Below are 72,089 nucleotides of genomic sequence, written 5' to 3' on the forward strand. Positions count from 1 at the left end.
GGGGGCTGTCAGCACGCGCATGTGCTGTTGAACTCCATGTGTTTCCCCCAGCTGATCTATCCCCAGGTGCTTTTTATACACCCGTACTTGCAATTAATTGTCTCTTTGTCTGCTCCATTTCAGCAGCACTCCATCCCGGTATTGCAAAAAAAAAGAGCATACTTTAAATCTAGGAATAAAACTGGCATCCATTAGCTGTGATTGCGTGTGCTTCTGTGGGGCTTTGCTGCTAACAAGGATAGAAATGATTTAATGGAAAACAGAACAGAGAGCATAAACCTGCCAGCACACGGAGCATCCTGAAGCCACGTAGTCTGTAACCCAGGGCAAATGCCTTCCAGCTAGGAAAGAGATGCCTGGTGCTCTGGGCACTTTCCTGCCAGGCCATACCATTATAAACATGGTCTTACTTTGCTCCAGGTTTTCTTGTTCCACTCCTAATTCAAACAGGGCCAAATCCTCCTCCCCTCCACATAGACCCATCTGACCCACAATCCCAGACGACTCTTTTAAGGGATGAAGGGAGTGTGGAAGCTGGAAACTGGGTTCATGTGCTGCCTGCTCAGCTTTGACCTGGTGCTGAAAGGAGGGCAAACATCACCATAATGGGATCTAACCTGGCCTCACACCCCTACTCAGAGGATTGCAGCTCTGGGGTTGTCAGTCCAGCATCTTTCATGTAGTAGGCTTAGGGCTATGATTCACAGGCCCTGGAGGTGGCAGACTCTGGTGCCCTGTTGGTCTTGGGGCCATTCTGGCCTCACAGAGGAGGGCAGAGCTGGTGGGAAGGGCTGTGCTGCCATGGAGCTCCTGTGCTATCAGTAACTGCAAATTCGGATATTACACCAGGCAGCACCAGTGGGTAGAGTGCAGCCTATCCACACCTTTCCTTTCTAAATCTGCACCTGAGATGACTGATGATTGCTTGGTGGTTTTACATGCTGTCTGCAGGCTCAAACTGTAGTTTTTTTTCACCAGATCTAGTCGCCACAATATCCCAAACAAGGTAGCTTCAGGACAGCAATGCTGACAATTTGACTCTTACGTTTTCAAGCAAAGATTCAAACAAACTCACTCCACCAATCCTTTGCAGTACTTGCTTTGCATTCCTTGTTAGTGTTTAGCAACAAACCTGTGGACATGCTTCCAGCTGCCCACCCATCCTGGTGGAAACCCAAGGTGAATTCGGTACAACATCAGATAGCATCCTACAGAAAAGGAGAGGAGAGAAGGAGTTAGGAGGGAAGTGTGGAGCAGCACAACATGGTAAAGGAACCATAAGGCCGATGATCACTTGAAGTTGGCTGCAGAATGCCTCGCTTACAACTAACAGTGCTTCAGCACTGGGGAAGCCTCGAGGAATCACTTACAGCCCCCAGGCACCTGGCCCAGCACCCCCGTACTGGTCTGAGAGCACCCATGGGAGTCACGGCATGAGTCTGCCTGACCTGGGGCAGCCAGGAGGCTGTGGCAGACTGCTTTGGCACTGGCAATGGGTACAGAGAGCAACAGTGAGGGCTTGAAGCCAGGCTGATCAGTGGCATTGTGCTGGGAAATAACCCACCTCCCTGCTTTCTTGCAGCAAAAATGTCTGCAGATGAAAAATGACAGAAGGAAGGAAAACCTGGATGAAAACACTAGAGGGATGTAATTCTCTCTCCCTGTCCCACACCTCCCACCCTACTCTACCTTTCTCATCCCACTTCCAATAGGTATTTTTTCTTCCCCCCCCCCCCCCTTCCCTGCTCTCCTGCCCAATCCCTCTCCCTGTCTCTGATGGATGGAACCATTAGTGGAATCACTGTAAATAATGTGTAAAGTTAGAAGTTACAACAAGGTATCTCATTAAAGCCGCTTCACTCATCTTACTTCCCAATTAATGTTTAAGGCTTCGCTGGAATGCGGTGACAATATGTCACAGCATATCATCGTGGCAGGCGACAGGAAGTTAATAACCCACTGGCCCTTAAAGGAGCCTTTAATGTCAGCTGCAGAGGAGTAAACAACGCTGGTTTCTCCCCTCCAAAAGTCTGCCCCCACCCCCCTTTTTCTTTTTCCTCTTTTAATTCTCTGCAGGAATGAAAGAGTTTGTGCTGAAATAACATCATTATCTCGTAAAGCCATCTTCCCGCAGAGGCAGAGCACAAAAGGTGTTGCCCAAGGGACTCTGGGATTTTCGGCGCCGTGGCAAAGTTGCTCCAACTCCCCACCCCGAAAATTCGAGAACCCATGGAGTGCTTGCCTTCACTGCTCTTTCCGCCTCTGCTTGGGGCCTCTTTCCTTTTTTAATAAAAGAAACTCCCTCATCCTTCTTTTCTTAGCAGCAATTTCTACCCCCTTCCCACACCTTCAAGCCCCTAAACACAACTTCACAGCATCAGCGTAGTCAAAAGTTTCCTTTCATGTGTAACGGTTTTATCTACTATTATTGTAACTTTCTTTGACTATGCTGCTTTCTGGGGGACGAGTCATCTTTACCTTTCATTCCTCTAAGCATCTGTTCACTTTGAGTACAGTCGCAGCTCTTTACCCTCCTGTTGCCACGTGATGGGGCTTGAGCTCTCCTGGACACCAGTTGTCTCAGGGTCCAGATGGGATCCATCCCTAGCAGCTCCTCTGGAGTCAGGGCAACTCCTCTGGTTTGTCCCAGACCTGCCAAAACTGGACCAGAGCTCCTGAGTTCAGAGGACGTGGTGTGACATTGGTGTCAGTAGCCCAATTCCCTCTGGGGATGTAAAGATTCACTAATCACACTGTGATACAACATAAATGGCCCATTATTGGAAAACCGTTTTGTAGATGTATTTCTCCCATGAGGAAGAACAAAAAAGTTAAAAATTTAGAGAAAAAGTATCTGGGACCTGGTGACCTGCATCCGAAGCCCTGTTCAGATCTAGGACCTTGTCCCTACACCTCACTGGGACACCTGTATAGGTGACTAATTCAACCACCCCTTCCTGCCTCCCCACACTGCTGGAAGTGTAACAGATTGGAAGTTCACATAGTGCTTTGGGATCGTCAAATAAAGGCACTGCAGACTGTAAATGTGCTCAGTTCCTTCCTCTCTTCTCCAGCTCAAATACATTATTGATTTGCTCATTTACCAGGGGCCACTTGTCAAAAGTATAACAGCATTAGCAGCACTTGATGTAATAGGGGAATGGAGAGGTCTGTGATTAAGTTTAGACAGCCTTGTTTGACTTAGTTAATTGGTTAAATATATTCAGTTACATGTGATGCTTCAGATTTTCGGCTCCAATAAGGTATAATATTAATTTTAATTAAAGCTCAACAGAGTTGGCCAAATATTTCTATTTTCTGAGTATTTTTCTTAATCATATAATTCATATTCTGCTATAACAGGGATTGTGGTAGCAACTGAGGCCTGGAACCTTTTTGTTTGACCATTTTCATGTAAAAGATGAAGTAGGTAGTCTGCCATTGAGATGTGAAATTATTAAAATCTTTCTATTCTGAAGAAGAAATGGAGAGGAATTAGTTAAAATTCCCCTCCACTTCAAGACAAGATTAATCTATGTCTTTCCAGACAGATGATTTTCTGCCTTTTCTTAAAAATCTAAAATTCACATGAAAGCCATAGCTGCAAGAACTTGTACTTCCTCCTAAATTTGCCAAGGAGCCTTCATATCGCCTGTCAACCCTAGGCACTCCCTGGTTTGGTGTTTCCTTTCTGAAGATTGGCATCCATCACAACAGGAGGGTCAAAGAGCATCCTACAGGCTGCCTTAGCCAAGCGTCCCAAAAAGTGGGACTCTTACCATAAATCCCTGAGTGTCTCCAGAGCTCTTGTAGTTCCCACCTTATAAAGGACATAGGATGCTGAGCCCCACCTCCTTCAGTTCAGCGTTCCTCAGGGAAGGGGATATTTGTGCCAGGGACATGCCGGCATGAAGTCAGATTTGCCAAGAGATTTCCAAGATGCCAAGAAATTTCAAGAAATTTAAATTTCAAGAAATTGAAATAGAAAAAATTCCAAGAATTCTTTTCTCAGCTCTTTCCTGGAGAGACTTCAGGCTGGCTTGCCTAATATCTATTGTCCCTGGGCCATAAAGGTCTCCATCCAAAGCACAGCTGGAATTTTACAAGGAAATGTGCAAGTCCCAGTAACACTACCAGACTGGTATAACTGGAGCGGATTCACCTGACCTCCTCAGCATAGCAAGGCATCCAGCAGGTGTTCAGAAGGGGGGGGGAGGAGGCTACCTCCGATGAACCTTGTTGACGTAATAATTACAAGAGTGGATATTGCCTTCCTAATGACAGCAATTGAAAGTGCAAATACAGCCGCAGCGCATTAAAAATAGCCCACTGCTCCCATGAAGCAGCAGCTGCATTTGAGGACTTTTCCCAGTGCAGAGCTCACAGGACCGCCCCCCCCGGCTTTCCTGCCAGCTCCCCACCCCTCTGCTTTGCATTTCAATTATTTTTCCTTCTCTCTGTCAAAATGCAGACTGAAAGATCTGAAAGAAGAAAGATGGAAGGCAATTCTTGTACTGCCTACCAGCCATGCCTGGATTTCTTTATATTACAGGCGGTCAATTAAAAAGATGTGATATTTTTCTTTTACAGTATTGGGATCCAGCTCTGCAAGCCTTTAATTATCTTCATAGGTGGAGCCAGGACTGGGAGAGGGTGGAAACAGCATCTTTTCTTTCAGCTGATCCATCCCTGAGAGGATTCAGCTCAGGTATTTTGAGCCTCGTGATAAAAAATAACCCATTTTTGCATGTTTTTCCTCCTCATCCCTACCGTAAGACTATTAAGCTTCTGATCTCCTGACATCCACAGGACCTAAATGTCGCATACATATATCAGCATTTTGTTAAATGAGGGCCCCAGCTTGGCCCAATGGTCACACCTTATCTAAAATGTGACCTCATAAATGTTCCTTAGAGCATCTGTACATGGCATCTGTACCTGACATCCCTGACATGGCTGATAACCGTCAGCACCAATGTGTGCTGGTGCACTTCTGACTATATTTAATGACACAGCCCAGTGTGACTTTCTATCACCTATTGATTGCACATCTGCCCCTTAGAGACAACACGGAGGGTGCCTGTAGGGGAAGATGCTGTGGTCTTTTTCTCCCCAGAGCTCTGGCAGGAATACCCCAGGTCTAGATGGCATAGCTCCATACTTTCCCTGCTTAGATCTTCGTCTAATCCACATTGGACAACCCTATCTCCCCAGGAAGGATGGTTGAATGGGCAGTCTCCAACAAGAAACAGAGGAGAAGACAACAAAATCCATTACACTGTGTAAAGGATTCACTGAAAGCTGCTGCCTGGGCTGTGCAAGGGCTAGCAGAATAGTACTGGTACTGCTGTTGAGCACGTATGGGAATGGGATAATGCATAAAAGCAGGCTGCAACTCCCAGTGTATCAGCCCAAAGGAAGAATCCTGACATCTCATTCTTGTTCGGGGTGTCAGAGAACCTAGGGTTATGTTCTCAGGGGAGTCAGTTGTGGGGCCAGAGTGGAGCGAGATATAATTATGGAATAATGCCTGTTCTTCTCCCACCACTCCCCCCTTTCTAAATGAGCTGTCATGTCACTAAAACTGTTTCTGTGTTCCACAATCAGTCCACTTAACGGTAACAAAGCAGTGCAGATCTATCAAACTCACAATGAGCTCCACTAATGACCGCTGAAATTACCAAAGCCATCCTGCTTCCCAGCACCCTGGCCCTATCTCCGCCTCTCTTCAATCATTGTTCTGCCTGGCCCACAGGGAAAGGATTGTGTCAGAGGGCATGTGAGGCCACATCCAGCCACCTGGCATGTCACCCTCATGCCTTGCAAAACTATTCTTCCTGGAGCAAAGTGCTGAGGCTGTCGGGTTTATGCCTTCTTTGCTGCAAGGGGGATGCTGGGGAGGGCTCTGGGCATTTACTGGAGGTACCAAGGGGAAACCATCAGAGCTAGAGCCAGCAGTGAAATACCAGCAGAGTGCATTGTTCCTGGTCCCTGATTATGCATTAAGCTGCATTGCTAAGCACATCTTTTTTTTTTTTTTTTTCCTTTTTTTTTTTTTTTGTAACTGCTCCTCGGAAGTGCAATCTCACTGCTATTCAGATACAATGTGGCTTCTATTCTCTCTCCCAGTTTTAATTATGTGTCCGCCACTGCTTCTTCTCCAAGCTGGCGGGCTCTGAGATTCATAATTTCAGCCTGACACCATAGTAACCACTTAGTTTGATTCAAGACTCTAATGTCATCACTGGCTGGTCTTGAATAGAGCAGGGAGAGAGGGTGTAATTTGAAGGCAGCATCACATAGAAACTGCAATTATTTCTCCCTTTCGGAGGGAAATGTAAACAAAAGGTCATCGCTGGTCAGTGCTCTTCATTTCCATCCACACACACACTGACAAGCTGACTTTTTTGTTTATTATTTATTTCCTCACCCACCCACATGCCTCCACACCAACACCAGGAGCAGCAGCCAGTGTTGGTTATCACCCCTCTATAGGGATGTGACTACATCCCTCAGAGAATCCCTCTGGTATTTAAAAATGGCCCCAGACAGCTTGTAAAATCACCTCGGGGTCCCAAGAAGACCCTGAAGAGGACTGTCTCCATGGGCATGCAGACTGTATGGCATTCTGCAGCCAGATGCTGCAGCAAGCAGCACATGCTGATAGACAGCCCTTGCTCTGGATTTTCTATCGAGGCAAGGATCAAGGATAAGCAACCCTGTCCTTGCAAGACAGGGGTTTCGAAATCTCTTCTCTCTTTTTTCCCTTTCTTCCAAGCAGATCCCATGTAAAATTTCCTATATCTTTCCCCCCAAAGATAAATATGTGAATCTTTTCTGGAGACCAGACTCTGTGGCTCCAGAGTGACCCCAAGTGCTGTTTTGTCCTCCACCAGCTCAGAGGGCTGCCTTGGACTCACTCACACAGGCTTAAAACAAAAGACCCACAGGGCAACGATGCCACCATCAATCCAGTTATTATCCCATGGACTGTGGTTTGCCATGTCTCTGGACACAGCCTGTCTCTGATCCCAGTGGGAACGGCAGAGACACATAAGACGGATATCAGCAAGACAGATGGATGTGTGCACACAGCGAAATGCAATTCACTCGGTAGCATTCGCTGCAAATCCCGCTGCAATAAATGAAGCTCTCCTGCCCTCCCCCAATGGCTCAGTGATAGAAAGGAGTTAAGTGAAAATAAATGCTCATATCAAATCACAGGTATTGATTTTCTGAGCTGGTAAATGAAGGCGCTTTATCTCCGATGGGAGATTGAATGTCTGTGTGCCATGCTTTGCTCCATTTTCATAAAAAGGAAGGCATGGTGGAATTATTTTACCTGGCTTCTCATAAAGTGTAAAGGGAGCAGATTCTCGTGTCAATGACAAGAGGTATCAATCAGGAAAAATGCCATGAAGACAATGGAGCCGTTGAGGATTGTCAATGGAATAACAAGCTTGGGAGGCTGTGCTTGGACATTGACTCGTCCTTCAGCAAGTGTCTTTCCACATCTCTGTGGTCGCTGTCCCCTGCCAGTAACCTCTTCTCCATGGTTTACTTTTTGTTTGCTAGAAGTTAAGCTTACATCTACATCATTTAATTCTGCTGGCTGGTTTAAGATGAAAACAAGGGTTTCACTGCTACTTGTGCCAGTTTTGAGCTCTAATGAGTTCTGAGCAGGATGTGATATTGAAATTATAGGTACATTACATTTAATAATCCGCAGAAAAACCTTAAAGGGAGTTGTCTATGGCCTTGAGGAGTGGTTTGGAAGATCAAAGCTGACTGATGCAAAGTAATTCACGTAGGCAGGAGAAGTCGCACTCTCTAAGGTCCTTTCTAAACGCAACCTCTTTTTGACCGGGTTCATCTACACAGGCATGCCTTGAAATGAAAAAGCTAAACTTCTGCGCCAGAGATCTGCAGATCTGTGTCCAAACCTTCCATCTTATCTGGCAGTTACCCATCTTATCAGGCAATTTTCTGGCACTAGCAATCCATCTCTGCAGCCGTCCACCCATTTCACTATGCAGCCAGACCTGATGTACTTTTCTGTTGATATTTTTTCAAAGTAGGAAAGATCAAACATATAAAAATAGATGCAAAGAAGCAAGTCATTAAAAAGCAGACCCCATGCCTCTGCAGCAGGCATGGGATTCTTCTGGTATAAAACTGCGCTGCTGAGCACACTTTCACTGCCTGCCCTTCATGGCCCTGCACACCAGGCAGATGTGAGAGGATCCAGCTGAACCCCATGACAGGGAGAAAAGAAATGGCAGGTGGATTTCAGCCAGAAGAGACTTTTGCATGGGGGACATTAAGAGACACTTTGTGTTCCTGACTTGGAGCCTGGCTACCTTTTATATCCCCCTTGTATTAAGCAGCCAGACAACTCCTGAGTGCAGAATCTTAATCCACAGGGATATAACCACAGATCTTAAACTTTGAGGCTTGTCTGTGTTAACGTGAAGGGACTTAGTATGAAGTTCAGGATTCCAGAGAGGCGATCCACGATGACATGGCCTGAAGCTATTGCTCTCTCTACCCCTAGCCTGGCAATTTCTACTGACCTCTGAGGGAGCAAAACCAAGCCCAAGTCCATCAGTTCAGTGAAGAAAAGATTGTATGTCCTGTCATGGATTTCCCAGCACCAATATGGAATAAAAAAATAGACTGGTTGTTGATGCCAATTTTCACTGCATGGGAACATATATGGAGGACAATAAGAGAAAAAATTGGCTCTTGATTATAAATGGTTCAATCTGAGATGTGGGAAGTGCCAGTATGGGTCTAAAGAAGCAAATTCACACTGCTGGGAAGAAAACCCACAGTACACGGGAAGCATGAACATGACCCTGTAAGGGAATGTTAGCCTGATGCTAGGTGGTCTTTGCTGTGCAGTTGTAATGCAGCGCTATGATGATAAAAGAAATTATTTTGTGACAGCATCCTCCGAAATTTACTTTATTATTTCCTAGTACAGCCCTTCTCAAGGCAGACTGTGAGCATAGTCCAGTAGTCCAGATCTGCTCAGGGAGGTGGTCACTTGAAATAAGTGGGTAGAACAAGACACTCTTTCATAGATCTCGGTTGAAGCAGTCAAGTCACTTTTGCCAGAGCCATGGGGTAAATAGGTGAGATTTTCTTTTTATTCCCAGTGGGAGGGTTGAACATAAGGCATTAGCATTCTATTTTGGTAGGATTTCTATTTTCATTATGACAATTGTTTCAAGTTGCCAAGATTTGTTATCCTCTCCTTGCATCCGTTTTTTTGGGTGGGTGGTGGGTTAGTTTGGCTGGTTGGTTTATTTTTTTCTTTGAGGGGGAGATTTGTTGTTTTTGTTGTTTGTTTTGGGGGGAGGGTGGAATGAAGGAAGAGGACAGGTTGCTTTTTTTTTATTACTTCCCCACCCACATGTCTAAGGTCTCTTTTCCAATAATGTTCTTACTGCAAGAAGTGGAAACGTTGCCCTGCACAACCTCTCTATAGAGTGCGAACATCAATCCTCTCTTATTAAGCTGAAGCTAAAATGCTCATAGACAAACTGTTAAAAAGAAGAAAGCATCTATGCTGTGGTGGAAAAGGTAAAATGCAGTAATTGTCCAAACCTTTCAAGGAAGAATATCTCAGTAGGGAAGGGAGGACCTTTTTCTTTTTTGTGGCAAATTGCCAGAAGACTCCCAAGAAAGCTTACTTCACCAAGAGATATTTATTTTTAGGCACAAAATCACCTTTATCACCCTTCATTTCTGCAAATTTTTTCCAAATGCAGAGAGAAGCAAATACCTTTTCCCACCCAGTTTTGTGCACATGTTATCCCTCTCTAATGTTGTTGCTCTTTTTGAGTACTTTCTGAATCTGATTTATTTGCAGTCTCTGAAAGAAAAAAGAAAAAAAAAAAAAAAAAAGAAAAAAAAAGGTATTCCCTGTCATGTCTATGTGGGCAACAAGAACTAGAGCATGTGTAGACATATAGGGTGGATTAATCTGATTAAATTCAGGCCTCTAAGTCTAAACTAGTCACCCAAAGCTCCTTTCTTACAGTAGACAGACATCTCATCGATATACAGTCAATGGAACCAGAGGTGCAATTTATCTCATTGCAAAGTAGATGCCCAAAGTAGGTCACATGAATCACACCCCTAAGAGCCTATTTCCCCCTGTTGACTAAAGAGGGATCCTAGCATGACCAAACCATTTGTAGATACCTTTTTTTTTTTTTTTTTCCTGCTGTGCTGTACCTTGTGACTTCAGGTCATTCTGTCTCTGTGGCTCCATTTCCTACATATAGCACTGAAATAATGGTTTCTTCCTTCCCCCTGTTCAGGATCATTTGTTGAACCAAGTGCTAGGCAATGAAGGGTGAAGATATAAAAATATGGCCCAGTGAGTTGTTGATCTCTAGACCTTATGCACAACCTTAGTCCGGATAAAAATAAACATGAAGGTCTGAAGGCTGGAGAGGTATCTGAACTTGGTCAGGAGTAAGAAATGGGTTGACTGGGTATTTTGGTGGGGAAAATGCCTTTTTCCTCTCTCTGCCATGAGATGTTTTAAATGACCTTTAGAAAAAATGCATCTGGGAACTCAAGCAAGACAGCATGAAAACAGAGCTGTGAAATGCACACCAGCCAGCTCAGGTCTAACCAGAAATCTTCCAAAGCAGAATCCAAAAGTCAGACATGAGATTTTGATGCCTAGTGAAGATAACTTTTTAAAGCATAAGAAAGAAGTCTGTTGCAGGCAGAACAAGTCAGCGCTTCTCATGAATCCAGAAAGAGGGTCTATATATTATTTAAAGCATCCAATTTATTGAACAGCTCAAACAGGTTCTCTGTACAGCAGTCAGAGCTGATGAGGGCTCACAGAAAACTTTGCAAAGCATTCTGCTTTCAGCCAGTTCTTCAGCCGGAGGAAGTTTTGCTCCCTTGCCTGGATCATTTGCATGAAGAAAGGTCTTTGCTTCTGTCACCTCTTCCCTGCCTCAGAACAGAACTTCTGGTGATAGCAACACAGTCACCTGTGCAGCTTCTGAAAGAGGTGTTGTAGAGCTTCATGGCCCTAGGCCAGCACCTTCAGATGCATTGATGACTCTACTGGCAACATCATAGCACAGGTGTATCAGAGAGAGCAGAAAAAGATGAACCTTTAATAACTTCTGTTCTGAGATCTGTTGGAACTGGAATAACAGCCTAGCTAGAAGGCAAGTGCTCCCTCCCACGTGTTTGAAGAGAGAATTGTGTTTTAAATTCTTTGCAGTACCCAGCCAGCAAACTGCCCATCTGGGCATCAAAATGACACATCTGCCACAAAACGAGGTTGAAGTCCACGTGTTTCCAAATAAAACCCACACAGGCAGGGCTCTAAGAAGCTGTGAAACTCAGAAGTAAAGCAAACTTTCTCACCCTTCAAATAATCTTGGGTCTTAGGATTTCAGCCTGTGCTTGGATAAAAATTTGCATCTGTGGTTGAGGTACCTAAACAAGCTTTTCCTTCGTTAGTAGCAATCCTTTGCCTCTCCTGGATTTTCTCACATCTGAGTCACAAAGTGATGTGTTTATATTGGAAATGTGTGTGAGCAGATCTTCCCTAACTAGCAGGGGACTGGAGCGAAACAGCTGAACAAGTACATGCTCGTACATGCAGAGACACACACACAATGGACCTAACACAGCTAGTTATAAATCTAATAAACTGGCAAGCACTACGATCCTTATGCTGCCCATAAATAATTCACTGCCAAGATGCTTGTAGGAACAGCACCTTCTGGATAGTCCATGGGAAATTCTAACGGGTACCGAGCCCTGCTGACTCTAGTTATTAATCCTGTTTATTGCTGCAGTGCCAAAGGGCCAACACAGAATGAGCCCCCTTTGGGCTAAGAACTGTATAAACACAGACTCTTGAGTTTAAAAGGACTTTGGGAGGAGAAATCACTGGTATAATGATGTTAGCCCAAGCCCCAGGACTGTCAAGATTCAAAATTTCTTTCCTCTCCAAGAAACAGCAATAGCTTTTAGGCAAAACTCTCTGCTTTATGTTAGAAATAGACGCAAGTTGCTGAGTCTGGAGTCTGACAAGCATGTGAATGTCTCCAGCTTTAAAGGATCTGGATGGGTTGTGCTACTTAGGGTGGTGTCTTTACAGCATAACTTACCCCACTGGGAGAAAGGGACAGAGAAGGGAGGAGATTTTGCCTCTTCCTGCTGGGAATGCTTTGTTTCAGAAATATAATTTCCCTGCCAAAAGGTATGTGTTCTCCAAGAGAAGGACTGCTCTACACTACAGATTTGCAGAAGTCCTAGACCTGGTGGCTTTCCCATGTTTCTTCACCAAAGCATTTCTAGGGAAGTACAGGGACCAGTTTCTGTGCCCTCCCACACTCCGAGTATATTTTCCAGAAAAAGCCAGGGAGGAAAAACAGGGGAGCAGGTAGTTTCTGTAACAGTGGTGGTAGGTGAAACAAACCAGCCTTGTTTCAAGGGGTGGCTGAACAGCCGTTAGACCATCACCAACTTTGAGCTGTGGTCTAAAGGTAAGAATCTAAAAAAAATCCCATTATCTTGTGAGCCAGCCTGTCCCTTTCCATTGTGACTTCTAAATATGCCTTGGTAGAAACCGAGTTTTCAATGGGTTGTTGTTGAAAACATTAACTTCAAGGGGTCCCTTTTGCTCCCCAGCAAAGAGCAGCGAGATAGGATTCAGCAGAGGCAGCTGTAATCTCCCCTCCACCACTCACTCTATTGCAGCTTAGAAATGGCATTTCAATTGCCTTAGCTGTAAAGAAGGGGAGAGCTACTGCTCTACAGAGCTCTCTGAGATCTACCAGTAAATGCTCCCAGTCAGTGCTGATCGATATTATTGATTTTTGTTTTTTAAATCCTGAATCACAGTCTTGATTTTTCTACAGGCATGACTGAGGTGAGGTGGCTCTGTAGTTCCCTGAGCAAGGCCCCTTGCTGTAACTTCTACTGGCCATGCAGCACAGAGTGGGTGTTTGGCCTCCTACCTGAATCGCTCACATCATCATAGGCTACCAGAAGGGTCCTGCTCATTCTCCATCTGCAAACCAACCTGTTTATGCTTTCCCCCTGCCCATTTGTAATGGAACAGACTGCTTGTGCTAGTTTTACACCAGCTTTCAGAAAGTCAGTAATACTTCCAAGCTTAAGCATGGGGATTGAATGCACTTGGGGAGACCCCCAGAATTCAGGGTTGGGAGCCTTTTTAAAACAAGTTTAATAGGGATGCTTCTTCCCCACACAGCAGAAGTGGCAAATAAAAGTGGAGGTAGTGATACCAATGGGCAGGGGGCAGTCACAGGAGCTCTGGTGATCAAAATGTGATGAATAACTCTAGGCTGTGCCTTGAATCTAATTCTAGGGACTGTGGCTGTGGACTGCAGCCACTGAGGTGAAATTCCTTGAAATTAGACATTTATACATATGTGTATAATACAATCTTGTAAGCCATAAAGCTAAAGTTGGTCCTACTTCTTCCAAGGTGCGTTTCCCAATAATGCCTTAAATGAAGTGTCTCAAATAAGGATTTAATTTAGACTCAATAAGGAGAGTTATTGCTCCATAATGAAATAGAAAGTAGTTATTGCAAACACATTTAGTGAGGTTTAAAAGCCTCGTAATAGATACGTAGAAGCTGTGGCCTGGCTAGGAAAGTTCAGTGAATATCTGCTTAATCTTACATGGGTATTTTCTTTTTTGCTCAGTACACAATTACTATTTCATTAAATTTGTTATTAAACAGCAGCTATGGATGGGAAAATGCACCTCGTTCTCCAGCGTTGGCTGTTATTGCCACCCCTCCAAATGGCTACCAGTAGTGTCATTTGGAGTTAAATTCAGTGCTGCTGCCCCTTCCACGGCCTATTAAACGTACAAAATTGGGGTTGATGTGAGGAACTGGAGACCTGGTATGATCAGGTTTGGGATGCAGGGTGCTGATTTTTCATGAGCTGCTTAGGAAAGACTTCTGACCTGAAATATGGTCTGAAGCAGCCTCAGAGGAGCTGATTTGCTTTGGACAAGAATAGGATTACCTGTGGGGTGGTGCCCACCTTGAGGATCCTGTGCACCCAAGAAAAATAGAAGGGGACTTGATTTGGGTCAGGGAGTCTTCCACAAGACCAAGGGAGCAACAGGGTTTGCGAGAGATGTGATTCCTCTCCTTGTGCTCAGCCACCCACCCCTGGGGCTCACCACCAGTACTGTCCCCTCTCTAAACATAAATGCCGCTGCCAGAGTAGTTCTTGGGGAATCCTGCCTCCTGTTATTTGTAGAAGCTTCTAACACAGAGCTGCTTTCCCCAAGACCTCCCTCCTGCCTGCTAAGCATTAACCACATCTAGACCATCCCAACCCAGGGCAAAATGAAGAGCTTGGGCCTGAAGGCAGCGGGTGCAATAGAAGATGCAGGTAGAAAGCAGAATCAATGACTTTAAGGAGAGAACTACAATCACACCCCATGCTGCCACAAGAAAGCCATGCCCCAGCTAACAGAGAAAAGAATCACACTCTCTTTCCACCAGCCAATGACTTAAATTGATCTAATGCACGAAGTCATCCTAGCTAATCCTAATTTTATAGGGTCTAATGGCCATCGCTTAGCTGTGATCACACTTTACCCAGTGTGTGAAAGAGACACAGACTGAGTTAGGGTGGATGCAAAGGCAAGTGAGAGATTATCTGCTTTACAGCTGTAGAAAATGAGGCACAAAAGGGGGGGAATAAACCCTCCCTGATTGAGTAAGGCAGTCCAGCAGCACATCACAAACTGCACGAACGGATCCTGAGCAATTACAGAGATCTCTGCTCTGTATTGGTTTTAAAGATTGCTCTCCCTGTAATCTGTCTTTTAGGATCTAAATGGCCTGTGACAAAAGGCTTCTGATTAAGCACTTCTTTTGCTTTGTTACACTTCAGGGTGAAACTGGTGCTCCTGAAAATAAAATAACTGAATAAAGATGAGAGGGAGATCTGGTTGATTGCAAACTCCCGGTGCGGGAGGCTCTTCAACATCAGGTCCACGTTGGTCCTGCCACTTCAACATCCCACAGACCACTCTGAACATGTGTCTTCTCTCACCATTCTCTGACGAATATCCAAGTATCGGGACTAATAAAACCCTGCAGTATTGTACACGTTGCACCCAAGGTACCCTCACAAGCTCATCCTGGCACAGCCAAGTTCCTTTCCAAAGCTCGCTGAAGTGAGAAGCATCAGAGAAAAATGGGGCATAAAGATTTCTTCACTTTTGTCTGCTTACACCATGATTTCTGCTTAAACAGCAGCCTAAATGATAGCAGTTTTAATCCAGACAGAGCGTGGATTTAACTCCTTTTTAAATGCACAGGCTGTAGTACATACAACATCACCACGCACCACGCAAAACCCTTCACTTGACACTTCACACACGTAAATTTTTTGCCTCTCAAGAGTCCCAGTGTCACAGAGACTAAATTAAAGATGTCGTCTTTTTTTTTTTTTTTTTTTTTTTTTTTTTTTTTAAACAAGGACTGTCAGGGCAAATTATTGCTTCAAATTTATTGGAATTTTACCCACAATTCATTCTGGGTCAAATGTAACATTCTACTCAACCAGAAACAAAACATTTCTTTTATGTTTGGAGAAGCATATTAAACATCTATAAAGCATCTGAATGTATTTCTAAACTTAGCTTTTTTTTTTTTTTCTTCTTTGAGGAAAGTTTTTCAGGTATTCTAAAACTAAACCCATTCATCAGAGCACAGAAAGCCGAAAAATTATCAGGCTGGCCTATTCCTGCAATTCAACAGAAAATGTTCACAGTGAATCTCTCCACCTTTACTATGAAATTTACATTATATTAATTAAATTAAATCTACATTATATTAAAATTATTTTTCCAGTGGAATTTTACAAAATTTAGAAGAGACCAAAAAATTAATTTTCTTTAAAAAATATCCAGTATTAGCCTTATAGGGCAGAGGGAACAAGCAAATAAAACCAACTAAAATCAACACTAACAAACACAGCAATGTTGTCTCCACTTGGGGAAAGGGAAGATATAATCCAACAACACAGTGCACATGGTGCACATCATCTTTCCCTTTTAGCAAGCCCAGTGGTTGCTATTACATCAGCACATACATGCTTTTCAGCCATTACAACTTGTACTGCTCCACAGACATTTAGCCCTACAGGGCACAAACAGCCTTAGCTTACAGTTCTGTTTTTGCTTTCCCGTAGGACAGGTGAGATGCTGCATCACACAAATATGGCACAAGGAATCTGTATCTCTGCTGACCGATGTCAAAGAGGCTCTCCAGGCACATGCATAGCTGGTACGTAAGGGACTCCTTTTCCTTGTGAGATGGCCATCACGCCCCATTAAAGTGGAGAGGTTTTTTTTGCAGATGCCGTCCAACCTGCATACAAAATAACACTGGACAAGGTGGAAGATAACAAGCCTGTACATTTCTCAGGACTGCTTTTGAGAAGGTTTGTTGGCAAATTGGCAGTGGAGGAGAAGCAGCAGAGGGTGTTATGTCCCAGGGCCCTCGTTCCCAGCATCAGGCACAAGCACTGGGGCCAGCGAGGAGGTAAATGTCACAGTGGTTTGTCACAAGGAAGAATCGGGATAAAATGCTCAGCTTGGTGAGCAAAGGAAGCAAGCCATTATGCCATACATGGCAGAATTAATTAATCTTTCTAATTCTGCCACTGAACAAGAGAGTCCTGGTTCCCAAGGCCACTGAGAAGGGGAAGCTGGGTTGCAGAGTATTGCTGGTGCAATATAGTCATGCCATGATCCAGAGAAGAGGTATTTCACAGGCTGGGGCAAGCATTTCTCCTTCATTTTGGAGGGAAATTTTCACAAGCCCTGGGTCCATTAGCAGTTCAAATGCATGTCTGTTTTCCATGGCTCCACCCAGTTCTTATCCAGGGAGCTGAATGTGACATTTCACTACTAAAGTGGTCAGGGTCTGGACCATTTGTTTCTTCCAATTGACTCCTGAATTCAGCAGCCAGGCTGGGAGGCCAGAAGCATCCTAATTTGCAGCAGACCAAGACCCTGTACCTGATGGGCTAAATACTGCTCTTATTTGTTGTCTTTTGTATACATATTGATAAGGAGTAGAAATGCTCTTCAGGAATAGCAGGCAAAAGCAGGGGAATATCTAGAGAAACTCCACAATTTTCAAGCTTGTACATTGCTGTTCTGAGGCAGAAAACAAGTGAATCTCCTCCTGGCCCCAGAGCCCTGAAGAGGTGAAAATATCTCTACAGATGTCAGAACAACTCTCTCCTTCAAGTCTCCAAGAGGTCTCAAAAGGCTGTTTCATTCCCTGAAACAAAAGGGTGGTTGGTGCTCCTGATGTTTTAGCCTATAACTAGAAGATTCATTTCTTGTCTCCTTCCCAGTATCTATCCCCATGCTTTCTTTTGCAATTCCATTGTCTGATTTGTAAGAATGAACCCCATGAACACTTTTTCCTTTGACCTCTGCCCCACCCCAGCCCCATCCCTCATTAGAAGCACAACAACATCCAAAGGAAGTGTCCCATGAACAGAAGTGGGAGACAGATGGAGTTTCTCATTTGGGGTGACAGGTTCTGTGGATAATGATTTCAATGAGGGAGATAAACAGCAGTGGGAAACCTGCAGGTTCAGTGGCTCAGGTCCTGTCCTGTCAGCCTTTGAGTAAACAGCAAAAGATAGCCACAAAGTGCCTGGGAAAAAACATCAAATAAAACATGCTTGATTGATAAACTCATTTCTTAAAACTTCAACAAGGTTGAAAAAGGTGCACATAAATTTGGTGTATCAACAAGAAGCGTTTCCAATGCTTGTGATCCAGAGGGGCCCAGTAGACAGAAGAAGTGGATAATTATAATGAACTGAATTGTCCAAGTTGGGCCTGCAGAGCGCATCTCATGACCCACCCTGCTCAAGGTGTCCAAATCCCTCTTGCCCTGGGAAGCTGTAGCACAAACCTGTGGATGTTGCAGTCACCAGAGCCCCAGGCTGCGGCATCACAGCCCCCTGAGCCCAGCTCCACTGCAGAAAACACCTGTGGAGGGCTGAATTCCAGCACGTAAATGCCTTCAGCCGTATCTCTGGGGAGAAACCAAACTGTCAGCAAAGTAAATTGCTTTTTGGATTGCTTCTTGTGCCACTGTGAGAGCTTCACTTTAGGAGCTATCGTGGGAAGGGATGGCACAGTTAGGTGAAAACCCCACATCCCAGAGGCTGCTCCAGGGGCTCAGTATATTAATAAACCAATACCTTGAGGCAGGAATGCAGGGCAGCCGCTGCTTCTTCAGGAGACTAGTTGTCTGCTGGAGCAGTGGGAGAGAAAGACCTATTTTATACCTAGATAATAATAATAATAATAATAAAGTGAGACAAATAAATAAATAAATAAAGAGTGCTTGATAAATGCATTATTAGCTGTAGTGGGAGCAATTACAGGAAGAATGGGAAGTGACAGCTGCAGGCCCCAGATAGCCAAGGCACAAAAGGGGAGTTTTAGACAAATGTCCTCCAGATAATGGGTTTGCTTCTTGTCTAGTTTGGGGGAGGGAGCTGGCAGATATGGGAGGCATTAACAGGCTGTGCCACACGTCGGGAACAGAGATGCTGCCGTACCAACTCTCTGCAGGCATAATTTAGCTTTTTTTTTCCCCAGTGCATCTGACTTCGTATTTGTTTAAAGCAATGTGTCTTCCAGTGTCTTCACCCCCTCTGCAGTGAGCTATTCCCATAATGAGAGGGAAAAGAAGGCCCTGGAGTTAGCTGTTTTAAAAGTTTATCCATTTTCAGGACTGGAAAATTAGATAATAAGATTGTGGGGTGACCTCTGGAAATAGGGTCACAGCCTGTGAGAGCATCTGTGCTGGGGTGCAGCGGAAAGTTGATTGCAGTAACCCCACAGAGACAGTCTAGAGACTGCTATCTGGAGGAAGAGGTGCCTTCTTCCAGATATCTCTGGAAGGCTAAGACACAGAGACAAAGCAGCTCAATGGGGATCATTCTGCTCTAGACCTTGCACCAAATATTCAGGCCAGGGTGGCTGTGAGCTCACTAAACAAGCTCTTTCCTCCTTACTGCTCCCACTAAGGATGGAAAAAGAAAAGCAAATCACTGTCATTTTTTCCTTCTGGCCAGCTCTATCCAGGGCCCATAAGTCTGAGATTCGGAGTCCTACCCTTTCATGTGAGGCACACACCTTTTGTTGCTTTAACCCACGGCGCTTTTCTGGTCACACAATAATGAAAGAATTCTGCCATTTCAGGAGCATTGGAAAACGCAGGTGATGGAAGGCAGAGGGAGCATGACTCCCCTGTACAGCAATGTGCTCCACAATAACTGCACGAGAACCAGCTGCAATTTGGTGGGGATGGTGACACAGAGGTCAGACAAGCTGTATTGTAATTTGCGTCCAGGAAAATGCAACCAGACATGACCAGGCAACAAAGGCTCACTGTTCCAGTTATTACAAACAAAGAGCATGCAGCGGGAAATCATAGAGGCCTCTCTACAAGACCCCTGTGCCTTCAGCTTAGCTCTGTCTCAGCCTAATTACGTGGCCTTGTTTGCATTAGTTATTGTCTATGGGCTCTCCCATGTCCCCTTCTCGCTGAGTGTCACTCGGAGCCATTAACATAAATTGCACAACCATACTAGGGATTCCCCTAAGGCACACATAAACTTTCCACACCAAATACGATCAGTCCAGCCTGAGGCAGCACCCAGGAGGGGAGATTTCAGCTTAAATGGTTAGAAGTTGGAAAAGTTGTAAGCAACAGAAAGTGGGGGTCTAATAATAGGAAGTGTTAGGCAACCTTAATAGAAAGCACATTACCAGGCTTGTGCTCTGCATATAATGCATCTTCTGCAAGTTAATTGCTCATCAGTTCAGTACATAAACAAAGACTGATGCTGTGACTGTGCAAGCGGCAGGGCTCATTCCCCAGTGAGCTTCTTGCTGCTAAAAGAAAGGCTTGCTCCAAACACCACGTCCTACCTGCTCATGATAGCAAAGCGCCTGGGAGATCAGCTGCCTACAAACCCAGGAGGTCCTCCTGGACCTAAGGAGCTGGGGCTCTGTCACCCTGTGAAGGCTGCTCTCTGTCCTGCTGCCAACAAACGTGTCCAGCTGAAGTAGGGTTACTGCGATGCCTCCTCATCTTAAATGCATTCCCTTCCTCACCCCCAAGAAGGCTTACAGGCAGCTTTTTGTTTAATTTCACATCCTGCCTGGTGTTCTGGAAACCTGACAGCTTTGCTTTTCCAAAAGTAGATACCTACAGGCACTGGGACAGAAGTCCTGGCCCTTTTAGTACCGAGTTACATGAGCAAGGAGGCAGCTGAGGGCAGGGAGTTTTGTGGGGTTTGGATGTGCCCAAGGGACTGGGAGCAAAGTCAGCAGTATCTCTGCCTATGTGTAGGAATATGGATAGGTCTAAAGCTGGATGTGCTGTGAGGCAAGAGCAGCCAGTAGGCAGGATTGGATGGGTTGGACGGTGATCCAACGGGGTTGTGAGGGGGTCATAGGAGTTACTGACAAGAGCAGGAACCTGATGTTCACCAAACAGGGACAGCAAAGTCATGATTTGCAACTAGCCTCAATGGGTCTCACAGTCTGCACCAAGCCTGTAGATACCACATAGCACTAAAAGCTCAATTTGGATGGCTTGGTAAATATCGTATTAGCATCCCAGTCTCTCCATGCTGGAACAGAGCTCCTTAACGCTTGGCTTGGAAACACTTTCTGAAGCATCCTTAAGGGTTATCCATGAGAAATGCCTGAAATCTGGGATTCCCAATCGCATGAATGACTGGTCTCACCTGGAATCATACGGCAGGAGGCGTAATGAAGTGCTGGTCTCTGGCAGCAAATAGGTCTAGACAGATCGCTGGGCTGCTTCTAAACAGCAGAGAACGAATGGCCAGAGGTGAAAATTGTCTGCTCTCGGGAGTCCACTGTTTGCAATCATCTCAGTGCCCAAGAAGGTAGCATAAGTTATCCCATGGCAAAAGATATTCTAATTTGCCTTTGGCTCAGCCTGCAAGACTGTAATCAGTGCTGCTAATCTTTAATAAAAGGGGTTCACAGGAGTCTTAGTTTATAATGACATGGTGGGTGATAGCTCTTTCTTGTTATAATCCCCTCTCAGAAAGCATCTGATGGGGAAAATGTCTCCCCTGACAGTTTGCTTAAATTTTCATTTGCCAAAACGCTGAATAAACTTCTTGTTTGTCTAATGGAACTAGAAAGAATTGTGACACTTTTATTGTTTGTTTACTTCCTCACTAGGGCACCAGCTAAATTGAAGATGTCATCACACAGCACTGAGAATCAAGCTTCTTAATTTAACTGATTGGTTTGCAAACAAGGGTCTCCAAAGCACCACTGAGCCACACAGGCTTTGCGGTGACCACAGACTGAAAAACATCAATGAACTACAGGCAGGAGAAGCAATGCAATAGGGAGGTAATCCCAGAAAAGCTGCTGCTTTTACAAGGTATTGCACAGAAGCACTGGTCAAACGTCGTCTGTAAAAGCAGCAGAGAGAAGACAAAGAGAGCAATACATTTTCCTATAAATCCTACATAATTAGCAGCTGCTACTGGATTAATGCTAGCACTAATTCTGAAGGGGGAGGGGGGCGATTTCTTGCCTGAATTCCCTCTATTATTCACTCTTTTTATTCCCTTACTACCAGGAGGAGAGTTACTCTGGCTTTACACCACACCAAGCGAGGACGGACTGCAGCATTCAGGATGCAGACAGAGGAGCAGTCCCCCATGGATCGGTGAGATTTTCAGACAGATCAAATGTTGAGCTTCAGGTAATTGGCAGAGATCCTTTAATGTCTGAGTTTAACACTCACCTACTAGAAGAGAACACAATTAGGCAATGAGATGTGGAAGAGTCTGAAGTGCCAGGTATAATAATTCAGCTGTAGTAGGCTGTTCAGCAGAAAGCTGAAGGCTGAGAGCTGTCAATTACACCAGGGGTGAATTAATACAACCAAATTCATGCACTGAAGCATCTTATTATTGCTATGATCACATTTTATTATGAAGCAGTTTGGGTGAGGTTATTTTTTTTAATTTATTTATCTATGTTAATTTTGTACAGAGGCAAATAAGTTATGAGTTGGGAATTGTATTAATTTCACTGCTTGGAAATATTTTAATAGCCGATTAGGTCGCTTGTTAGTTGTGTGGGGCTTTTTTCCTTTCTTTCTTTCTTCTTTTTCTGCTCATTATGAAATTAGTGTTATGTACAACAAGCACCATGGGGTAGCAAAGCATAACCCCTCTTGGTCCCCATCCTACACAAAATTTACTAGTAACCCTCCAAACTCAAGTTCCACACCGACATTTCCTTACCTCCCCCATGTACATTTGAAGGGCTGGACTCTCTAGGGCAAACAGAAAAGGATTTCACAGTCCAGAGGGAAATCTCCCCATCCTCCCCAAGACAAATAAACTGCATTACTGAAAGCACGAGGAAGCTCAGCAATCAGAATTTAGGATCTAAGAAAATTGTGACTTGGCCACATCCTGCAAATAATGTCACATACAGAGGGCATGGCTGCGCTGCACCATCCCAGCCTGATGCAAGCAGTGCTGCTTTTGGGGAACTGGACAGGCTGGGAGGAACCATGCAGTTAATGGAAGGCACTCACGTGTCTTCTGCTTCCAGGGTAAGGTATCTAACCTGGCTGAAAGTCAACAATGTTTAAAGACCAGCTGCCCTGAAATGATACCGAGAGAGGCTTTGCCCATCCCACCCAAGAAACAGAGATGGCTGGGTATTTGCCACTTTTACAGCTTGGACTGAACGTCTCAGGCAGTCTGGAGACATTAATTAGTTCTTTATATTGAGAGAACAGGGCTCTAAGGTTTTCCTCCTCCACTTGCATAGCATGGGCGAGATGAGATTTGTGGTCCCACCCATGCAGGAGCACCTGGGGTTAGAGCAGCAGGGAGCTCACCTTGAGGGTTTGGGCAAAGCCAAGAAGGGGAAGATTGGCTGAGGAGAGCTGGGATATGGCAGATAAAAGTCTCATGCATGCGTAGCCCAAATCTAAATGAAAACATGCTGAGTTTACATGGGATTTGGGTTGAACTGGTTTGGGGACAGGCAGAGGGCAGGAAGATGGGATGTGGGCAGATCTGGGCACAGCAAGAGGTAGAAAAGAGTGAGAGGGAAAAGCATTTAAGTGCCCCAAAGCGAAAGACAGGGCCACTCCATTGCCTCAGCCACTGATATTTCTGCACAAGCTCAGGGAATCCAGCTGCTAACATCAGAAGCTCAGAAACTTGGAGGAATCCTACAGTAACATTTTTCTTTGGCTTAATTACCGAAATAGACAAATTGGAAATTGGCCCATCATGAAGATAAATAGCAATAAAAAAAAATGCAGTTGAGAAAACTGTTCCTTCTAAATTATAATTAACCACCCACCGGCAGCTACCTGGCAGAGGTGAGAGGGGAGGCTGCAAGCAGCCCCTCGGCTCGGCCGGCAGCGCTTCCCGTGATGCTCCTCGTTACTGCACCTCCGGGGCACTTAATGCCCCATTTTGCTTTCAGTGCAATTATAAAAGGCCACTTACATTTGCCACCCCCCTTCTTTGTCTCCCCACCCCAAGATCTCTAATAGTCTAAATTATCAGCAAATTGCCTATTTGATAAGGGCAAGCCATTTTGCATTGAGAGCTGAACTATTTCCCACTTCTGGGGGATAATATTAGGCAAATAACAAGCATCATTCTTTTGACATGTACAATTATTTGCCAAGTGTATGTTTGAATAGCCTGCTCCTTTGTGTGACAGGGTCCGTTCCCCATTAGCATACTTGACAGATGAATATGCTGGGTCCTTGTGGAAAACCTGGCAGTAACCATGGTGATTGGGAGACAATGTTTTGAGTGAGGGATGTATTATCAATTTCAACTGGAAGTAAAAAAGTGTATCGCTAACGAGCTGATCTGCAATCCAGGAGAAATACATTGTTCCCAGGTAATTAAGCCAATCTTGGTACCAGTTTTAAACTCACATAAATTAGAGGCAGAGGTATCTACCTATTTTGTTGCTTCTCTGTTTCCCGATGGAGGTTTTTCTCCTTGATTTTTAATTAAAGTTCTCTGTGAAAGAACTGAAATGTGATTTTCTTTGTGCTAAGAAGTTCTGGGGGCAAAGTAGATAGCCAGGACAGTCCCTGTCTTTGGGTGTATCAGGGAGGGGTGAGCGGCTGGCCTTGCTAAACGAGGCTCCCAGGGCAGTTTCTGTCTCTTGTCCACCACCTTTTGGGTTACCCTGGCTTTATTCTGAGCTTTCTTTTTGGAACTGTGGAAGGAGATGTTGCCCTCGTACCACTCCAGAGAAAGCAGGCAGCTAAGCTGTGACTTGTGGACATCTCTTCTGACCTTGCTGAACCTTGCCTTTGATGTCCAGGCTCTGCTAGCTCCTGGACATGTCACAGCTGTCCCCACTGAGAGGAAGGTGCTGCCCGAGTCCAGGAGAGCCCCACTGACTGCCTCCACTGCCTGTTCCCTGAGCAAAATGATGCCCCTCCTGCAACCAGCGGGGCAAACCCCGACCTTGCAGGGCCAAGGAGAAAGGGAAGAAGATAGATGAACTATTTGCTGAGCACAGAGCAAAGGGGGAATGCCTCTTGTCCCCACCTTGGGAAGGTGATTTCATGTCCAGAGGAGCTCTGATGTTTGCACTGGGTCCCAGCCCCTCCTGTGTGCACAGATTTCCTGGTCAGGGTCCTGTGGGAAGAGGCAGACAGACACCACCACCCACTCAGGGCTACCTGGTGCATCGAAAGAGACAGCTCTGGATGCAGCACTGAATCCATCACAGGGAGGAGAGACGTCCTTATGCCTTCATTTGATTAGAGAGGCTGCTCACATGCCTTTCCCCCTTGGGAAAGACAGACTAAATAACCTCTGCATAGCAATGCTTTGCCTCGAATCTTGCCCATTTAAATCTATACAGAATAGGTGAACAGCATCTCCATTTTGTCCTGGTAGTTATTTTCCATCAGCTCTGCCGGGGGATAGATGGACACAAAACCCAGGCAGGGAGCAACAAGACCAGTGTTTTCCTCATGCTCTGCTAAGAGAACTGAGTGACCTGTTTGAAACTCCTGCCCAGTCCCCCCGTGGACCCCTTGAATCTCTGTAACACATAACCTCACTTTACTGAAAAAAAGTAGATTACAGAGACAAGGTTACTATTAGCAGTATGATTAGCAACATATTCTCTACAGTCTTTCATTAGCAGGAATGTCCCTGCCTTTTTAGACTCAAATTTGCCCTCATTTTCCACACACCTGGTGCTCTCTTGCTTTTACTATTGTAAAATATTGACATGGAAAAAGCTGAATCAGGAACCTGAGGTCAGAGAAGGTGATTTGCACTGGAGTAATGAATCCTACTGCCTCCCAGAGCTCCCTTTCTTGCTTTTTCCTTGTTCCTGGTTCTTTTTCAGGTAAATGTTTGATTTATTTTTCCCCCCTCCACCCCCAGCCTCTGTTCCCTCCACTCTCCCTGTTTTGGACTTTGGCAGGTTGAGAGCTACAATTAGAGCCAGTGTTTATGGTGCTGGCCATATGGCTCGCGATGCAAAACAGCAGCTGCATGGGAATCTCGAGAGGAGCCCTCCCCAAGGTCACGGCGCACAAGGGAGCGCGTGCCCACCCAGGTGGGACACAGGAGCCTGCCACCACTTGATCTATGACCGCGCACGTACTGATCGAGCACCTCTGATGCAAACTAATGCCAGAGCAGCTGCAAAACACCAATTGTGTCGCAAAAACATCCACTTCACAGAGCATCAGGGACATGGGAACGTCAGGGGCTTCTGCCTCCTTCCAGAGACCAGCTGCAAGTTCCTGAAAACAAGGAGGGAGATGAGCCAAAGTCACCCAGAAGCTTACAGTGCCTTAAATGCAAGCTCTGGGTCAGCACTGGGATGAAGACTTCCCTTTCACTGGAGGGTCTTCTAGAGGGATTTTGTCTGGGTACCACTCGTGGAGAGCCACGTGAGGCAGGGGCTCTCACAGCAGCAAACATCTTGCTGTCCCGAATCAGGGCACTTTCTGCCCATTCTGTTTCTGCAGTGACCCTCCCCTTTCCATCCCAAAGATATGTGAAAACATGACCACCACTGTGGCCCCTCGTCTGATTGATAGTCTTAGCTGTGTCATCCACGAACACAAGGTAAAAAATCCCATTACTGCAATCACAAATGCATTACACCCATATCTAAAGAGCAGAGATTCATTCCAGATTAGGTAGATTTTTTTTTCTTAAGGAGGGATAGTGTTTAAATCACAAATTTTCTGTAGAAATAGCCCTGTAAAAAGCAACCTGAGCATCTTCTGCACCCAGATGCCTTTCAGGAAACCTACACCAAGCTAGCCAAGCTGGGATTTCCTTCGGCTCTCTTGTGACATTACCAGATACTCTTTTAAAGATGTCACATGCATAAAAGAGCAAGTATGTGACCTGACTGAAGCAGGCATTTCCCAGGCTGTTTATCACCCTCCAGTAAATGAATGAGAGCATTTGATGCTTACAGGCTCTAAGCAGCCCAGAAGGTCACTCTCTGGGATTGTGCCAACTGCCCTGCTCTTCCCAGAGAGCAGAAAAGTACATGTCCCAGAGTCTGACACACGGGCCAGTGAGCTGCTCATCATCATGCAGGAAGCCAGCGAGCTCTCCATATCACATCACAGAGTCCATCTCTGAAATGCACCCATTGCTGCACTTCCAGGATGTCCCCATTTAACAGTGTGGCAACACCACACAGCAGTGTGGGGATTGAGGACGGCTGTTTGCCTGTCTGAAACCACTGAAAGAAGTTAGTCCAATGCTAGTCTTCCTGCAGGACACGGCCCCCCAGCCCTTGCCAGTCTGACCGGGACCTCAGGCTTTACCCAAAAAACATTAGGCAAGATCTTGTCTGCCTGTGTTAAGGATTGCTCCCTTAAACCAAATCTGTTTGTGAAGGTGTCAGAGAGGTTTCCTTACTGAGCACTCCAATCCCAAAGTTGTTATATATAGTACCAGTCTCCATATGGTGCTCACAAAGAGTAAAAGAAATGGGTAGAGGATGGTACATATACAATGTCTCATAATATTATGCAAAAGGTTTTATCAATGGGTCTTCAGGAGACTAAACTAGGTGAAAGGAGACTGAATCTGCAAAAATTAAAGTAAGTTATAGAAATGTTAGGTGAGAGAGCAGGGAGGAAGGAAATACTATTTTGCATTACCTTGTGATGCCCCAATGTCCAGTCACAAAAATAAACAAATAAAACAGTTCTGGATGGTGGCTAAAAGTGAAGAGAAAGGCAGAGGAGCTGGTGGGGCAGAGGTCTTTTCTGGGATCAGACATTTCCTCACATGTAGACAGAATGCTTAAACAGTGGACATCTTCCTGTGAGTCTTTAACAACCCCTAATTTAGGTTTTACACTATGTATTGCTATGTACATGGCTGCAGAGAGCAATTGAAACCATCTTAATGAGGTACTTGGGCTCCTTATATAGCCCATGAAGAGAGCTGGTGACTGACAAACAGCTGAGAAAGCCTGGGAGCTATCAGAGCTGCTCTGTAGAAAACACAAAGCACAGCATAGCATGAACTTTTTCCCTTCAGGCAGGAAATAATTGCCTGCCTTCCCAAACCAGGGCACTTCTGTGCCTATGTGTCAGTGGATAGAGAAGTTCTGGGCTAAGCGAAGCAGAAAATAGGAATTAAACATCTCCAAGGTTTGTCAGCACAAGGATGGAGGTTTTCTGGATTGCTCCCTGGGGTGCAAACACCTCTCACACTTTGCTGGCCAACCTCACCCATAGCTTGCTCTGCAACAGTTTGTTAGTGAGAAAACCCAAATCAGGTAGTGAATTCAAGGTCTTGGGGCCAGAATTGCTTGGGACCTCACTGTTACCTGCATCCCCCTGCTCTGAGAGTGACAAACTGGGAGAAGAGGGGAAGAAACGACCAACCTGATTTACTACTGTGATAACTGTACCTGGTCAAGGTGCCTACCTGGCTGTGTTCCTCAGTGGAGATGCTATTTTGGACCTTTCCACATGTCCCCCTATGAGGTGGGGGCCCAAGTACTGCCCAGATCTGCAAGGCACCCAGCCAGAGTCACGGTCCCATCCCACAACATGGGCTTCTCTGGGCTGCAGCAGCTAACAGTTTCCAGAGAGCTCCAGAGTGAGTGTTACTATTAGACATAGACCTACAGACACATTAAAACATAATGAAGTGTCTTAATCACCCTTTACAAGCTAAATTTATCACAGGGAACCCTATAAAATGAAAGTGAAAGAGCAATTCCGCAACCACCCTTACCCAAGATAGATAGAGAGATATTATTTGTTGTTAATGAATGGCAAATTCATTGCTGTCTTATCCCCATGAATGAAATATGTGGGGATGCAGAGAGAGGGCTCCGGGCTGCACAGAGGACATTTTGCAATCAGCTCACGGCACCTATTTAAACTGCCTGGGAGCTCGGTTACGCTGATGCTCTAATGCCCAGACGCAGGCGTGCCTGCCTCAAAATCCTCTGCTAACCTGGGGCTTGGCAGCTTCCTGGCCCCTCCAGACTTGATTGCCTCAATCAGCAGGATTTTCCTTCACAGAGCCTGGGGGTAGAGGGCAATGATTTCTGCAGCTTCCTTAATGAAGCCAAGACATCTCGGCCTAAGTGATATCTTTCCCTGTGTAATTAAGTATTTGGCAGTGGCTAACTATCTGGGGTAAGTACCCCAGGTACACAGCGCCTGCAGCACCACGGGTACAGTGATAGGAGGCACTGCAATGTTGCTGTCCCCAAGTGGGTACATCCCCACCAGCCCTTCTGTCCTTTCTTCTCCTGGCTCCCCTCCCCAGCAGGATCCCTCACACCCCAGCAAACCCCAGCCCAGCCTTCAACACTGCCCTGAAGAGCATGGCTGTGACGAAAAGACCAAGAGGCTGTGGATGGCCTAAATCCCAGTGGGCTTTGTCATAGGCCTTAGCTCTGCTCAGCGCAGGGCCAACAGCCTCTGTCCTCCAGGCGTGTTCTGGCTGTGCTGTTTTCCTTTGGCCTTAATGACTGCGAGGCCTTGTGCTGTGAATGCAGATAAACCCCAAGGCCAGGCAGAAGGACTTTCAGATCCATCTGAAGCCTCCAAAGGCTTTGGGTCTGAGGGAGCACCCAAATATCTCTTAAAATGAGCAGAAGTCCTTGCCACCAACTCTCACCAAAGGCATGTCCTTCCCTCCTCCTCAATCCCTTGCAGCACACAGACCCAACATGTTACACTGCAGCTTGCCCCGCACGAGGCCAGCCATCCCTGATCAGCTCCAGTGAGACACCAGAGAGCAGGCAATCCTGCCTCCCTTCGTGCCATCATCCTTGCCTCTGCAGCACCCAGCCTTTCCCCAAGAACTACTGTGCTTGGCCATGAGCCACAGCCCTTGGTGCTTCTCTACATACAGGGGGAGTAAGTTTAAACAATTGGCTTTCGAGCCAAGATCCACCAACCTTGCAGTCTCCACTTCCCATCTTGTGTGTGCCCTTTCTGTGTGCTCTTCTACTTCTTTGGTCACAAACTTAAACCGATGTGCTCTAAAATACCAAATCTCTTCTCTTTGTCTGCTCTAGCCCTGGCCAATGCAAAGGTGAGCTGTTCTTCACAGGGCTAATTTCTACACAAAGCAGCGGGGGCAGGATGCACTCTCAAAGGGTAAGTGTTTTAGGACTGTTCCAATGGGCATTTTAGGAAGGCTCAAAGCACAGCTGGAAAGGTCCAGCTCCCTGCTTTACTACTGATTCACTGCAGGAGCATGGATAAATAAATCATTTCACCTCTTTCTGCCCCCATATAAAAAGAACTGATGATGCCTTTCCTTTGTCAAGCACCATGAGATCTCAGGGTAAAACACACTCAGAGTTTTATTAATTTTTCTTTGGGGCTCTTGTTATTAGGGCCATCCTTGTGGTCATGCACCTTTGAAGTAAATATCAGCAGAAAATAGAAAAAGAGAGCTCCCTACCATCCAGGGATCAGACAGTCCCATCGATTGCAAACACACAGCCTCATTTAAATGAGTGGGTGCTGTGCACACACAGCAGCTGGGATGTTCTGCTCCCAGCACAGCTCAGCTGTATGTCCTGAGCAACCTAACCTCCTGGACACACGTCCAATCAAAGTGACAGTGTGGGAAAAAATCCTTCTTTCTACATTTGCAGTTCTGCCATCATCAAAAGGCGTAGCATGACCTTCCTGCCAGCAGACACTGGCTAAGCAGTGTGTTTTCCTTGAGGGTCTCATATATCGTCCTCTTCCGAAACATGGCCGCGGCAGGTAACTGTTTGTTAGGCTGTGTGCTGTGCACCTACTGGAAGATTGTACAAATACAGCGTCTTCATGTCCTTGAAGAGCCTATAAATAAATAGGCTCTTACCTTGACTGCAGGCTGCAGCGTTAGTCAACACTCAAGCAGTTCATTTGTAAATTTGTACACAATGGAATCCAAGACACTTGAAAAAGCAGCAGAATGTACCTTTTTTGTGTGCGAGTGGATTTAGTGCTTGAGCAAACTGCCAGACTAATAGGCGAGGAGACCGAGGGTTCATATTTATCCACGGCGACACGGCTCAGGCAGCCGTGGTGCTCATGCTCCCTCCTTTCCCATCCCAACAATGCCTCCAGAGCCTCTCAGGGGGGTGGAGGGACGTGGGCAGCCCTCTCCACTCAGAAGCTGGTTATATTGCAACGTGACTATGTCCATCCCTGAGACACAATTCTTCACTGGGCCTTGCAACCTGAGGAATGGCAGGACCAGGTCCCCTCCCATCCAGTGTCCCCTTCCTACCTCCCTCCTTCAGCTTGGTTTCTGAACGGAAAAACTTACTGTCTGTCTTGTCAGTTCTTGGTACTCAGCAGACCTAAGAGCAGGTCGAAGGCAGTGCATGGGAACTGGATGTCAAAATGCAACATTTCTCTGCTGATTGCTTGGTTTTTATGCATTGTGATTATAATCTTTTTTTTTTCTTTTTTTTTTCTTTTTTTTTTTTTTCTTTCCCTAGCTCTTATTAGCCTTATAGTTGAATGACAATTTAATCTTCATCAACCGTCTCCACTCTACCATTTCAGTAATTTATATAATCTATGGTCTTGCCACTTTGAGTTATTTAATTTTATAAAGGATTTTGGAAAGATGTTTGTCCTGCACGATGTACCTTGTTATCCTGCAATGTATTTCTCTGCTGCGATTTCTGGCAGTCTTGTTGTACAGGAAGGCAAGGGACAAACAAAGAAAGGCCTTTGCCTTGTCATCCATGTGAAGCAAGCCCAGACGGATTGGTCTTGTGTAGTGAGCTATCATCTCTCGACTCAACTTCACTGTGTGGGATCCTGTGTTATTGCTGAGGACCAAGGACAGGCTCTGCGCAGATGCCTCTGAAGGAAGAATTAAAAACCATCACACGCTTAGTGAGGCTAAATGAGTATTCAAATTGGCTAATAAAAAAGTAATGAGGAATGCCTGCAGCCCTGAGCCACCTAAAGAAAATCAACAAATGCCAGCTACAATGCAAACACTTTCCACGGTAGGCAGTGGGGATTTCAAAACAAGGCAGGGGAGGGCTCGTGGGGACAACAGAGGGAAACGACAGCAGCTGCTGGAGGAAGCACAGGGGAAAATCATGAGGGAAATTTTCACTAAAGGCAAAGACACAGCCGCTCTGGGGAGCTCACAGACAAAACAGGGCACAGAGCCAGACTGCAGCCTCATCCTCCCCAGGGCAGCTCCAGGAGGAAAACCTCACCTGGGTATTGTACAGTCTCCTTGGGAACTGAGCAATGTCCTGCCAAGGACATCTTCAGGTTGGGATTCAGGTTCTCCAAAGTCACCCCCAGGCTGCTGGGGAGATGCTCTGCCACTGTGCATGGTTTCACAAATCATAGGGACATGCACCCACTGCATCACTGTGATCCTATAGCACGGCCCAGTTTGGGATGCTTCTGCTGGGGCTCACCATCCCTAGGAATCAGGGGATTTGGCCCACTTAAGGCTCCCTTCCAGGGAACAACTCTCCCTACTTTTCAGATCTCATCTCTGATGTTTCCTGTCTCCTTTCATAGATGGTGAGAGCTTCAATTCCACATTGGATGCTGAAATACATAAAGCTGGTGAAATGTGTGCTACTCGAGGGAAAACATCGCTGTGCGTAGCGCTGGAATAGTCTGCTGAGCCTCCACCTCCCTCGGCCATCCCGGTGGGATGAAGGAGAGGAGGAGGCAATGGCAGATAGGTGTCTCGCAGGAGTGTGTGAAGAGAACTATATTAGCGATTGTGAAACGCTGAGGTACCCTAGGGACCATATAAGTATCTATGACAAGACAGAAAGAATAATTAGCTCGACAGCTGTGGGTACCGATCACAAGCATTTTTTAACAGTATCCTGTCATGTTTTGGTCTATTACTACAGTCCAATGAGGTATGATGCCATTTTTCCTGCTGATGGCTTCCCTTCCAGGAAGCATCAATGTGCACATACCTTTCAGTAGGTATCTTGAGGGCCCATGGCACATTCTGTCCCTCATTTAAAACTCAAGGCACCTTTTAAAAAATGACAAGCCAAAGAACTTGAGCCTAACAGACCGGTGGGAATAAAGACTGACTCTGCAGGTGCCACAGTGTTAGAGTGTAAATGAGCTCAGAAACAGGCCAAGCAAGCTTTAAAATGCATACTTAAGTGGGTAACGAGATTTCCTGGCCTTCCAGGCTCAAAATCTTTCCCTCAGCAGGTTCTCTTATGTTATTTATCTCTTCTGCACAAGAACAGTGGCTTAGAAGAGCGGCTGAACTTCAGAATGTGAAAGAACAAGGGTGAAAAAGTTGAACGATGTGTCAGCTCCAGAGCCCCCAGAGATAAAACTGGGGTGAAAGTTTCCAGACTTGTGCTTGCATGTTCCCTACACACCTCTATAACACTTTCCAGAACAATACCCTCCTCCTCACAAGAAGCTTTGAGAGCCAGTAAAGGAGAGACAAGCAACATTGGCTTTTGTAACACAGACAGGAATGACAAAAAAAAAAAAAAAAAGAGTATGAAATAAGAAAATCCTGGAGGAGAGCCAGGGAGTGTGTTTTCCAGAAATATATAATCTGTAATTGGGCTAATTCTGATGTATTTGTGTCTCCGATTCTTTGTTTCCCTGTTGTCTGTATAACTCTTGATTGGAACATTCGATGTTGCTTTTGTGAGTTCCTAAATCCAATCCTCTCTGATGATGTACATGAATGTGCATCTGATGGATGTTTTCCAGCACCTTTTTGTTGCCTCAATTAAGGGATAATGAACAAGAATTGTTCCTATTTGTAAAACATCTCCTGCTATTTCCTGCTTCCCAATTGGTTGGACAATGTGTCTTAATTAAACACAAAGCCTTGCAACTTCATTCAGGGGAGAGAGACCAAGATTGCAAAGAGAGGAAGAAAAGGAGGAGAAAGGGAGAGGTGAGGGGATTTTGTACTTTTGGTGACTTCCCTGAGGAGGCATATTTGATTTGTTGCAGTGATGGTCACACCTTGTAGTTTTCTCTGTCTGATTCTAGGGGAATGGATAAGGACAATGGAGCAATCTCCATTCAGATCCACAACTCTATAGAATACCAAAATCGATGCCTCAGGGAATAAGAAATGAGATGCAGAGCCTTTCATTTTTAGTCACCAGACAAAATCCAGTCCATCTCCCAAGGTGCAAAGGGAAATAACCATCATCAGATGCCTGCTAGGTCCTGTGTAACATAAGCTTGCAGACAGCACATAAGTAAGTAAAATAAAATAAAATAAAATAAAATAAAATAAAATAAAATAAAATAAAATAAAATAAAATAAAATAAAATAAAATAAAATAAAATAAAATAAAATAAAATAAAAGGATAACACACTATGTGTGTCCCAGCAGAGATACGCAGGAAAGATGAGGTCACAAATTTTTACTAACCTCATCATTTCAGGTTGATATATACCTGGGTGGGGGTGAAGCTGTCTTTGCACTGCCTCTGCTGCTGTGTGAAGGGAGAGCGGGCATGCCATGCCATCTTTCACCAGCACACAGTTCATTTGATTATATGATTTTCAGCTCAAATCCATCCAGATCTGCAGAAAAGCATATACCATGAAATTTCGTGTTTTAGCCCAATTAAGATCGTTATGGAGTGCCATTTATTCTGCCTGCAAAAAAGCAGCTTTAGCCTGATCTTTAGCCTCTAAGAGTGCCGCCACCCAACCAAACACATCTGTTTCATCCCCTCTGTTTAAACCCCAGGGTGGGTTTCTGCTCGGCTTGTGCTCCTCCAAGGCCAGGTCCGTAAGCCCGGCTGCTCGCCCTGCTGCACGTGCCATCTCCAGTGAACAGCGAGGTGTGACACTTGTGGGCAGGCTTGGGCTGTGCACCGCCATCGGATCCCATTCCCAGCTCATACTTGCAGCCTCTGCCAAATTCTCTCATCCACAAAGGACGAGGGGCAACCGCAGGAAATCCTCACCCTGCCCGGGGAGCCTGGCCCCTGCTTTAAGTAGAGCCATATGTTTAATGCTTAACACACGATGCTGTCAGTGGAGGAAGGCGATAGGAGTCTTTGGAGCCTGTGTTACACATGCAAATATCATCTGTGAAAGGCGGCTCTGTCTCCCTTAACACTGCTTCTAATCCTGATGTCATCCTCTTCACTCACACGGTGTTTATTTTGTCACTGTGCATCTCAGCACAAGACTAAAACCATGCGAGGCAGCAGTGCTGTGCACGTGTCCCGAAGCCAAATCTTCATCCCCACAGAATACATGTGTTTAAATATAGAAATTGGGAGGCATGACAGAAAGATGAGGGAATTGCATCTGGTCTTTGTCATCTTCATGTAACTCTGTAGTGGCATCTGTGAGTTGAGAGCGGCTCCAGCTGAAATAACTGGCCAACCCTTCCTGTCTGCTGGGATATCCTGGGCAAACCCATGCCCCGAGCTGTGCTGTTTCTTTAGATTTGCTCCAAGGAAGCTGGGAGCTAAACTTGGATCTGTGCAGCAAAAATATTTCTTTAGCTCTAGTGTACCTAATCCATCTGTAGCTGAGAATGAGGAGGCACCGGGAGAGGTTAAACTCCATGACTTAGTGTGGATAAAAGAAGGCGTGTTAACCCATCTGGATCCTGACACATTTTTTGGTACACAAAATAAAGAGCAGGAGCATAAGCATCTCCCATTACTCTGCCTCAAAGCCACGATCTGCAAGCACCTTGCCAGATAAGAAAGAGCAGCTGAATTTCCATGGTCCCCTCAAAGCCCCAGCTTCTCTGAAGCTGCCAGTGAAAGGATGGGCCACTTTGTTCTCTCTGTTGATACCATGTAAAATGTGCTTAGGTGCTCTAGAGATGGAGGCTCCTGTAACAGGGAGATAAGCTCGAGGTACTGGCAGCTCTGGTGATAGGGACGGGGATGTTTGAGTGCTGGACACAATACTGAGGCTCTCAGGAAGACATCAAATGGGCTGATAAGGATATTCCCAACCATGCGGAGCTGAGACCCAGTGGCCAGACTTTTATCTTTCCCCCAGATGAGCTCCCCACTCTCCTTTGTGAGAAAAAAAAATAAAATGTGATTAGACCAAGGAAAATAAAAGAAGCCAAACATACCCAGGGTGCTGCTTCCTCAGGAGGGGCCATGCCAGCTCTGTGCTCTTTCCCCATATCCCCCCCCCTTTCCTTCTTAACATCCCATCTTCTCCTGGCTCCTCCTCTCCTGTCCCTGTTCTCCTGCCTGTGCCTTGCCTCAAGAGTCAACAAAGCCAGTGACTTCCTACGCAGGAGCACAGATGCTGAGTGCACAGGAGGTGCCATAGGGTTCTTCCTTTTTTTCCACTGTAACTTAAAAAAAAATAAAAATCTGCTAGCCACTCAATAATTAATGCTTCTGAGCACTGATTCAGCATGTCAGGAAGAGAATTTTGCACTCTTATTGTAGTCTTTTGTAATTGAATCTTATGCTGTTATATTAGTGTGGCCCCAGGTGAGTATGCAATAGCTGAGGGGGGAAAAAAAAGGTAAGATAAAGGAATTACAATAGAGCCAAGCTAATGTGAGAACAAGGCAATGTCTTCTGTGCCTCAAGGTGTTAAGTTAATCTCTGATAAGTTATTAACTTATTAATGGGCTGAGAAGGGATGAACTACTTTTCATCCAAAGTCCCAAGTGCTCCTCATCTGCTTCCACATACTTCTCCTTGTCAACCAATTCTCCTTCAGCGCTGCTCTCCGCTGCTCTGCCTTCCTTCCTCCGTGTATCCTGTTTCAGCCGAAATGAACTCCGCTCAGAAGAGCTCCATGGAGCCATCAGATCGTGCTCAAAGCCTGGGGCATGGGGACTGCAGAAAAGATTCAGGGGCAGAAATCGAGAGGATGAAAGCTAAAGAAGGCACTACAGAAGTTTCTAATTAATATTTCCTTCTGTTGTTGACTGATCACTGATGTGGAAAAGCAAAGAGAAAGGCAAGAGGTCCTCACATTGAACAAAAGGACTCAGAGTCACATGCATGCATCCCAGCTCTGTGTCAGCACTGTGTTCATGGGGAATATTTCCACACTTGAAGACTGATGTATGATTCATTATCTGGGACCGTGACATTTGCCAGCACTTCTTCTGAGGTCTTTGCAGTTCTCACTGATACCAGTTTCTCCAAAATAACTGAGCAGCAATTTAAAGCTGATGACATGAAACAAAATTCTAAAAATTCCAGGGAGAAGCTTCTGCTGATGAAGGAGGGGCAGGAGTCAACCTTTTGGGAAAGTGGGGTTCATATCTATGTCAGCTACTTATATGCTTGTTGTTGCAGGGACCTCTTGGGAATTAAGATCTGGTCCCAGCTCACCCTCAGGGGATTCACATCAGGGTCAGTACAACAACACAGCAGGCTTCTGACATCATGGCTGGACCAGAACCTCCCTGCAACACCCTGCTAGAGCATGACATTTTTTCTGCAGTGTTAAAAGCAATCTCTGCTTTCGATCTTCCCTTCCAAGCTCAGACTCTGGTGCTGAGGTTGCAGGAAGCAGATAAAAAGGATAAAGAGCGTTATAATCTGCAGAAGATGATGAACCTGATAATTCTTCCATGCACAAAAACAGTGACCTTTCAGCTGGCAAAAGGCATTGGCCATCACGTGCCTTAGCACAAGGCAGGAGGGGGATGGAAAGCAACCATCAGCCAACTTTGGAAAAACACCCAAGGGATCTTCATTGAATCAGCTGAGGCTTCAGCCCAAATCTCTCCGTTTGCTCAGAGACAGGTTGGCATCTCTGTCTGTGCTGCTGCTGCTGCACGGGGTAGAAAGCTCACTAGAGCATGAAAGAGATTGTGATAAAGATACACTGACTGCCATCCTCCTTCCACTGGAAACAGGCTCAGCTTTCATAACCAGATGACATCTCAAACACCAGCACCAGAGAAGGGGGAGGGAGGGAGCTGCTCTTTCTTTGCCCTTTCTGTTTTTGATATTGTGATTATTATTTGCAATTATTTATCATTAGGGTGGCTTCTCAGGTATATAAACAGAAGCAGAAGCAGTCCCATTTCCCTCCCCTGCTTCAGTGCACATACCTCTTTCGGGCTACACCCAAGCTGGTTGAATTGTTCGTGAGATAAAAGCCTTTGTAGAAGATTCCCCTGCATTCCCATTTTGTGAGCTATTCCCATGCCAGTTCTGCTTTCCAGCAATATCAGCTGTGCATATAAATTCTCAGGCTCATCTGGATGAATCCTCTTCTGCCAGACGGCTGTTTGAAAGCATTCCCTGAGACCACGTGCCGTTTGCTCTGTGGAGGCTGGCTGGCACCGATGGTCCCTGGGACGCTGCTGCCCTGCCAGGACGCAATGCACTTGTCACTGTGATGGGGAAGGGGTAAAACACCTTAGGACAGTTCATATGCAAGCTTTTCTGGTCTTTGCCAGGTGACAGCCATTTCAAGATGGTCTTTCTGTCAGCTTAAGTTTATAATTCATGCCAGCTGCAGGGTACCATAGGAAACATTACCGAAATACTTTCTGTGTCACGAAGCAGTTATACTCAGAAAAGCAAAACTGGGTCTTACAGGCATCCAGCCAGCAAGAAGAAATGACCCACAGAAAACCAGGTCAAAATCTGCACTCTGTCCCAGATTCCTTATGAAATCTTTGGTGTGTTGCTTCACTGATCTTCATTTCTTCTCCTGCCACCACAGTACCTGTGCTGATAAAACAGCATGGCCCCATCTCACAATGGTGCTGTGAGGATAAACACCCAGTGACCAGGTCCTTGCATCCTCCAGCATCAAAGACCACACAACAGTTTTGAGAAACAATTTTACTCCACCAAGGCAGTACAAGCATTGCCAGGGATGGAGAAAAGCGAGACCTGGTTTCCTGCCCCACCAAATAACTTTGTGAAAGAGCAAGGGAGGCATTGCACATCCTACCAACCCTGATCCAAATCATCATTCTCATTCATGTTTATGAAGTGTCAAGATCTGCAAGCGTTTTTACAAAGACACAGTGCTTGGCCAAATACACAAGAATCAAAAGGAAATGATCAAAACCTCATGAGTGTGACCACAGCATAAACACAGAGAAGCAATCCCAAACCACAGCCAATGCCTCACTGTCAGATGGAGAGAATCAACCAAGCAGACTCCCAAGTGGTGAACTCCAGTGACGAACAGAGGCCGGCCTCCTCATGGACATGGGAACACAGGGGTCCTGTGTGCTCTCCACGTGAAACCATAAATCATCCATAGCTCTATAATGGCTTCAGAACAAGTAATGCTTCCCTATGAACATGAGAAGGGATCTGAGGCCTCCTTTTAATGCAGTAGTGAGCGTGAAGTGGTTGATTGCTCTGTTACCCCACCTGGTCACACCGACTCCATGTCAAGAGCCTTAATGCATGAGGAATAGAAACCAGAGCACTGGTTTACTGCTTTCCTGTGCTCAAAGAAAGTCCGTCCATGAGGGCCTAACTGACCACCACTAGGCTACACCAAAAGTAAGTCCACCCCAAGCTTGCAACTACAAGAATTCATGCAGTTTTCAGGTTGGAGCATGCTCCCATCTGCCTGGTTCCACTGAGGAAACCAGCTCCTGAAGGTGCTAACCTGCTGTGAGGTATGGAGCCCAGCACACAGGAGCAGTTCAAGCAAATTCAGGTGTGATTTCCCTTGCTTATCAATACCTGTTGCTAGGCAGGGAAAATGTCACTTACACCTTCCATGCCCCCCTGCCTTGGATGGTAGACAAAACAGAGGGGATACGTAATACGTAACTGCACACTCTCCCCTGAAGAGAGCAATGGAAGTCACTGTGCTTGTATTACTTTCTATGTCCCTAAACCTGCATTTACAGAGCCTTTCATGTCCCCAGAATTATTGCCCTCTGAAGCAGCATTATCCCATGTTGACTTGTTGTCATATTCATGACAGCATTACAGTCCCTGGGGAAAAAGGGCTCCTGGCAGTACTGCTTTGAGAGACCCTTTATTATATTGACGCCAACAGAGATTGCCTCTTTGATAAATGAGCATGTACCTATGAATAAATACAGGAGTACATTTTATATGTATTGTATATCTGCAGTGACAGAGTAGAGGTTTGTGCGGGCTTGTGCTTTTAATATGCATGGAGGACACAAGGCAATAGTAACTGGCAACTGTAGGTTGCTGTGTATATATTCCAATGACAAGTGGAGTATCCCAGACAGCCATCTAGACAAGATGTTCCCATTGCATTTGTTCTTTGCAGCAGCTGGGAGATACCCATCCTGCAGTCTGACTGGGTAAGATACTGTTTAGATGCATCAGGACCTCTCTATCAATGTGAATTTGCTATCTCAGTTCTGCTGGCCTGTTTTCTGTCCTCTCCTGATGCAAGAAAGCTAAAGAAGGTGAAGATTTCTATGTATTCCCAGACTAATACAAATAAATTGCCTACGTTAAAATTAGTCCTCTTGGGATATCCTCCTGAAGGAGCCATGCAAGCGTGGGTTTGTTGCTGGGATGCTTTGGTGCAGCACACCAGCGGCTGTGAAGAAAGGGTCCAAAATGGTTCAAGGAACAGTGCCCGACTCCACAATCTATTTTGGTTGCCAAAGCCTCCAGAGGAAAGGCACTGCTTCTTCTACAACCCCAGGTCTGAGAGCTCCCACCAACCCACACCCGAGGCAGGTAACTGTGTGCTACCCTGCGTGGAGAACAGAGCAGGAAACCACCGTGCAGAAACCATCCCTTACAAGAAACTAGAGTAGGCAGAGAACACTGTTTCACTGAAATGGAAAAAAAATCCTTCTCTCAGTGCTTAAATGGGAGGTGTCAGGGAGCCAGCCCCAAGCAGACTCCATCCTCTAACCCGACTCTGCAAGAGGGGAATTGGGAGGGAAGGGAGAAAGCACCCTAGCCATGCTCGTATCTCCCCCAAAACAAGCTCACGGTCCCCAGAGGAGGGAATAGCAACCTGCCCCTTGCCTGGCACCTCCCTGCCTGACACCTTGCCTCTGCCTGGGAGCAAAGCAAACTCATTTCCCAGCTCCTTCTGACCCTGCCTGAATGCCTTCTTGTTATATTCTCTGAAAAGTTTAAAAGTTGTCTTTGAATACCGTAACAGCAAGGTGATGGTTACCAAGGGAACAGGCTGGGAGAAGGTCAGGCTTTTCTGGGTATTTTTTCATGCTTTACTTTGGCTGAAAGTTTTTTCCAGAGCAATTAGGCCAGTGTCTTTCCATCCTGGAGAAGCAAAGCCATCACCCACTTGGAAGAGGACTGATAAGAGAGGAAGGAGATCGCTCAGTTTTCCCACACCGGCAAACCACCTTCTGGGGCAGTTACCCTCAAAATCGCCTGTGATGAGAGAATACTGTGGTACCATCAGCAGCTGTGCTTTCAATCCAGGGACAGAACTAGGAGACCCCTGCGGTGATGAGTTTAAAACTGAATTTGCTTGGAGGCCGCGGTGGAGGTACAGAGTAAAAATATCCCCAGAGCATAAAATAGAAAACTGAGCCAGCAACTTGCCTGAAGTAAATCAGCACAGCCCTCGGAGCTGTTGCTTTTCCATGGAGCTTTGTTGCTTTCACCAAGAGAAAATTCAGCTCTCCAGGAAAGACAGTAAAGCTGAGGTATAAACATAAGCTCTCACATACCAGGGCATTGCGCAGCCACAAAGTGACGGGGGCGTGGAAAAATTTCTGCTGCCGCAGGAGGCCCCAGACATGGAGTTAAAACTGAGGTAGCTAAAGGAGGGCAGAGTCTGATGCCACCTTTCATGTGCTAATTGCTCATCATGGTTATCTCCCGGCCACAGAGGACAGTGGACCTCTGCTCTTTTAGGAAGGTTGTTATCCAATGACTGGGTTCATTTTTTTAAGCTGTTTTTCTAGCTTTTGGTGATGACTACTAGAGAAGGTGGACTGTCTATCTGGGTGAAGTTTGGGTACAGCAGCACATGGCAACTATTGTTCTACTGCTACCAGTGATATCTTTGATTTGTAGTGTTTTTGTTACCCCAGCAGGCTGCCTGAGTTAAGCAGGATATAGGAACCAGGGAATGGCCATTTTAAGTTCCTTATGTATGTTAAATGCTAGCTGCTGCCAGTCTTTCTCCTCTAAGAGCTTCACCAGACTACCTAACCCTCAGTGCATCAGTTTGGATCTCTTTCAAAGTCCTTCACTAGGAAAAACACTTTTGCTAATGAAAATCTATAGCTTTGCTGGCTCTAATTGTGAGTCATGCTAGCGGGGGTCTCAGGAGACCCTTTTTGTGTGTAGCAGAGCCACTTGACGTTAGTCAACATTAGTTGCCCTTCCAGTCCCTGGTAGGGTCAGGCAAACAAGCTCTCCTTCCTGCAAGCAAAGAGCTGGCACTACTGAACATCCAAATGTCAGGGCAGGTCAGCCAAGATGTAATGGTCTCACATGGCATCACCATGGGCTGCAATGCTCTGTACCAGTGGCCAAACAGACCACTGCTGGGAACGAAACTCTTCCCAGCTCTAAAAGCAGCAAACGCAAATCAAAACTCTTACCTCCAGCTCGGCCTTCACAAAAGAAAGCCCAGCATTAGCTGGGCTGATCCGTCAATGACATATGGTTTTGAAAGAACAGGTTTTGATTTGCAGACAAATATATGTTCCCAGCACCGAGGCGCATTGTGGCTCGTGCTGAAATAGATGTTTTAGTGCTGAACTGCTGGGACTGAAGGCTTTTATCTCCTCTTTCTCAAGCAAAAAGTCAGTGCAAGTAGCCTGCATAATTTGTCCGTGCACAGCCCCCATGCCAACACGTGCGTGTGCAGGGGGCATGTGAGCAGGGGGAGACTGCAGATGCAGGCGGCCCTGAGCACAGCCCTCACCAGCACACATTCATCAGCTCTTGGACAGGCACTCTTTCAGCTGATTTACTGATATTTAATATTTAAACACCAGGTGATCCTTCAGCCCCGGTGAGTAGGTGTTCAATAACAACAGAGAGGAACCATTTCCTGGCAGCCCACCCAGCCTCCTCCATCACTCGACGCCAGCGCAGAGCCCTCTCCTGTCCTCACTCCCTGAGCTCACTGGGGGACGTGCCACATGCAGCTCAGCTCCTCCAGCCCTCGCCACCCTTCCCACCTACGTCAGAGACCTCTCAGCATCAGGGCCCAGAAAAGAGAAATGCTACTTAAGGAAGCAGTTAGTATCCCTGCATTCACCCTGGGAGGACATTAAATTGAAATAAAATAAAATAAAATAAAATAAAATAAAATAAAATAAAATAAAATAAAATAAAATAAAATAAAATAAAATAAAATAAAATAAAATAAAATAAAATAAAATAAAATAAAATAAAATAAAATAAAATAAAAGGTAATGACAAAGATTTGTTCCCCTCCCACCACCCTGTGGGATGAGCAACCTGCCCACTGCTGGTGTCTGTATCTTTCTCAGTGTCATCTTTTCCTGGGCAGCTCTTTAGCCTCATCTTAACATTGCTCTTCAGTCCATCCTAACATTGCCCTTTCTTAGCAAGCAGGGACATTGCCTGGCATCTAACAAACTGTATCCCTCCTTTCATTGCCTTTGAAATAATAATTCTCTGTCCTGACACATTCAGCTGGCGCATAGGGGACCTTGTCAGCTTAAAAATCACTGCCACACTTCTGGGACTCGGAATCCAGCAGCACCTGAGATGACTGAAACAGGAAGAGTTTTTGAAAACCAATTTGCTCTCCGCTCTTTCTACCTCTTTGTTTGCATTTTCAATTTCTCTCAGCTTGGGGGATGAGGCTCGGTGTTAGTCCCACGTTTATCAGTGCTGGCTCTCAGATTGTCACTCTCCAGCCCCGTCTGCAGGCCCTGCAGGTGGCACTTCCCTTCTCCTAAAGAAATAGCACCCCCACAATTTTTCTTCCAACTCCTGTCCAAAAAATAAATTGTGCAGCAATGTTTCTGATGGTGTCAGGCTTTGTAATAGTTCATTCATTTCAACCCTAAATTTGGGACTGAATTTGAGCTGGCAGTAGCTATTTAATATACAGGACCTGTCTTATTACATCTCCGTCTAATGCATATTTGGGAGCTTTCCCTGAAAGCTCTTGTATAAAGGAGTATTATGACATCAGGAAGTCTAAAAGTACCTGAACTGCAGATGTGATAAATTCAGCAGGATGATACGTGCCTGGAATTTGTACTTGCCTTTTTCCATTGGCAAATGGCCGCCTGGGCTCTGTCCCCTGGGATAGCTGTAGAGAACAGCCAGTTTGATGAGCCTAACCAGCCATTGGATGTCACTTTGGCTCCACACTAATTCAAGGGAAACAGCATTTATCTGGCAGCCAGGCAGCCAGCTCTTCGGCAGCTGAGAGTTTAATTATCAAAGGTTCAGGCGAATCTTGCTCTTGCTATCTCTGACCAGCTGCCGCAGAAAAAAAGACCTTCTGGCCCCATCCAGAAGTTTGCAAAGCTCTTGCAAGTTGCCTTTTGCTGTTAAAATGCCTCCCAGCCCATTTGCCCTTTCCTGTGGAAGCTCTGGGCTGGATGCCACTAGGAAAAGGAAAAAGAGAAAACAATACGGAGGGAAGAGCTCTTGGCGGATGGGGCTGAGCAGGTGGAAGAAGGGAATGGGAGCACTGGGCAGACTCCAGCTGGTGCCTTGTTCCAGCTTGGGAGTTCCCACTGATAGATGGACGTGGGCATGGCTTCCTCCACAAGCAGCAGGCCATTCACTCACAGTCTTGCTCTGCAATGACGGAGCAGAGCCACTCTTGGCTTGGATTCAACCTGGGCTAGCCCTGTTTCTTCTGGTGGACCTCAGCCCCAGCGGTCTCGACACAAAAAGCATGGGTTATGTCTTCCCACTGAGCCCTATTTCCAGGGTTTGGGGATTCCTGGATTCCTCTCCCAGCTTCGCCATCAACCACAATCAGCCTGAAAACAAAAGCTGTTGGTATTCTCCCAGGTTCTGCTCTGTATCCAGATGTATGGTGTTAGACACTCCTTCAGGCCAGAATGAGGTGTGATTTCCTATAGATCTTTTGTGCTTTCATGGCAGGGATGTCCCTGCCCTTTCAGTCCTGCAGAGGCTGGTTAATAATGGGGCCACTTAAGTGCCTATCAAGAGAGTTTGTAACTAATGTGCTAGTGATGCACCTGCTTTTCCTTATTCTCAGGCTCTCTGCAGACACAATCAGACACAATTGGCCATTCTCAAGGCACATTTATCTTTTGAATATGAAGGCAAGAGACTCAATTATCTTTTTCAAAGGTAAGCTAAGATTCTGGCGAGCAAATTAGTTATCTCTCCATTCTTCCTCAAAATGCCATCAGGAACCATCATAAGCAAATACTATCAATCACTATCTGTTTTGCCTAGTTCGCCTGAGCTATCAGCAAGGATCTGTGCAGGGAAATATGTTCTCTCCACTCCTCACCCAAGAAAAGGCTTTCCAAAACCTGGGGATGATTTCATTGGTACAACCCCCAACCCGAGGCCAGTGTAGCTGGGTGGCTCAGAGCATGTGTGAACCTAAAGGAAGAGGATGGAGCAGAAACCCACAAATTGCTGTACCTGGTTAGGAACACAGGGCCCTCCCTGCCTCTTTCCCAACAACTCAAGCAAGTTTGGAAGCTACCCAGCCAACAGCTCCAGATTAAAAGGAGGCATACCTTAGAAAATCGAAGAAAGTTCCCTGTAGAAATTTGATTTTAGGCTCCCCCTCATAGTCCAGAGGCACTGTCACTGAGGCAGGGTTGCCTTGGGCGTCTCGTTTTTCCAACCTGCATGAACAAAAGTGTTTATTTAACACCATCTCTCCAGGGTTTCCTCAGCTCCCTAATCTCCAGACCTGACAGTTTACTTACAGCATCGCCAACTGCAAACTGATTAGTCCAGTCCCCCTTCCCTTCTCCCCCATGGTTATCACTTTTATTAACAGCAAGGGAGTGATAATAGGGAAAGATGATCAAAGCTGCTGGTATTAACGCTGGGGATTAACGGTATTTATATTCCTGATCAGTGCACTCTCAGTGTGGAGAGGAAACTGCCACAAATCAGCCTTTTCCGGCTGAGAGTTGCTGCAGTGCCACTACCTAAATAGCTGCTGGCTAATGAGTTCTTTGCGGCTGGCTCAGGGAACAACTTGCTCACTCGGCTACTTCTCTTGCAGCCTAATGCACCCAGGTTTGTGTCCCCAACGACACTCAGGCACCAGGTCTTGGGTTTCCAACTGCTCTTGAGGGCAAGGTCTTCTGCTGAGGTCAAGCCTGGTGGTGTGGAACTAGCAACAGAACTGCTGTTGTGGCCAGTTTGAGCTGGGATTTTATCATGCTATCACGGGCAAAATGAACAATGTACATCCCGTGCTGGGATTTCATGGAAAGTGGAGCCACAATGGAGGGTGAGGGGAGAAGAAAAAACTCCATGCCAGGATTTACACGTAGAACAGGAGACAGAAGTCCTCTGCAGCCATCCAGAGAGAATAGATGTGTTTAATAAAGCCGTGTGCTGCTGTATATTGATTCCTCTCAGATTCCAGAAGCAGCTTGGTGGCAGAAAGGGATGCAGGGAGACGAAGCAGGACCTTGGTCAGTTATGGTTGCTGGCCACAACACAGCAAACTGAGGTACAGAGGCTTCATCTGGCAGGGGCTGGAGACCAGGGCAGTGGGCAGAGCAAATGGAGAGTACTGAGAACAGGAAGACAGGTAAGAAGCACATTTGGTGATGTAGAATTTCATTTCACATTAAAAAGTGAAAACATGAGGAAGCTGTCCACTTCTCTTCTGCCTCCCCTGAGCAGTCTTTAAGGTGTTATTTGGCCCTCATCCTGAGAAAGCCAGCCCACTGGTAGGCCCCACTATAATACCCCCTCCCAGAGAGCTGTGCATGGATGCTCAGAGATGACCTGAGGAACCAAGACAATTTCTTTTGAAACTATTCAGTCTATGCAAGTTGGTCACACTTCAATATTGAGACAAATAAGTTCATCCAAAGTCAAAGTATTTGAAGAAATAAATACTTTACAAGGCATGAAAAGATGTCTTGCCCACCAGCTCTGAGCAGCTCTCCATATCCAGAAAAGTTCAACCTAGGTTTGACTTGCAAGTTTGAACACTACCATCTGAACCATAAGAAGCTTCCTGAAGAGAACTGTCTATCTGGATACTAGCCGAGACTCAATCTTCTTAATTATTACTATTAACAGATAAGGGATCGTAAACAATACCCTCTTTGTTTGCATGTAATTTAGGGTCATTACTCCCTTCATGGCCAGTTAGATGTCTTCGACTGTCTACACAACTATTTCTTCCCCCAACCCCTTGTGGTTCATCACTCTGTTCCTCCTCTGTGCAGTGTAATAATGTTGAAAAGGTTTATTTATATAATAGTAATAGGTTGCTGTGGAGATTATCGTTATGTCACAAGTATTGGCCAGGGAGTTTGGGCTGAAGAATGAGTTACAAAGGGGCCATGGAGGTGAGCCCTGCTGTTTTAGTGTACACTCCCATCCTCCCACCCACACCATGGACCATCTGCATTCGCATGTATGCACAGCCCCACCTGCAGATGTTGGTCCCACATGTGTAAACACAAGCTGACTTGTGCTGGCATAATCTCAGAGCAGACATTTTATCCACAAAGCAGGGCAGTGACAACTGAGAGGAGACAGGGTTTTTACCTGTAGGAGGTAAAAGCCAAAAAAAAGAAACACAGTTGTGAACCACAGGAAAAGTCTGGAGCCAGTTGGGGTAAGGTAGAGGACAACATTAATGCTCCTAAGCCTCTTTTCCACCCATTCTTTAGCTTCTCCATCCCCTCTCTACACACACAGTAAAAATCCTCTTTACTTGCAAAACTCTGCAGGGCTTGCAAAGCCCTGGGTGAACCATGGGGACTAATCAATCCTACACACAACCCATTTACTGATACTCACTCATCAAAACTGCTGTAGATTACCCATCTGTCGCAGGAAGTAACACGACTCAAACAAGATCTTCTTTTCAGAATAAAACCTTTTGTCCCACAGCCTACTTCCAAGTTCATGATGGGCAGTACAGTCTGTCATGACTCCATATACACCCCACCTTCAGCATGCATTTGTCATCAGGTCGTGGTCTGCTCATGTCTAGTGTATAACGAGAAGGAGCAAGCAAGAAATGAAGGCAAGTGTTTTCTCTGTGTGCCTGCGCCCATCTGAGGACAGGAAAACCATTTAACAAGCTGCCCTCCTAGCCAGATCCGATTGAAGGTGATGCAGAAGAGCTGATTGGCAGTAGTGGGCTCTGGATAAATGGAGCTCTTTGCCTTGGGATCATGAGCTCAGAGGAAGGTCAGTTCAGTGTTGACCACCATTCGTTAGCCTCTGGCAGCAGCTCGACGACTCCTGTGAAATAAGGAGCTGGTCTTGGCTCAGGGCCCGGTGGAACAAGTGGCTGTGTCACTGCAGGTGCTGTCCTCGCTGGACTCTTGGCTGGCTCCACAGGGGAACAATAAAGCAGTTTGGAGCCCACCCTAATGGCTCAGCACCTCTCTGGGAGATCCGCCTGGAGAAATGGGGGGGAGGTTCTGCCATGCCTCGGTGTCACTGGGAGCAGGAACTACTCCAATTCTGGTGTGGGTAGGTGAAGACCGGGAAAAACTTAAAGCAATCAAAAGATCAGATAAAATAGGAGGGAGTCAAAATCTTCTGTGGAAAAGGTCAAAAGAAAAACAAACCAAAATGAATACAGCACAGATGAATTGTGAGGACAAGGGGGGCAGGGGGGCACGTGGTGCGGTTACAGTCTGATATGGAGACCCCTCTCCAACACACGACTCTTTGACATTGATAGGGGAAGGAGATAAGCCTTTTTGCACCCTCCTAACTCCCTTTGCCCCATGCCCAAAGCAGGACTGTGAGGTCTGCAGCAGTAGAGCTGTAGAGCTCCTACTTTGCTGTGCCTGCGTGAGACCCCGAGGAGGGAGGGAAGCACAACCCACGCGAACTGTCCAGGTGGCCTGGGGGGGCCTCAAATTAAACATTATTGTAGTAAACGCTATAAACCAGGTCACTATCACTTGGGTGAAACTCACTTATTGTTTTAAATCATCATTATCACAGTCATAATTAAAATCAAGCAACAGCTTAAAGAAACTAATGAATATTTTTATATGTGAACTTACCACAGGAAGGGAGAAAAAAACCTGTAAAGTGAAAATGTGCCTGTATTGCTAATAAATATTATTGGAGGGACTCCCAGCTTTTCACATTACCACAGTGTGATATGACAGCCTATAATGGATTACTCAACTGCCCGAAGCCATTGTAGGAATAAATCCCTTTTAATATTCATGTGCGGTCTTTGAGAAAATAGATGTAAGCAGTTAATACTTTTCTATAGACAAAACAATGCCGTTTATCAAAACAAAATGTGTGCTTGAAAACAAAACTCACAAAGCTCCTAGACTCATTCTTTTTCTGCAAATCAGAAAAAAATAAGACCCCCACACACCCCCCCGCCAAAAAAAGACAGTTTGGGGCAAGACGGTGCACAAAAAGACAAGGAGGGGCAGGACATTAGCAAGGGTGGGTAGAAAGGTGGAAATGGCATAAGGAAAGGTAACGAGTAGCTTGTGAATCTGTGCTAGTAGGCAGGGCACCAAAATGTTGTGCAGGAAGGTGTTGGGTGGCAGTGAGCTGCTGGCTGCCCTGTAGAGAACTCTTGGGACCAGAGGGAGAACATGGGCGACATATGGGAATGAGGTGCAGTGATTTGTGATGCTGAGTGATTCTCGGGCTTTGCAGTGTTTATTGGAGGGCAGAGGATATAGTGAAAGATGTGAACGGGAAGCCCTGTGTGGGGCCAGCCGAGGGCTCTCCTCCCCAGCCCTCTGCTCCTTGTCCCTGCTTTTTCTTTGGCTGCTGATCTATAAAACCTGCCGGGTTTTTATCTCTGGTTTGTTTGGGGTTTTCTTTCCCTTTACACAGCGGAACAAGGGAAGCAGCAGTGTGGACAAGTCTTTGTGCATTTTTTCGTGGTAGTGAGTGAGGGAAATGGAGGTTAACCCTTCCTGCCCCAGCTCTTTGCAGGCAGTTGATGCTTGGAGGGAGAACTGGAAAACAAAACCCTCTCAGGGACTGGAAGGAATGGCTTCAGCCTCACAGAGGTGACAGGGCAAAAACGAGAGATTTCATCTCACAAAAGTAGATACAGCTAAAATGTGAACCCACCTTTCATTCGGCAACCATGATCTCTGTCTATAAATGGCTGTAGATGTATCTGAAGCTGTGAGGGAGAGAGATGCAGAAACACCTCAGTTCCCCTCCTGCTGTGAGATCTAGGCAGCAAAGACAAGCTTAAATTGAAGCATCAAGAATAAATAAGGCCCCCCTGGGACTCGTGCTTCTTTGATATCTGTGGCTGCCTGGTGGGCAAAAGAGTTGACTCACACTTACCTTCTGCTTGCCCATGTTCAGAGAGAGCCTGTGATGACACCTTTTGTCCCTGGCAGAGCCACAGCAAATGCAGCTCGGGCTCTGTCTTGGATTGGAGTAGACTTGGTCCAGACTGAAGGAGACACCATGTTCTTGAACCAAATTCAGCTCCAAATGAAGCCCAAGAGACTGACATGACTCTCATCACTGCAGGACTTGCAAAGTTACAAGTCTGCAAAGTCCCCGAGGGCACACATTGTGGCCTTCTTGCCAAGTGACACTGGCTGTTGGCCAGAGTCATCTGTTGAACCACCCATAACACCTTGAGATGCTCCCAAGCTTGAAAATACCCTAGTGGGGGAAGGGGAAACAAGCAAACATATAAATAAGTCTCTAGTCTTACAATAATAATTCTGACCATTGAGACAGGAAGAAAAGAAATGAACTTACCGTGTTGGCATGTCAAACCAATCAACTGAGATTTAATTCCCACGTCATGTCCATGGAACAGTGGGGTTCCCCATCTGGACAAAACTTCAATTGTATAACCATTTATATTACCAGCAATGCTGGAAAGATTCTTTAATTAGAAATACTCCAGGAACACTTGCAAAGATAACATTTTTCTAGATTTCTTTATTAGTTTATTAATTTATTGTCATGGAAATCTTGTTGCTGAAAACACCGGGAGTGTCTCTTTAAATGCCAGATAGTTTCATAGGCTGCATTGGGTGATATAAAAGCGGGTCAGTTTTATAGGTCATACTCTTCTTTGAAATGGAATAGGTCCAGGAGACAATTGGGCACCAGAATGGGAAAAATTCCTCCCACCCACCTCCTTCCAGCAGAGCAGAGGTGTGTCTTGCTTCGAAAGGGAAAGAAAAAGTTTCACCTTCTAATTGTTGTATTGAGCAGCTCATTGACTGCACTTTCTGTTCAATACCTTTTTTACCACTCAGATTGTCTAATCAAAGGCTTTTTCCTTCCTTGGGTTAGCTTTGCAGCCTCTAGCATTGATCCAAAATCGGAAGCGAAAGAGGAAAACAGGCTCTGGGAAAAGAGAACACAATTAACACCCAAGCAGCTTCATTTTTTTGGGTGCTTTTAAACATCTTGCACCTCTCAGTCTGTTCTTCCATTCTTTTATTCTCCCTTTTGTGTTCAGGAGGTTTCTTTAAGGAAAGCCTTTGTCAGCAGCTCAGGGAGAAGATTAAAGCACCCGTCACAGGGAAACAGGTTACTTTTTGTGTCCGAGTTCTTAATCCACTTTATTAAAATGTTCCAAATCTTCCTTCAAGAGGAGAGATCAGAAGGACATTTCCCTGTCACCCCTAGCATGCTTTCCTTCCGGATACTTGTGCTTCATTAGAGGATTTAAAAAAGCAAAGGCAAGGCAAGGAAAAGAAGAGAGAACAAGACTGCCGTGACTGGTTAATACGGGATGTGGAGCCTTCCACTTCATGGTCACTGGTACTGCTCTGGCCCCAGGCTGGAAGCAATTGAAAGCTTTTGCCATCTGAAAGACACTTGGGTAAGATCTCTGACTATTTTTACCTTTGAGGTTCAAAGAAGAGAAGAACATTTGTGGTGAGCAAAGCCAAACCTCCATCCAGCCTGCTGCCCCGTTTCTAACAGTGGCAAGGAAAGGGCACAAAAGGGTGAGGATGTTGAGACTGCTGTGCTCTGTACTCTGCCTGCTCCCAGAGACCTCAGGCCTGGCATTTCCCACTTGAAAGGAGGTATCTCTGGGGTTAGTAAATCTTAATGGATTTTTTTCCATGACCTTGTCTACTTTTCTTTTCTGGACATCTGCACTAATGTGGCTCTTCCAGATCAAGAATGACGAACGTCAGCACGAGTTGCTGGGTGGGTGCCTCTGATCTTCAGGGGCACACAGTGAGTCACATCTGGTGAAGCCTGAAGGTTAAACATCATCCAACCCTTAGAAAACAAAGTGTGTGACTCCTCTGGGCAGCCTCAGGAGATGTCTCCAGAGAAACAAGTCTAGATCAGGTCTAAAGTCCATCTTGGACCCAATCACCTCCTCACCTTGAGATGCTTCATCCCAACCCTCCTTTTCCTTCCCACAGTTTCTCACAGTGGATTTTCACAACTTCTCTGCCCTTATCCTGAGATCTGGCCACAATGCATTTAGTTCAGGAAGCCACTGAGACACATTGTCTGATTTCCATCTCTGATGGTGGAAAACTAAATTCAGGACAGGATAGAAACTGCTCCAAGAAGCCATGTGAGAAATCTAATGAAGTTATTGCCATGGTGGCTTTTCTATGCACCCTGTTTTGGATTTCAAAGGCTGCTCCTTTGAATAAGTAGTTCCTGTTTTGTAAAGCAAGTGCATATGATGCAGACACTCCTCATGCTTCCTCAGGGTGCAATTACTTTCTTATCTGTCATGTACTGCTGTTTCTCCTCAGCTGAAGTAAGTTATCCAGCATGAGAGCGCAGGGTTAATCTTTGAGTAGAGAAGTCTAAGTGGGCTGGAGAAAACCATGGCAGTCTGAGAGAGCAAAGAGCAAGGCGGTGACATCTTGGCAGGCAGAGATGAAGAGCAAGGTGTTCCTGAAAGAAGACCATCACACTTCCCATCAGTGCTGACTCATAAAATGGCAAGTTCATTAAAGATGAAATACACAAAAACTACAGTTTGAGCAGTTTTGTACTCTGCAAAGCACCTATGTGATTGCCTTTTCCCCTAACTCTTGACTTTCCTGAGCCAAGAGTATCAAAGTAATTTGATTTTAAAATGTGTAATCCTATTAATAAAAATGTAGTTGAAGGTTATGTTTTATTTACTATTCAAATTACTGTAGTTCTTCAAGGCCTGCTTAGTTAGAGACAATCTATCTGCAACTCGAGAGGCAAGTCCCTTCTGTTCCCCACCTCAGGGATGGCCACATCACGGTGGAAACTTTCCCCGGGGCTGAGAAGGGCTCGGTGCAGGGCCCTGGCGACTTGCCTGCATTCCTGTCTGCCTTCAACACGCCCTTGCAAAATTTCCTCTCCAGTCAAGGTGCCTGGCAAACACCGCCAGAAAGGGAGCCCTGAGCTGAGATCGCTCGCACTAGGCTCCAGCCACTCAGTGTCACTGCTGTGCCTTAATCACAAAGCATCCTTTTTGCTGCCTTTATAGCAGGCGTACTACTGTGTTTTGTACCCGCTGACACTCCTGCTCCAGGTACGGCACTTTACAGCAGCCTAGCCTGCGGCTATCCCGGTGTCCCATGTTTATCTAGTCCCTCCTGATGGCCTCCACAGCACATTTGCTATGTTTTCAAAGCCTGTTTTCGAGCCACTTTGAATTCCCTTTGTGCTCAGAGATCTGCCTCGCTCCTCGAGCTCCATGCACCCTCACCAGCAAGGTTTTTAAAGCAAGGCCATAGCTGGAAGTTGTCATTGATACGTGATGCAGAACAAAATCCAGCTCGCTCGAATGCAGCTAGATTGGCTCAGCGGGGCTGACAATAGATGAACCGGGTCTTATCAGCGAAGGGAGCAGATTCAACGCAGGAGCAGCATGCAGGGAGCAGATAGCAGCTTTGCAAAAGCAGCTGGCCTGGCTGGTGATAGTGCAGGGCTTTTATTATTTTCCTAGCTGGTTTTGACGCTGTTGTTTTAAAGCCGGCACCTTTCTGACCACAGCCACTGCATTAATGGCGAAAAGAAATAAAAGTGACAGACAGCCCAATGGAGGAGAGCTGCAATGAAATGTCTCAGTGGGGCACGTTTGTCCCCATGAGCCACTGCCTTGCTGGGCAATTTATCCCTTGTTCCAAATGCATTTGTTGGATTTAATGACAAGTTGGTGGCATTTCTGCAATTAATCCTATCAAAGGGAGGTGATTTTACACGGTGCTGGTCCCGTATTTCCTACCCTGTGTTTTGTTGGTTTTTGCTGTTGTTGAGGGACTGCCAGCTCTCTCCCAAGCCAAGGCACTACAGTTCATGGCAGTAAATGTGGGTTATTAGCCAAGCATCTTCTCCTGACATCTGAAACCAGCACAAATAAGAAGTATAACCTCAGACTGTCCTAACAAGAAATCTCCAAACTCTAAATATGCAACAGCAAGAGAAAGTATTTCTTTGCCAGTGAAACACTTTAATGAGTGGATGGCTCAGCAAATCTTCTAGGCAGCTGCTTTCCCCTCTGCAGATACTGAGATTTATGGTAGGAAGGGAGGGGGGAAATAAGCAACCCGGGGAGTGCAGTGGGGAGGGAATAAATTGTGTGCACTTGGGTTCCACCTCATCCTCTGGTTTGGCTGGTCTGATGCTTTTGCAGCTAACCTTGCCTCAGATCAACCATTAACAGTCCCATTCAGTGGGGACCTGGAGCCAGGAGGGGAAGTAGCTGCAGTGCCAGAAATCACAACTTGGCCAGGACAATAAGGAGCAATCCATCCTTCTAGTGGGGTTAGAGATGACACATACCCAAAGCTTTTAAATATTGAGCGCTCTTTGAATATTGATGGACTTCTTTGGAGAGAGAGGAACTAAAGAAATTCAACAGAGGTCGCAATTCTGAGAAGCTTTGTCATATTCCTTTCCAATGAATGGGTTCTTAAGCCCCTTATGCTTCTGTCCAATGAAATTTCTGATGAATGCTATTCCCAAAACAAAAATCACAGTACCTGGAGGAATGGAATCCAAAAGAAACAATAATCTGTCCTAGTACTTGTGGACTAGGAGGCAAAACAATAAGCCCAACATGCATTTTCCAGAAGGCTCTTCCTAGTGATCATAACCTCCAACAACAAAGTGGTTTCATAAAACACAGTCCTAAGAAAAGCTTTTAATAACAGGAAAAAAAAATAAACACAAAACAAAACACCACCAACAACACCACCAACAACAAAAGAACTTTACAGCACATTCTCAACTGATTTACAAGCTCTCTGAGCTAGTACTGGAGCCAGTCTTCCTGTCGTAATGAAATTTTCACTCCCCTTGGACCTGAGCTCCTAGCTGGAGGAGAGAGCTCGCATCCTGACTTGCCCATTGGCAGCAATGTATTCAGCTGGGGAATTTGCCGTATCAGTGACAGTGTAGAGCAATTCTTGTTCTGACACCACATCATATTTTGAGGTGATGCAATTTAAATCAATAATAGTCATCTTCTGAGTATGAAAAAAAAAAAAAAAAAGTGGAAATAACCCTAAAAACTGTTGCTGTTATCTCACCTCAGTGTTGCAAACTGAGCCATTCAGTCTGTTAGCTTCTGGGGAAAAGTTTATCTAATATCGTATCCATGAGCACTTTCAGGTTCATTCTTGTTTGCTAAGGCTCCGAAGAGGGACCAGCTGGACACAGAGACTGAAAGGAAGCTCCTGAAGGAATGTGAAGGTCCCGCTGTTGAGGACATACAGATGAAAGCATCAGCAGAATACATAAGACATTTTGCACTTTCCTTATTTATCCAAAAAGCTATTTTTGTTTATTAAAACCTAGTTACTAGCTGCATCTTGCCAATAACCTGGAGTGCTTGCTTGGTTAATTTAAGCAAGCAGAGCTTTGACGAAGTAATTTTACCGTCCTCAGGGATCTGCCAGCTTATGCCGGTCTTCACTATTTCAGATGAAATTGAGTTAATTTTCGCTGAAATTGCTTCTTAGCAGACAAACACATTCCCCATCATTGCGAGCTTATGCCTCTGCAGCTCTATTATTCTTTAATTTACACACCCCGGCAGCGAGGGATTAATGCCTGAGACATACAAAAGGCTACAGTGTGGAGAGAAGAAGGGGAGGAGAGAGAGAAAGAGTGGAGCTCTGCTGGGAATAGGTAATGCTGTTTCAGTTTTATAGTCAAAACATTTAAAGTTTGGCATTAACACGGAGTCAACTCTTGTCCTCTCACTCTAGAAATTCATCATCTCGAGTCTCAAGGTAGAAAACACCTCGGGCACTCTGACACGGCAGGCCTCTGCAGGATTGCCAGGCTGGGAGGGCTATCACCAGGATATTGCAAACTGCTCGACATCAGGAGCCCAGTGCTGGAGGCAAAGCTAGTGAGGAGCAGAGCTGAGCAGAAGGCCATGTTTTGCCTTTGCATCTTCCACTGTGCTCGCGCTTCGAAGTGGAGTTCTCCTGGGAAAATGCTGCTGCCAAAGCTCTGGGGATTCCCTCAAATGTTCAGAAACGAAAATACTGGATTCTCATGAGCATCCAGACAAAAATATAACTAGTGCCAAAGCATCTGCAAAGGGATGGAAAAGGAGGATTCCACTATCTAGCTTTTCCAAAGAGAATGAGCAGAAGTGCCAAATTTAGCAGTTTCTGTAAACTTTCTAGTGAGCTTTAAGTGTAGCAGCATTTTAAGCCAGTCTCTGTTGATGACTGAGAACAGCAACTACGCTTTTTTATATTGTCACTTCAGTTTTCCTTACTTAATCAAACAGCTGACTGTTTCCTCTCTTATTGTTTACACCTCTGAATTACAAACAGGCAATTGGATAAAAAAAAGTAATCCTGTATCACCTGTTGGTATACATGTAGCAATGCTGTAACTCAGCATTTAAATTCCTTATCTCCTTTTGAAGGCCTGCTCTTCCTTCCCATTCTGTGGCTACCAGTGCCACATCAGGGCAACAGTGGATTTGCAAAATCCAGCCCACACCATTGCCCAGTCATCCTGTGTCCACACAGACACATTAATGCTTTCTCCTTGCTCCCTTCTGCACATGAGAAGCTCACTACCAGCTTTCTTCATTATTCTGCCTACAAATCTTTTCTTGTTTTCTCCTTCTCTATGAGGCCTACCAAATCTGGACACCACAAAGAACTTGCTGATGTGCTGGACCACTGCATCTTACACTAATGTTGTCTCATTGTTTCTAACATCCACCTGTTCTTTCTGGCTTTTTATTAGACAGTAAGCTCTTGCGGGGTAAGAGCTATCTTTGCCATTGGTTTGAGCACCCTGTCACCACGAGTGCATGGCTTGAAGTCTGCAAAATTTAAATAAATAAATAAATAAATAAATAAATAAATAAATAAATAAATAAATAAGGTCTTGGTCTTCAAAACGAAGCAACTGCATGAAATATGTTCTAGTATATGGAATATGTATTATATGGAATGTGTATCTTGTGATATACAGGAGAACAGACAAGGAGTGTCACTTCCAGACAAAAACCCTTTGTATTTTCAGCCTAAAAGATGATCAAGTGAGATATTTTTGCTACAGAGCATAACAGGCCTCCCAGCACCCATGGCACACCAGCTTGTCTCTCAGGGATCCCCAGGGATCATTTGCCCTTCTGCCTGTGCCCCAGATGCTTGTTCTTGAGTTCAGTGGAAGCAGGAATACAGATTTTCTCCCTGGTTCATGGACAACTCTACCCCTTTTCTACCACCAGAATGACTCCTGTTGAATCTGCCAGATGCTAACACAATAAAGGCCAGTTTGCATACATTTGATAACGTTCCCTTCCGAGGACTGTCCTTGGTAGCTGTGGGGGAGGACAGAATCTCCATTCTGGTCCTCAATATAATTCATATTGAAGAAAATTGAAGGAACTCTGGTTGCCTCCAGAAATAACCTCACCATCTAGCCAGGCTCTGCTGTACAGCTGGAAAATCCCAGCCTCTGGGTAAGTCCTCGCTGAGCCCAGGAGCAGGTCAGGGTGAAAACAGAGATGATATTACATTACATTAAAGAGACTCATGTGAAACACCTCTGCAGATGGAGCAAGACCAAATTTGAGAACAAAAGAAACCTTCTCCCCATTCACAAATGAGGGAAGGGAGCAGAAAGCAGAAGTAAAACTTTGACAGAAAAACTGTTCCACTGAGGTGAGCAGTAAATACTGAAAAGCACAGGGGAAAATTCAGCCACCTGCAGTTGGGGTATGACTCCTATCAGCTGGTAGAAATTCCTCCTGTTGGAACTGCATACCCATCCCTTGAAATAAAAAATCTGAGAAGCAGCCAAAAAAAAAAAAAAAAAAAAAGGCATATTCAACTATCTAAAGAGATGTCTGACACAGCAGGGCAGGGTGGCACCAATGACACTCCAACAGCGAGGCTGGGTGAGAGCAGTGGCTCAGGCAGGTGTACTTTGTCCTCCTTCTGCCCTCCGAGAGAGACTTCTGCAATTTTCCCAGCGAAGTTATTTCAGAAACCAACTCCTTTCAGCTCAGCTGACTTTTAGCCTCATGCATTTTTATACACTCTCTGCAAGAATGAGAAGGATATTTACATTTTTTAATAAGCCTGACAGTTTGAAAGTAATTGGGGATTTATAATGGGTTTGTTTAGGTCTTTTTGTCCACTTGAATTCCAACTGCTAGTCTTAGGCCTAACAAGCAACATTATCTCTATGGTGATGAGGGAACCTCAACAGGAGGCCCTGAAGCCAAAGAGGAAAGCACTGGTGTGTTTTGTTTTGTTATGATATTTTTTTCCTTTGAACCTGCATTTTCAAGTGAAAGCATCATAACAAAATTTAAAGCAAGAGCAAAATTCCTCCAGCCATCCAGGGCTCATAACTCTGACTTCTTCCGCCGGTTCTCCCAGGGGTATGTAAGCCAGTGTCTGATCTCTATCAAGGTGTTTTTCCTTCCTTACAGAGATTTGCATTTCTTTGTTCTATTATGGTTCCAAAATGATCTTAACCCTGATTTTCCTTTGGGGGAAATCAGGTGCTTAATGGTAAAGATGGAATTAACCTGCAAAACTCCAGGTCTGGGGTCAGACTCCTGCAGCTGAATCTCAAGGACTCAGTTCTACTTCTTCCTAAACCGAAAAGACATCTGTACAAGGTGGAAGGGAAAAATGGAAAACTGGGAAGGGATCTGATCCAGCTCTGACAGTGGGGTTTTAGTGAGGATTTCTATCAAAAATGGAGACTCGTGGCAGTCTCTGGCTTCCTTGGCATTGCTGAGGGACACCACTGAGAGTACAGTGCTGGTTGGTCCCAGGCTCTTCTAGAGAAGGGGCTGCTGACAAGTTACAGGTGACATGCTCTGACCCTAAATTTCAGACTGCATCTTTCCTTCTATATCAGTTCCCCACATTTTTAAGAGAAGGAATTACATTTTCTATCTTCTGCAAGAGTGAGGATATAAATGCAACTCAGAACAGAAAGGCTAAGAGTTGAAATGGGGGTAGGAAGTGCCCACCAACAACCAAAAAAATAGTGTTAATGAAGAAAAAGAACAGGACACTGACACCCCTGGTCAGCAGACATCAGAAAATGGGGTCGTTTCAGCACAGGCAAGCAGCGGTGCTCTGCAACATACCTGACTTTATTTGGGGAGGATCCTCTTGGTTCATGTCTTCACCTCCCTATGCCTCAGCCCTCCATGGCATGCAGGTCACACCAGCACATTGCCTCCCATGCCCCAGGTTACTATTCCTGTCTTGGAGCAGCTAAAGCTGTGGAAAGAATGACCTTCGTAAGCAAAGCAGAGTGGAGATGTTACCATTTGCTATTCCCATTACTTGCTCTTGACAGGGTGCTTTGGGTTGAAACCTATGCAAGACATACCTTTGCAAGGGGTATCTTAGTCCACTGGTGTCAGGCATGGGACTGTGCAACCTTATTTCCTTCCCCCACAGACCAAAAAGGGGCAGAAAGGATAGTGCCCTTTCCTGGTGTTTTCTTGCTCCCAGGAGGGGCTTCTCCAGCCTCCCTGCAACACAGAGCTGTAGGATCCATTCCTTGACCCGGCACCTATGGCAGTGCTGCTCTGCACCTTCCCAGCAGATGCATCAATTGCATGCAGTATTTACAGCTCCCAGCACCCTGTGAATTTGCCCTCCCGTGGCCACTGGCCTGCCCACCTCTGGTTTCAACCTCGGGTTGAGCCTGTGCAGAATGTGGGTATCTCTGATGTGTAGGGCCAGGGGCAGAGGACAAACCCACCTTCCTCTGAAGCACAGGGCATTACAGGCTGCTGCCAGAGGCCATGAGGAGATGGGGTCAGGAGGGGACAACTTAAACACGGATTTGAAAGTGCTTTGTGGATTGCTCTGAAAAATGGTGCTGGAGAAAAGGAGCCGAGTGAAAGGGGTGATGTGGAGGGCAGCAGGCAGGGAGGGGGATGAGAGCAGGGAGGTGCAGAAAGGGGAGAGGAGAGGCTGCACTCACCTGCACAGCCCCTGTCCCTCTGCGCGATGGTGACAAGGGACAGGGAGCCACGGCTGGTGAGACACACGGAGGGAGGGGTGGGGAAGAGACAAAGACAGGGAGAGGAGATAAAGAGAGATAGGATGGGAATGGGAGAAAGGCAGCAGGAGGGAGAGGGGAAAGTGGGAAATGAATTGAAATGAGTTAGAAAATTCCAGGCAGACGAGCTTGAGCATTCAGCAGCTGAGATGTGGGGCTTCATTAGAACAGACCGACGGAAGATAGAGACATTAAGGAAGGAAATGTGTGACTCACAGGGGAAAATGGGAAAAACAACACACACCATAGCAGCTGCTCCGTTTACTTCAATTAAAGAACAGCTCAAAGGGTATGTTAAGGGGAAAGGAGGGGGAAGCAAACAAAGGCACAAACAACAACCAAAAAAAAATGAAAAGAAAAGAAAAACAAAAGCACAAACAGATGAAGTAATTGTTACCCTCAAGCTCCTAAATGAACTGACTCAGGTGTCTGAAGACAAAGAGGGTCTGCCTCACCCTGTGCCTCCGAGTAACACATTGCAACAGGCTCCAAGGTGGTGGGAGAAGCTGCCAGAGCCTCTCCCTCCTCTCCGTGCCAACCCACGGCCACCCCAGCCCTCCTACCCAGGCTTTGCTGCCAGCATCAGCAGGAGTTAAGGCCTCTGGTGGCCACCTCGCTGGCCATCATGCCTGGCCAGGATGCAAGCACCTTGCTTAACACTCCTCCTGTGGTGTATGAAGAGCCAAGGAACTCACTGAGATCAGCTTGGAATGCTTTTCCAGGAAAAAAAAAAAAAAAAAAAAAAAAGCTAACATCAATTCCAGGCAGAGATTTCAGTTATTTCATCTGCCCAGGACACACTGGTGGGAACGGCCCTGCACTGGGCTAACAGGAGGATGACTACAGGGATCCCAGCCTCCCCACATTGCCAGCCTGATTTCTCAGAGCTCATCAACACAGAAAAGTTGCAGTCAACATTTCATGGATTCCAGTGAACCCCCATTTTCAGCTTTCAGATGATAAATTCTGGAAGTGAAGAACCAAAAAGACATGGGAGAAAGAAAGTGAGACAGAAAGGAAGGGACAAAAGAGACTTCCACTTCTCTAGGTGTTTCCTCCTTGCAACTTTCACCAGGTCAAAAACCATGTTAAGGTTTTATAGAGGAAGAAAATTTACTGTTGAGAACCCACCAGCTGCCCTAGATCTCTGTTTTCCTTACCAATTCCCTCACACAAGAGGGAGCTTTGCTCCAGCTGTGATACTGGCCTGCAAGGGTTAGTCGTTTTTCTTGGTTGACTGAAGCCTCAAATCTGGAGGCTACTGGGTCAATCCGAACTCATGGCCTTCCTGGGTGATCAACACAGACAACCTCACAGTGTCAGAGAAGGCCTGCTTTCATTTTGGCAGGGGAAAATCTCTGTTCAGAATTTATCCTTCACTCCTTATCTTTGTGGATGCTTCCCAATTCCTGGATACTGCGAATCCATGACCCTTGGCTGACTCGTTCCCCGTACCAGCACCGCAGTGGATTTCATGACAAAGTCCCGTGGTCTGGGGATAATTACCTGCCCAAAGTCTCAGATGGAGTGCCCAGATACAAGCAAACTCCCAAACTCCTGACATTTATCACTCTAAAGAGCAGCCAGCAGAAAAGCGGCCCCTATCAGATAAGCAGTGTCAGTCAAGATTTCAATGTAGTCGGCTGCAGCTTGAAAAGGACACATCACAGCGTATCTGTAGAAAGAAGCATGGCAAATGTTAAATCTCCACAGTGTGGGAATCAGCACAATGGATCCCATCTCCATAAGTGATAATGGGAGCCCGTAATTCTCTTTTGCGAACTTTAATGCCAAAAAGTTGCCACAGAGAACCACTGAGGACACAAGGGCTTTTTCTTCAAAGCTTCCGAGATAGGCAGCATTAAATGCGTTCACTTTGAGCTGGCTGTGTGTTAAGCTTCCCCTCCATCCCTTCATCTCTTCCCAATCAAGCTGTGTCTCAGTCAGCACCCAGTTGTTAAATTCTGGATGGATTAAAGAGCATGAGAAAGTGCTTTTTTAAGGAAAACCATGTTTATCCATCACTCATCTGGGTGAGTGTTAAACTTTAGATCCTCTGCTCCTCTAATGATCGTTGCATGGCGGTGCATTCAGAGTCTTTGCTTTGCACAGTAGTGGCGATGTTTGATCTAAAGACGTCTCTTTGCCCAAGACTAAATCTGAATTTGGATCACCCTTTGGGGTCTAATTGTGTAGGATTTTGGTGGCAGTGCTGCAAGGCCACAGAGCGTATGTGCAGGAAGCAGAGGACAGGAATTCCCCCAGTTCCTGGCAGAGCCCAGGAGATTTCAGTAATATTTTATGCGGAGGAGAAAATAAAATTCAAAGACAGCAAAAATAGCTTTCCTTGTTCAGTGTTAAAAATGATAAAAGAGGGAAGGTATTCTCTTTAATCAAATTCCTAGAATTCATGCTGGCTTCCGACTAATGACTTCTCAAAAGAAGTATTGAATGGTTTCAGACCCCTCCGATGGTGATGTGGGTGGACGGGGATCAGACAGACACTACGTTCTGCAAAAATGCAACATTTTGACACCACATTAGGCATAATTACACCTGTCAAAGATGTACTGCTGAAAGTTTTCTGTGGCAAAGCTAATGGTGGAGGAATTGTTGCAAAATTTTCCACGTGGTTTCTGGATGCCTCAGGCCTTCAGAGACCACCTTGACAAGCAGATAATGTCTTGCTGAGCAGTGGGAGGCTCTGGTTAATCTACAGGTGATGTTGGACTGAACAGCTTGAAGCATCCTCTCTTTTCTTGATCCAGAAAAATCTACTGTTTGCATTTTTTGGAATTGTTACCACTTACAGAGACATTAACATAGCAAAAAAACACCTGCTAGAGAGATCCTCTGGTCTGTGATCCCCACTAAAGGGCAGACACCTCAACATAGCACCAAAATGCCTGATGACACTGGGCAGTCTGTTAAGACCAGCTATAGCTGGCTCTCTGCCCTTCTCTACCCTTCAAAAAGGAAGGAAAAAAAAAAGGGGGAAAAAAAAAAAAAAAAAAAAAAAAGATGTTTCACCCCCAGAAAATGAATCACCTCATGAAATCCAAGCACAGCACTGGTGGTAGCCAAGAAATACCTGCACCAGCAGCAATGGCACTGCCTCACCCAAATTCTTGCCAGACCAGCAATGCAAAAGTGATGTAAAATTCCCCCCAGAAGAACAACTTTCCTTCTCATAAAAGAAAGCTAAACCAGATGAAGGCTAGGTAGAGAGACCTGTGTCAGAGCAGGGCAGAAAACATGGGGTCTGGCAGTTTCTCCTCAGCTCCTAGCACATATCCTGGTGCTAATCCTGCCTAGGTGGATTTGGAAAACTCTCTTAGAGACCCTAGACTATGCTGGGTACATACTAGCAGGAATAAGAGCTAACAAATGATATATGAGCATTACATCAAATCCTACCAACAGCACTGCAGATGGGGCTTATTTTCCTGCCCAGCAACACTTCCTCCACTGCCACAATGCCACAGGCATCCAGCTGCACACATCCTCAGGAGCAGGAAGGTCGGCACCCCGCGCGTAAGGATGCAATCCTTATCCAGGTGAGATTAAGCTGAGGGAGAAGGTTTGGAGCACGCCAAATGCAGTGAGCCTTGGATAAATGCTCATCGTCTTCGCCGAGAGCTGTGTTTGAATAAGAAGGGAGAAGTTAAGGGTTTGGCAGACTGTATGTAAAACATTGCAGAACGGCTGCTATGTGCATGCAGCTAGTTTCCATGCATAATATATATAGGAGCATACCATATGTTTAAAGCATCAGGCAATCAGGCCAATCTTGGATCATGTTATAAAGCTTTCCTACGGTGTTGCATTTGTTCTAAACAGATGCATTTCTCCATCCCCCCACCCCTACCCCCCTGTGCCTGCCAACACTCAGTTATGAGGAAACCAGGTGTCCTTCTTAAAAAAAAAAAAGAAAGAAATCATTATCCAAAGGAATCTGTCCAGGAAGAAAGTAAATGCCCATCTCTGCTATTTTTATTTCAAACAGGAAATATGTTGCCAAACAAATTACCAAACGGACAAACAGGAATCAAAACAAGAAAAAAGGGAGACATGAAAACTCATAGGAATTAGGTTCTGAATTCGCAAAGCCAAATGCTAATCGCGCCAGTCCTCAAACGTACAGAACAGATGAATTCAAGAACAGAAAGAGCTCCAATGATAGCAGATCTGCTCTGGATGAAACATGTCCTGCATCAGTTATGAGAAGGGCTGGATGCTCTTGTCTTTAAAGTGTATGGTTTGATTTGATATTAATTCATCAGCAGCATCACAGATCTCAGGGGCTCGTCTCTTCTCATTATAGGTGCTTTGCATATGTGGTTGGAAAAGAACCACCACTGCTCTGCCTCGTTGCTGCTCCCTGCTGTCACTGCATTACCCAGCTCAGGAGCTCTTGGCAGACCCCTCCACATGTTGGGAGCTGTGCCGGGCGCTGGCCAAGCCCCACTGGTGCCATGTGCCCCGCCAGCATCAGTGGCAAGGCCGGCTGGGAGGAGAGCCCAGCATTTCCCAGCATGGGGTGTTGGCAAGGCGAGGATGTGGAAGGAGCCCAAGGCCGACCTGCTTTGAGCACATCACCCTTGCATGAGCAAGAGTAGCTCTCCTCCTGTAATATTTCAAGAGGCCTTGCCTCCGTCAGCCCCTGGGGGGGACAGCAAAACCACCTGGCGGGTGAAAGCCAGCAGGATCAACAGCAGAACAGCTGGGAAATGCTCACAGCTGGCTCTCTATCCTTTACATGGAGCTTCTTCCACTCTTGCGAGCTCTTAAGGCCATGTTTTATATCCTAATTAAACTGAAAGAAAAGGAATTGGATAACAGTCTAAAAGATTTGCAAGCTACATCTATTTCAGAAAATGACTCATGTTCCCACTAGTGTAGCTCATCAGGTCCAGCACATGCTCTAATGTGTGGGACTAATAGATTTGTAACAGTGATATCTAATATGAGTCTGTTCCGGTTACATACTTATCATGGGTCCTCGCAGGCTTTCCATCAAAGCTGCTGAATGAAAGCACTTTTTTATTAAAGAAAGGGAAAAAAAAAAAAACTCTTTTCCCATAAATCTCTCAGCACATTAGCCCCCAAAACAATTCACTGAGGCAAGGTCATATTTCCCTTACATTCATTTAGATCCTTGGGAAGTTCAATGAGATGAGAAGATAAGACAAAACACAAGAGGCTCTGTCTTCAGCTGCTATGAATCAGCGTTGCTCCCCATCAGCTGAGAATCCAACCATATATCTAGAGAGAGCTATAGGAAATATATAACAATTTCTTGGGGTCTGGTAATGATGATCCATACGGTGTCTTATTACTTGAGAAGGAAGGGAGCGACTGCAAGGACAAATGATACTTGGCAGGTGAGAGCGGTTTTTACAGCCCCGTGGGAAGAACCCCCTCGCTTTCAGAGGGTTTGAGTTTGTTTCATGGTGTTGGAGGTCACCACAATTAAGCAGAGGGGAAAATATTTTGTTGCTGTGTTTTGTTTCCAGGCAGTATTTCAGTGGGACAGCTCCTGATACTAGTCCCTGAAGGGAATAGGACGTGACAACTCAAGTCACCAAGGAACAGGTTTAAGTGAAATATAGTCATGATAATGCTGCTCTGCCTCTCAGTTATCTCCTATCCGCTGCTCTGAACAGCAGCGAAAGCTGCCAGCTCTGAACCCTGTACCATGCGCTGTCCCTTTGATACTGCAACTCTCTCCTTCATGTTTACACCCTTCAGATATTTTTAGGCTTTTTTTCCACACACAGAAGTACGCGTTGTCATCTCATAGCCTCGTTTAGCGGTTTGAGGCTTCCCACATAAATCAGTTTTTCCAAACATCTGATCATTTAGCTATCAGAAGGCAGAAAGGGTGGTCTGGTTGCTCTTCTTTTAGCTTCCTCCCAGGTCTCATTATCTGGTCACGTTGTGGTGGTTGGGACCGAGCGTATGGTTTGTTTTGAGGACAAATTCGAACCACGTAGGGAAGGGCTGTTCCTTCCCATGGAATAATTTGCCTCCACGGAGGCAGATGATGTTATTTGTAGTAGTATACTATTTCAGACCAATCTCCAATTTGTCATCTGCTGGCATCTCAAGGACCATTCATGTACCTTACCCAGAACTGGTGGAAAATAACTTGTCAAAATTGTTAATTTCTGATATAGTTGCAGGGAAAGGGTGTTCCCTGAAAACATCACACTTCTGGTTTAGGATGACTTATTTTTTGTGGAGGATATTTGATTTTTTTAATTGTTTTTACAATAAACACCAATTTTCTCCCCAGAGAAATAAGGTTTTAATCTGCTTCACCTTGAGGCCTTCCAAATCTTTTTTTTTTTTTTTTTTTTTTTTTTTGTGAGCTCTCTTAACTATTTTGGATAGCAGTCTTGCACATACAAATATTTGGCAGGTCAACAGCAAGCAAACATCAAATGACAGTAGTTGATTTGTGGGCATGGTCTGGTCCAACTAGACAGACAGCTAAGCACTAGGAAGTGTTCTGTTAAATAATTATTCCCATAAAAATTCATTCTCCATTGCAGTCATGTTTTCCAAATCAAGCATTGGTTCTTCTTTGAAAATGTGTCAGAACATCATTTTTCTCTCCCTTAGGTACCATTAAAGCAAGCCACCTCAGAAGATGAAATAGAAATGCATTCAACCTGTTATTCTAGAAAGAAAAAGCTGCTTGTGGCCAAAACCAATGATATACCATGCTTGTAGATTAATTCCAGAAAACCTTCAGCTTTCATCAGCAGCCAAAGAGCTCCAAACCTCTTCTCCCAGCCTCATCCTTCAGTGAACTCCAGTGGCTGGCAGCAAAGAGCCTGCTGTTGGCACATGGTGAGAAGTTGGGTTGTTGGGAGCTGAATGGCAATGCCCTGAGTCTTGACAAGATCCCACCTCGTCCTACATCTGACCCTGAGCACTTCCCAACATAAGGAGCATCTCCCAGGGCAGTGACCTTGTCTGACCACAGCTCAGTGTGTCTCTCCTGCCAGGTATGAAGCCCATCTCTGTACCCAATGGTTCTTGCCAATGTGAAATGCAATCCTGCCTCTTTACAGGCTCTGTGGGTTACAGGGGTTGGTGGGTAACCATGGAAACCGAGTTGTAAAACAGCATGGGAGTTGACATGTAATAAAGTGCTACTGTAGTGCTACACCTTAACGGAGCCCATCAGGAGGAGTAATTCTGGATGCACCCATAACGAGTCTGAGCAGTGCTGTCCGGGGCAAAAAGTCAAGCATGGTCTGGAGGATGAAATTAGCATGGGAAGGCAGATACCAGCCATTAATCCAACTTAAGGTCCTCAAGACCCAGAAACCTACCATATTTATACCCTTTGCCTTCGGCATCTGAAAGGTGTGGATGTGTGTTCACACACATTCTTTACCAGCATGTGTCAGACCCAGACAGGGTTTTCTGGAGAAAACCTTGGATCTTCTCAGCTAGTTCCAAAGACAGTTCATGGATGGAGGACAACCTTCTAATTGTACAGATGTACTTAAATACCAGATATCCTAGATAATGGTGCTCAGTAACTTACAGTAACCTGCAAAAGCATGTCCACAGATCAACATCACCAAAATATCAGCTTCAATTTTTTCAAACAGAAACTGAACATCAATGGTGTTCAAATACAAGTGCAAGACCAAGAAGTCTTTCAGTGTGAAAACCTGAATTTCTTTCAAGAGATTCCCACGAACCTCAGTAGACTATGGAGACTATAGAAGATGCAACTATAAAAGCCATGGCTTCAGGAGGAGAGGAGGAGCAGATGCTCTTCCTCCACCTTCATTATTCATCTGTGCTGGGGACGGTCACCATCTGGACCTGAAATTTCAGGCCAGCACTATTTCTTCTCTTGCCATATCTACATCCTCAGCAATAGCAAACGGTGATGCAAGTGTAGCACAGTCCCACACTGACACTGGTTTCTGTCTGTGAGTCCTCCTCCATGCAATACATGATAATAAATCATACACAAGCACGCTGATCAATTCCATTCAAGCAGTGTGTTAGTCTCCAAAACCAACAAACTAGCACTTTAAGTTTCCTTACTCAGCTTGCTCTACTGCAACACAAAAGTTATTCTGCACCCCAGACAGGTTGTTAAGACTCTTTTGCAAGGTGAAAGTCAAAAAGATATTCCTGTAGGCAGCAGCAGATCCTCCCACCTGATGTTCTCAAAGGGAGCTCTCCAACAGTTCAACTTTCCCCTGTAGCTCTCCTAATAATTAATGGGAAATAAACTCCTATGGGAAAATTGCCACCAGGTAATTAATAAAAAATGAAGACGAGAGCAGAAAGAACGGAGATGTTGCAGAAAGCTTGTAAATTGAAAGAGGCAGGCTTAGTTGTGATTTTCTTCTCTGTCTCAGAGGGCAAGTAATGTGTGCTCCACGTTCATCAGCGGCTCACCCAGGACTCTCAGCTTCATCCATTCACACTTTGGAAACAAGAGACATTGTGATGGGAATGTTCGTGCCTGGCCACATTTCTCAGTGGCCCTACATGCACAGACTTGCTAGCACAGATAGGGGAATGGCTGTCAAGGACAATCTCAAATGCTCTGTGTGGATCTATTACCAGGTGACCACTTAAAAATAAAGGTTGCTGCTTGCTTTCTACCTGTGGGCTCAAGCTGCTTATCAGCTTGATAGGAGCAGTTCATTAAAACACAGAAAAATGTCCTTTCTATATCTAAGCAATGTTGAAAAACCCTTTTGCCTCAGCATCTGTGAAATGCCTCCCCAAAGAGTGAATGCTCTTCCTCATGCTCAAGCACATTTATCTCACTGTTACTAAAGAAGACGAGAGAATTTTAAAAAAATAATTTAAAATTTAAAAAAAAAAAAAAAAAAAAAAGTACCTTTTAAAATAAAAAATGATGTCCTCTTGGGAAATGGAGTTGAGAAACAATCACTGGAAATGCCCAGCTCCCAGCATCGTCTCCAACTGCAGCTTGTCAGCACGAGTGCCTGAGCTATCACAGTTGCTGGGGAATCCTAAGAGTGAAGAGGATGAAGATGGATGGTCTTACGATTAAGCTAGAAGCCAGGGATTCGAGGGGTTGTGGCATCACTTCCAGACCTCCCGCATTGACTTTGGGCAAGTCAATTAACCTCTCTGTGCCTCTGCTTGCCATCTGTAAAATGGAGGTAAGAGACTTCCCTACAGCACAGAAGTGTTTGAAAGAGACTTGTGTGTTTGACAGATGCTCTCATCCAATGCCAACAGGAGTCATGAGATTTCATTGACAGGAGAGTGATGGAGTGGAGAAGACCCACTGCTATTTGGGGTTATGTAGCTTTGTAAAAACTCAATAGGTATCTGTTCAGCTTTCCTCACCACCTCTTTTGCACATGTCTGTCTTCCAAGGTGCAATCACTCTCTCAGCCAAACTCTGGCTCCAGTATGAGCTTTAGGAACCCACAAAGCTCATAGGATGCCTCCCACTCTCCACAAGGGCTTGAGAAGATCAGCGTGGATTTTTGCCACTAAAAAGAAGTCATGGGAATCACAGAAAAGAAGTCATGGACAGCCCAGCCTTGCCCTACCACTACGAGTGAGGAAGTGCCTGAGGCTGAAGGCTCTGCTGCCCTGGGTCCCAGTGCCCTCGCACCCACAGAGCACAGAGCAAGAGTCATCACAGCTGGCCTGACCTATCCATTTCTCCCACCACACCACACTGCAGGAGCTCACTAATCCCTACAAACCCTTTACAGCTCTGGAAACAAAGGAACATAATTTTCCATTGCATTTTTTTTTTTTAAGACATCAGAAGAGAAAAACATTCCCGTGCTTTCACAAGGAACGTTACATTTCCCTTATCAGCTTCACAAGGCAAGTTAAAGCATCTAATCCCAGGCCTGCCAGAGCGCACCTGACCCTTCTCTGCAAGACTCGGGAGGAGCATTTTTCTCTCTCTCTTTTTTTTTGGTATTAAAATCCCATAGTGTTATTAAAAGGAATTGTTCAATTCCTTTAATTGGCTCAGAAGATAAATTCTTCCCACAGCCCGGGGGTCACGGCCATCAGCAGCTATTTATTAGTTGCATTGATTGAGAAGAACAGCCTTTAAATGGAAATAAATTGAATTCTATGGCAAAGAGGATTCCATACAGGCTATTAATGTAAGACAGGAAGGCTTAGCTGTTTTATTTTTTATTTATTTGTTCCCCTCCTCAGCTCTGAGCCATCTTCAAGCTCCCAGCTGCTTCCCATCTCTCCCACCAGCCATCCCCTCCTCACCATGAGGATTTCCTTACCTACACAGGCAAGAGCAAGTACAAGGGTGATGGTGCTGGTGAAGATTTGGATAACCTCACAGAGACTCCAAATCTGTTCCCCAGAGCCTGGTGAAGGAAGGAGAAGCAATGGAGAGCAAGGTGAGATAGCCACATGCATGCACAACAGAAATAAGAAGGGGAGCACAGCTCTCCCAGTCTCTCCGGGGCATTTCTATTTTATTTCTGTCTTTTCCACTGCTCTTGGATTGTCTTTGCCACCCCCTGTCAGTTCCAGAATACATTTCATGGTGCTCGCCTTCATTCCAGAGTTTAATTGCTTGAGATTGTTACTTGTAGGCTGTTAATTTATTAAAACCAGATCTCCCGTATTACTCCGGAGCCCAGAAGAATCATTGCCTTCTATTAAAGGCAGCGGCGCGTGCCCGCTTGTCTTTTCTCTCTGGTCACCTCTGTAATTGCAGCCCTCTGCTAAGATGGAAAACTCCCTTCTGCCAACTAAGCATCCCCCTCAGAGCAGGTGGGCTGAGGAGCACACAGGGGAGACAAACTCACTCGGGGCATAAATGGATATAACTTCTGGGATGTCCACAGAGGAGTGTGTGATTGCATTAGAGATGCACAAAACCTCAAAGCTATTCAGGTCATGTTTCCCCAGGTGGGACGAAAACTGAAGTCAGGGGCTGCTGGTGACTGGTATCACGCAGACAGACCATGCTAAAATACAAACATAGGCGACCACAGAGTCGACAGAGCCATCACTGCAAACTGCCAAAGCACTGTCCTCACTCAGCTAGGCACAGAAAGATCTTCCTTGGTTGTCTGGACCATCCCTTCAGTCAAAGTCCACCCAAAAAAGCCAAACACCTGCACTGCCTGGTGGTGCCAGATCAGAGATAGCATTTATATACCAGAATACATATATATACATACCAGGATGGGAGATATATGAAAACAAGTGGCTAATACAGGTCAGAAACTCCCCAATTTTTCTCATCCACCATCTCTCCAATGCGTCCCTCCATCTCCCCAAGGCTGCTCAGCTGCCTTCATCACGCCCTGCCCTTCCTCTGAAGGGCTTCCTCGGCAGCCCATGCACAAATCTGATCCCACAGAGCGTCTTGATAGCATCTAAAATGCAGAAGTAACATCCCTTAAGGCAGAGCTTGAGTCTAGTGTTCAAACTCATAAAGAAAAGAAAAGGGAGTCAACAGGAAATTGTGAAATGGAAAAACATCATATACTTGAGATACTGCTGAGTAGCAGCGTAGGGGAAACATCCCTACATTTCCTGAGATCCCACAATGACAAGAGGCAAATAACCCTTCCCCTCCCAGTACATTACAGGTTCCAGAGTTAACTACCCATGCAGCCCCCTTGCATTACAGCCCAGTCCATGTTTTAGGCACGCAGTGAGTGAATTCCCTTGAATCTGGGTGCCTCTGGTTTATAACCTCACCTAGACTTGGCACAGAGCTTCACAGGTGTAAAAACATGAGCTCAAACACAAGATAAAAACATCACCAAATGCTGGCAGAGGGCACTGGATCCAGAAAACAGGCTAAATATCAGGGCATGACCTGAGGTTTCCAATATCCCCAGTCTGCCACCAGGAGAGCACAGGAGTCCAA

Source organism: Aythya marila, assembly GCF_965140915.1.
Source record: "Aythya marila genome assembly, chromosome: 10".
Classification (NCBI taxonomy): domain Eukaryota; kingdom Metazoa; phylum Chordata; class Aves; order Anseriformes; family Anatidae; genus Aythya; species Aythya marila.